At 31.8% G+C, this 60948-nt stretch overlaps 3 protein-coding genes across 11 annotated transcripts; all 3 read right to left on the reverse strand.

Annotated features, from left to right (window-relative positions):
* Positions 1-29366: 29366 nt before the first annotated feature.
* Positions 29367-31447, reverse strand: LOC117921866. Its single transcript, XM_034839818.1, has 6 exons — positions 30907-31447; positions 30379-30809; positions 30000-30234; positions 29786-29904; positions 29580-29676; positions 29367-29431 (listed from the first exon to the last, which is right to left on the reverse strand). The coding sequence occupies exons 1-6, from the start codon at positions 31430-31432 to the stop codon at positions 29367-29369; spliced, it is 1473 nt and encodes a 490-aa protein (XP_034695709.1). The 5' UTR covers positions 31433-31447.
* Positions 31448-43711: 12264 nt separating this feature from the next.
* LOC117922295 (receptor-like protein EIX2) lies at positions 43712-51307 on the reverse strand. Of its 8 annotated transcripts, XM_034840378.1 has the most exons (6): positions 51129-51307; positions 50284-50458; positions 48982-49091; positions 48488-48662; positions 47258-47367; positions 43712-45927 (listed from the first exon to the last, which is right to left on the reverse strand). In XM_034840378.1, the coding sequence occupies exon 6, from the start codon at positions 44930-44932 to the stop codon at positions 43715-43717; it is 1218 nt and encodes a 405-aa protein (XP_034696269.1). In that variant the 5' UTR covers positions 44933-45927; positions 47258-47367; positions 48488-48662; positions 48982-49091; positions 50284-50458; positions 51129-51307; the 3' UTR covers positions 43712-43714. The 8 variants fall into 8 exon arrangements, 7 of the variants coding, with proteins under 7 accessions (XP_034696269.1, XP_034696270.1, XP_034696268.1 ...); XM_034840379.1 differs by lacking the exon at positions 50284-50458; XM_034840377.1 differs by lacking the exons at positions 48982-49091; positions 50284-50458 and adding an exon at positions 50526-51031.
* A 3636-nt stretch (positions 51308-54943) lies between these two features.
* On the reverse strand, positions 54944-60672 carry LOC117922294 (receptor-like protein EIX1). Of its 2 annotated transcripts, XM_034840376.1 has the most exons (4): positions 60654-60672; positions 60552-60576; positions 59316-60307; positions 54944-57260 (listed from the first exon to the last, which is right to left on the reverse strand). In XM_034840376.1, the coding sequence occupies exons 3-4, from the start codon at positions 60283-60285 to the stop codon at positions 54958-54960; spliced, it is 3273 nt and encodes a 1090-aa protein (XP_034696267.1). In that variant the 5' UTR covers positions 60286-60307; positions 60552-60576; positions 60654-60672; the 3' UTR covers positions 54944-54957. The 2 variants fall into 2 exon arrangements, with proteins under 2 accessions (XP_034696267.1, XP_034696266.1); XM_034840375.1 differs by lacking the exon at positions 60654-60672 and having other exon boundaries at positions 60552-60647.
* Between the last annotated feature and the right edge of the window lie 276 nt (positions 60673-60948).

The following is a 60948-nucleotide window of genomic DNA, read 5'->3' on the forward strand; positions in this document are numbered from 1 at the left end:
AGCATGTATAGGATCTGTTCGACTAATGGATACCATTGTTCTCGCCAATGTTTTGTTCATTCCCAATTTTCATTTCAAACTACTTTTTTTTAGTTCCCTTACACGTCAACACTCTATTTCCATTAATTTTTCTTTAGATTCTTGTACTTTTCAGGACCTCTCATAGGGGAGGACAATTGGGAATTATGGTAACCATGTCAGCGACCTCTACATTTTGAATCCAAACAATTTGTTCTCAACATCTTCTTGTTTCTCTAGCGTTTGTAATAATGTCACATTGACTTAAAAGGATTTATGACACTTTCGGTTTAGGTCATCCATCAAATTTAACACTTCATGTTTTGAAGAATGAATTGAAATTTTCACAAATATTTAGTGATTCTTTGCCTTGCAATGTTTGTCCCTTTGCTAAACAAAAGCTTTTACCATTTGTTTCATCAAATTCTTTGTTTGATTAGCCTTTCAATATTGTGCATTGTGATATATGGGGTCCTTTTTCCCTTTTCCCCACAAACTATAGAAGGGCATTGTTACCATTTTGGATGATAGCGCTTGTTTTAATTGGATCTATTTTTGGAAATAAAAATCCGATGTTCTGAGCATCTTTCTTGATCTTTACACTCATAAACACACAATTTGGTGCTAAAATTAAATCTGTGAGAACTGATAATGCCCCTAAATTAGCCTTTATAGAATTTTTTTCGTTCCAAAGACATTAATTCTTTTCATTCTTGTGTGGACACACCACAACAAAACTCTGTGGTAGAATGCAAGCACCAACATTTGTTAAACATTGCTAGAACCTTCCATTTTCAATCAAATGTGCCTTTAAGATATTGGGGAGATTGTGTCTTAATTGCTGCATACTTAATTAATTGATTACCATATCCAATTCTTTCTAACAAAACCCCTTTTGAACTCATGTGGAATAAGAAACCATCATATAGTCACTTGAAGGTCTTTGGCTGCTTGTGTTATGCCTTTACTCTTAAGCATCATTGATTTTTTTTTTTCTCTAGGAGCTTTACCTATTGTTTTTCTTGGGTATCCACTTGGTTATAAGGGATACAAACTGTTAAACCTTAGTACCAATATTGTTTTCATATCATTAGATGTTGTGTTTCATGACAGTTTCTTTCCCTTCACATCTATTCCACCAGCTGCTGAATCTCCTAACTTATTTTTTCATCAAGTGCTGCCATGGCATATACCAAATGTCACTCCTTCTTCCAATTCCATTGATCTAAGTGTTGATTCCACTACTACTATTACTGCTCTATGTTCACAAAATCTTAAATCTTCTTGTCCCTCTCGAGTCATTAATCCTCTTTCCCACTTTTAAGGATTTCCATTGCTACTTTGTGTCCTATAATAATGTTCTCACAACTCATCTACTTTCCCATGTTCTTAGCTATGATCATCTTTCTTCTAACCACAAAGCCTTTGTTTATGCCATTTCTTCTCATTTTGAACCAACCACTTATTCACAAGATGTTAAGGTTCCTAAATGGAATGAAGTTATGATGGCGGAGCTGAAAGCTCTTGAAAGAAATGGGACATGGACATTAACTACTCTTTTAGCTGGTAAGCTCCTTGTTGGCTACAAATGGGTGCATCGTATTAAGTATCGGTCAGATGGCAGTTTAGAGCATTACAAAGCACACTTAGTGGCCAAAGGGTATACATAATAGGAAGGTATTGACTACTTAAACACTTTTTCTCCTGTTGCAAAGTTACCAATAGTTAAGGTTCTCCTCTCTTTGTTTGTTGTTTATGGCTAGAGTTTGACACAACTAGATGAAAATAATGCTTTCTTGCACAGTGATTTAAGCTCTCCTTGAAATTGGTTTCAAATAATCTCATGCAGATCACTTTCTTTTTACCAAAGTTGAGGGACAAAACTTCATTACTCTTTTAGTGTATGTTGATGACATTGTTATAGGAAGCAATAGTCTTAAGCAAGTTAAAATTAAATTTGAAAATATATCTGGGTTCAAGTTGAAAGATTTGGGAAATTTGAAATATTTTCTTGGCATTGATGTGACAAGATCTTCTAAATAAATTTATGTTTGTCAACGCCAATATGCTTTACAACTCTTGTTAGAAACAGGGCATCTTGGGTACGTGTAAGACTTGCAAAACTCCTATGGATGTAAATGTTAAACTTGCTCAAGATGATGGAGAACTTCTTGATGATCCTTTGCAATGTAAGCATATAATTGGAAATTTATTATACTTGACAATCACTCGACTAGACCTATGTTATGCAGTGAATCGCTTGAGCCAATTTTTGGCTAAATCGAGGGTACTGCACTTACAAGTTGTTGTTCATGTTTTGCAATATATAAATAATACAGTTGGCCAAGGTCTTTTTTTATCCTAGTTCAACTTCATTGTAACTAAAGGATTTTGCAAATGCCAACTAGGGTACTTGTCCTCACAGTAGAAAATCAATAAGTTGTTATTATGTTTTTCTTGGAGACTCATTAGTTTGCTGGAAATCCAAGAAACAACACACAGTGTCGAGATCTTCAGCTCAAGCCAAGGACCATTAAGTGGCAAATGTAACTTGTGAGATAGTGTGGCTGCTTTCTCTTCTCAAGGATCTTGGTGTAAATCATGATGGACCTACAATATTGTTTTGTGACAATGAAGCCGCCTTACACATTGCGGCTAATCAAGTTTTTCACAAAAGAACCAAGCACATCCAAATCAATTGCCATTCGATACAAGAGAAAAATTCAAGAAGGAACATTGAAGACTATGCATGTTGCTTCATAACACCAAATAGAGGACTTGTTGACAAAGCCTCTATTTCCAACTTAGTTCACTCTTCTACTAAGCAAGATGAGTGTTCATAATATACATACTCCATCTTGAGGGGGAGTATTAAAATTGAGGGCCTTTTTGTAAAAAAAAAAAAAAAAAAAAAGAAATTAGTTAGAGAAGGTTTTTTTTTTTTTTTTTTTGTTATGCTTGGTGAGTTGGAATTAGGTTAATGTGCGATTTTTTTTTCTAATTTTAAATCCTATTCTAAACACATTATGTTTATTTACTTGTTTATATATTATCATGACGTTATATAGTGTCATATAATAGAACTATTGAGTAGCTTTTCTTTGGAGCATCCTTAGTTTGGATAGATTTGCTGCTCTATAATAGAAATCAAATCATCCAATCCAACCAACTCAACTTTGGAGGGCTGCAAATAATCAAAAGACCCAAATAATCAAGAGAAATTTAAAGACATTCTTTGACTCATTCATTTAATTCAAAGTTTATGCCGTGTCTATCATGCAATTAATTAAGGCTGGTGATTCGACATGATTATTGATGAGTAATAACCAGCAAAAGTTTTAGAGCATTCAATACTTTATTTTCATTAAATTGCTAATGCTATGTTTGGTTCCTAAAAAATTTAAAAAAAAAACACAAAAGAAAGGATTTAGAGAGGGAAGTAAAAAAGAAGAAAAAAAAAGGCCTATAATTATTATTATTTTTTTTAATGCTACTTCAAACATAATTTATTTATTTTATCAATTTAATATAAAAATTAAATAATTTAAAAAATCATAAGTTTCTAACTAATTCTAATTCTAATTTATTTTCTTTCATGTATCAACATCAAACATGAGAAAATTTTGCTTATATTGTTTTTTTCTTTTAATTAGTACTTTATTGGAACAAAACATAGATTAAAAGGTTCTAAGATTGTCTTAAAATGTTATTTTTAGAATCCAATTCAACTTAATTACTTTATGATCCATGAATTATTTGGAGAAATTTGAAAATTAACTTCAGCATCATAAACTAAAAGCTCTATTGCCATCACTTAATTTGCCTGCTCCATGGAGTTGAAAAGTCTTCTATTTTTAGTCCATGCTTAACACCAGCTCAAGTCAAAGTCATGTTAATTTTTAACCAAGTGGAAAAGGACTTGGTTGCTATCTTGTTTTAACCTTCAATTTTCAATGGAAACTAATGAGTTGTGGGGCATGGAGTAGTAGTTTTCTACATCTGAGTGGCGGCATGGACCAACTAGAGACCTATCATATTTTTTCACAAGACCCCTACATTATCTTCTTTGATGATGTCCAACATGCCAATACCACTTTCCTCTCACAAAAGCCATGTAGTATATTCTATTTATCTTCATGGACATAAAATAATATATTACAATCTAGAACATAAAATTATTAGTAGTTTTAACCATATCAAATTGAAAAAGTCACTAATTTATGATTCAATAATCAGACTGATGGTCAAACTACGATTAAAACAATGAGATCATAAATATATAATTTATATATTATTAAAATTAAAATGACTATTAGAAAGTAGTAAATATATAAATAATTAAATAATTAAACAGCTTAAATACATTTTATCATTAATAAGAATGACATATAGATTAATTAAATTATTAACACTTGTAATTTTATTAAAAATGTAGCTTATATCGATTAAGTTGAAATAAGATTTTGTTATTTAAATTGGGTTAGATTTCAATAGCTCACTATTTTTTTGTTATCTCAAAAATTATTAGTTCTTTTATTTATATTATTTTCATATTTATTATCTCATAATATATATAAATATTTATATTCATTTTGAAGTTTTGAAATAATCTATATATAATAAACGATGGGTTTGAACCTAGGATGTGCACCTCTATGGTGTTTTTGCAAAAATTATAAAATGTTTGAAGTGGTCCCACAAGTAGAAGAAGAAAAACTAGTCTTTAAAAGACATTTGTGGATCCATGTTTTTCATGTGTGCTCCGATTCGATGGAGAGACTCATTTTATTGTGAAAAAATGATTATTTGAAAAACCGTTTTCAAGTTTTTAGAGTTGTCACTTATTTTATTTACTTTTTAAAAAGGGGAAACAAAATAAGAAAAAAAACATGTGTGACTTCTTATTTGAAAAAAAAAACAATAAACTAAGAATAGGTTCAAGGGTTAGGTTACCTATAGGAAATGTGTAAAATAAGTTGTAGCATCTCCTTAAGCCCGTATACTTATAGTCTAATAAGTAAGTGGAAGGAATTATGGCAATTAAATAATCGATCATGGATACCCAAAAAAGAATAACACAAATATAAAACAAATCATGGTGAAAGTCATGTTACAAGACTATACAAAATAAATTATAAAAAAAAATTGCACAAGTTAATTTATTAAACTAATTAGAAACATGAGTTTAATTATTTCCAAATTCAAGGAATAAAAAAAAATTATTTGCATAAAAAAAGATTTTTCCAATTTGATGATTCAATTTGTTTTATTCACAAAGTAAATTTTTATTTTTATTGTATTTACAACTTCAAAGTATTCTATTTACAAGGAAATGATAATGATTTTTTTATTTAAAAATGATTTTTACAACTTTTATTTTTAAAAAAAAATTTACAAAATCATAGTTATTCTGATACAATCTTATTAACAGAAAATAAAAAAGCAAAAAGATTTTTTAATTTTTATGATGAGGACATTCTGATACAATTTTATCTACTGAAAAAGTGATTTTTGTTACTTTAATTAAAACACATTCTTAACATTCTATTTAAGGGAAGAGTTTACAAATTTATTTAAAAATAAGGTTTTTCCATTTTATTTATTTTTTAAAAAAAATAAAAAAATAAAGTTTTTATTTTTTATTAAAGAAAAGTATGCTTTTAAGGTTTTATTAAAAAAATTACAGTTTTATAAAATAAAAGAAAATAACTTACACAGTTTTATTTTTTACAATTAAAAAATTATAATTTTATTTAAAAGATTTGCACAGTTTTATTTAGAAAATATATTACAATTTTATTTAGAAAAAATTACCTCGATTTTTATTTAGAAAAAAAAAAAAAACCAATTCAATTTACTAAAAAAGGAAAAATCAATTAATTAAAGAAAAAAATCGATTATTCTTTTGGAAAACAAAAGTTCAAATTTTAAATAAAAATTATTAAAAATAATATAAAAATTATTTTAAAAAATGAAAAATGAATGAGAGAGAGAATCTCAAAAGTGGGAATGGAAGAGTAGCGAGCCCCATGTAGTGTGTTGTGGTGAATAATAAACTAAATAAATAAGTAAAAATATAAAATTTGAAGTAGAAGTGAGAGAATAAGCAACTTGGAGAGTGAAAAATGGGAGAGTAGGTGAGAATGGAAGAGTGGTGGGTCTCATATGATAAGATATGGTGAATAATAAATAAATAAATAATAAAATTAACAAATAAAAATAAAATAAAAGTAATGAGAAACAAATAAAATAGAATTAAAATAAATAAATAAAAGTCTAATAAAAAATAAAAATAAAGAACTTAAAGGCTTAAAGACAAATTTTGGGGTCTACAATATTTTTATGCATGACAACACAAGAAGCACAAAAGGGTATGCCTTTGTTGCGATTTTGCAAACCAAAAAAAAAGTAAAAAAAATGAAAACGAAACGAAAAAAAAACTATGTGCACATGATCCATGGAGTGAACCCACTTGATTCATATAAGTTAGCATAGAAAATTATCTATAATGAATGGAACAATTAAAAATTATCTAGATATCAAATAAATCATAGTCAAATTTTTTGTTTTAGGAGACAACTTGTCTTAAAATCATTTAATGAAGAGTCCATTCATTTTCTTTTTGGAAAAAATACCTCTTTTTTTTTTTTGGGTAAAAAATAGGTTGTTTTTCTTGCTTTCTTTGTTAATGATATCATCTTGTAAGTATTGGTTGCTAAGTCATTGATACATACACTAAAATATAATTTTTATTTTAACTAATTCTTGGTAATCCAATATACTTGTAATCATAGGAGAATAATACTATTATAATGTTGAGAGTTCCTTTGAGAAAAGATAATTAGGATTTCATATAATTTAATTTTACTTGATATAGAGGTGACTACTTAGATGGTTAAGTTCAAATCTTAAAAATTCAAAACGTTTTATAGCTTAATTTTTTGTAAACTCCTACGTACATCGAGCACATCATACCTTAGTAATGTCTTGAAAGAGAATGACTTCTAAGTTGTGGGTATACGTATGTGCTAGAGGGTTATGCAAAACCCAACGTTTAAGTAATATAAAGCAGATGTTTAAAGTTAGGCATTTGAACTTGTTCTAGATAGCTTGAGGTGAAACCTAAGGGATTAGTGGCCTTAAGTAATATAAATATTCATGAATTCGATGCTACACAATTTTAAATTATTATTGTTATTTATTTTTAACAAAATAAATCAATTATGCTTTTATAAAATATTAATATCCATATATTTAAAAATATTTATAAAAAATATAATTTATTATTTTATTATAATATTGCTATTCATATTTTATTAAACATATTTATTTTTTAATTTATTTGTAACTATAAAATTATTATTTATTTTTAATAAGATTTGAATTAAATTTATTTTATATCATATGAATTGATTTGACAATTTGTTCTTTTACAAAATCAAAATATAAATTTGTTTTTAAAAACAACTTATCCAAAAAAGTTTTTGATTTTTATTTTTTGAAAAATATTTTTAAAAATAACTTGTACTAGAGAATCAAAATACATCCTCCTAAGGATCAATTGAAATCCCATTTATAAGTGAGATTTCATTTCCTTTGAAATTATTCTTAATTTTATTCCTATTGTTATTTTTAAGTTATCCAGACATGAGAATGGATGAGAAAAGAAATGAGATGCTAATTCCCACTCTTCAATCCCACATAGCAAACATACCCTAAGTGTTTACTTGCTTCTATTTGTAGTATATGATATAAGTTTCATACTTAGTTGCCTACCATTTATTTATTTTAGCAATTATCATAAATACAATATTCTTTTTGTTTTCTTCTTTATAAATTGATTTTTTAGATTGACATCTCATTTTAACATATATTATTGTTGTGTTTATTGAATATTCAGACTCATGTCATAACATCTCATTTGAGATTGCCATATCATTTTTTTTTTTTTTTGCTGGATGTGGAGTTTGCCGAATAGGTTAATTACCTATCAATCTCTCAAATTGCTGCTTGGAGTTCATGGCATTGCTACACCCAAAATCCAAATTTGAAGAAGAAAACCATGGAGAGACTATGAGTAACTTCTTTGGCTTCATTCTCTGTATTATTATAAATACTGGATATTAATTATGACAAATTATAGGTCCTCAACTTAAAGATTTTTTTTAGTAGCAGTTAAATAGGTTATAACATTTAAAAATCACAACTTACCTTATATATATATATATACCTAAAACCAATATATTAATTAATTACCTATGAATAAATTAAAAAGCCAAGTATCTTTTCTATTGCAACTATGATGAATTCACTTCCAAAGCTTAAAATGATACATAAAGCATACAAAGGTCTACAAACAAAACTTATTGCCTTCGTGGGTGGTTTTTGGCATAGGTTGCTCTTCCTCTCAACAACCATTTAACAATATTTGCCACAAAATCAAAGTAGGCATCATACCAATATTTCCTTATTGCCAAAACAAATAATGGAACTAAAATACCCACCGTAAACCCCAAGCCAACACTCAAGTAAAACCATTGATCAATATAGCCACCGTCGTTTTTGTCCTCAACAATACTTTGCTTTTTATTTGGCATTTTATGACTAGTGGAGCTCCACAAAGATCAGGATTTCCAACAAAGGTCAACTCAGTGAAAGTTGTCATGTGCCCTATAAAAGGGATCTTACCAAAGAAATTGTTATTTGATAGATTCAAATAACCTAAGAATGATAATAAGGACATGCTTGAAGGAATGGTGCCGAAAAGCTTATTACTTGATAGATCAAGAGAGGACAGTTGACACAACATTGAAATGTTTTATGGAATTTGACCAATGATGTGATTCCTAGACAAGTTCAAAACCACCAAACCGGACAATTTTGTTATTCTTTAGGGAAACTCTCCACTTAAATTATTGTCAGATAAGTCTATGCCTACCACAAGAGAAAGAGTTCTGGTGTATTCAAGACTTTGGCCTTTTGCAATCACAACCAATCGTTCTTCATGCAAGGAGCTAGTCCCATCGACATACAATGGATATATATTCATGTTATACTCCTGAGCCATTGCTTTAAGCTCAACTAAAGTGACTAGAATTTCACCCATCAAATTGTTTTGTGCAATGTCTAAAACATGCAAGGAGCTCAAATTTGAAACCTGGGAGGGAAGTCTTCCAGAAAACACATTCAACCTCAAACTGAGTATTACAAGATTTCCGAAAGCAACTCCAATCCATGCAGGAACTTGGCTCGATAATTTATTATAACTGAGATCAAGGACTTCCAAAGCTGTTAAATTTTGGAAAGATGAGGGGAGCTCTCCTGAAATCTTGTTGTGGTTCAGATGTAGTGATTGGAGCAATTATAATTGACCCAACGACTTTGGTATCATCCCAAACAAATTGTTCTTTCCAAGGTCTATAACAATTAGGCGAGAGCAATTATTTATGATAGAAGGAATGTTTCTAGACAAATTATTCCTTGAAAGATCAATGACTTGAAGAGAGGTGATGTGTCCTATGGAATTTGGGATGGCCCCTGTTATTTGATTACTCGAAAGAGAAAATAAAAACAATTTGGGTATGGATTCACCTATGTTTGATGGGATGACTCCTGATATTTGATTTTCTGAAAGAAAAAGGAAATGCAAGTCTAACATAGATTCACCTCTACTCAATGGGATAGGGCTAGAAAATTTATTATGGGAGAGATCTAGAAAATAGATCCCTTTGATTGAAAAAGGAATAGGCCCCTAAAAAAGGTTGTAACTAAAATCAATATATGCAAGATTACCAAAAGAAAATTTTAATGAATTTGGTAACTGACCTTGTAACTAATTAAAGTATAGACTAACGTACAGAAGATTAAAAGAAATATTCCAAAGCAATTTGGAATAGAACTTGAAATGCTAGCATTTGAGAAACGAAGATATTGGAGGTTCTTTTGAGACTGAAGCCAAGCTGGAAATGAAGGACCTAAGTGGCATGAACCCATAGAAAGAGCTCTCACTTGGAAAGGGGGAACCCAATTGGAACTAACATTCAAACTGAAAGTATTGAAGTTTAGGTCTAGTTCCTCTAACTTACTTAGCTTCCAAAAATGATGTTTAGAGAGTTCCACTCAGTTGATTAGAAGAAACATCCAAGAAATGTAATTGAGAAAGTTGTCCAATACTATCTGGGAGACTTCCATTTAGCTCATTCCCTTCAAGATTCATATACTCCAACTGTTGCAATGTCCCTAAAGAAGTAGGGATGGACCCTTCAAATTTGTTGTCAGACAGATGAAGTTCCCTAAGTTCTTGAAGCTCACCCAACCAGTTTCGCAATTTTCCTGTCAATTGACTCTCATCCAAGTATAACTCCCTCAAATTAGGTAGAGGACTTTCAGAATTGCAGGTTTCAATTCCTTTGATAATCTCAAGTAAACTTCCATTCAAGTTATTAAGACTCAAATCCAGATATTTTAAGTTGCAAAAGTTTCCAATGGAGCTTGGAATTGAACCTGTCATGACCAAGAGTAAAAAAAAAATATGTATTAATTAAAATTATGTAATGAAAAAATAATATAAATATTAAATGACAAAACAAATTAATTCATGAACAAATATTTTAAAGAAACGGTAAGAAAAATTATGATTTCTCATGCATTGGTGAATAACAATTAGTTCTAACAACCATAAAATAAAGTAATTTATTTAGATGATATAAGACTAGTAAAATTAATCATTGATATTAATCCTTTCTTTAACAATAGTCTAAAATAATTTGAACAAAGTCATAGTTCAGGGAGAAAAGATAGAAAATGAAAACATATACCAAAAGATTAAGAAATTCATTTTTTTTTAATAAATCCAAGTTACAAAACTATAAATTTTTATTTTAGTAATGAAAAAAATATTTAAAAAAAAAAACGTTTTTCCAAACAATTATTTTAATTCTATGTGATTATTCTATTCTTTTTACAAACTCCTAGAAAATGTGAATAAAAAATTATAGTTATCTAGATTATATACTAGTAGAAAGTACCATTAAAGATAAAGTAAGAGACAAGCAAGAATTGAACCTAGTATAATATTTTGAAACAAAAACTTTAAAAGAAAATGATTAAATTAAATAAAGACCGAGAAACTTATGATAAATTAAAATCAATAAAATGACATAGCAACATGGTTTATATCTATCTAAAACATATAGAGGATATGTTATAAATTGAAATACTCTAAATGAATTGGAGAGTGATAAAAAAATATTATCACTCAAATCTAAATATTTTAGAGACTCTAATTTTATCAATCTATCAAAGTAAAAACTCATATTACAACATATGCTTCCTCTTTAATATAGAAGTTAATAGTAGCTTCTTCATTTGGATTTAGTTGATTCTCTTAATGATTAAAAACCACCCTAAGTTAATAGTAACTTATTATCCCCAAGAACAAAATAAATTTAAAAAATGAAAGCATGTCAAAAATCTTATTATAGAAATGAATGCATTAAAAAAATAATTAATATAATAAATGTATAAAAATGATATTTTTATTATTGACAATAATAAATAATAAATCACTAATCAACTAATTTAAAACAAAAAAAAAGATGTTAAGGATTTAAAAAAAAAAATCGTATTCCCATAAGATTCAATTCTTTTTCATGGTTAAGTAGTCAATTACTTACCTTTACACAAGAAATTGTTAAATAATATAGATACTTCATAAACAAAAATTATTAGACTATATACTTTCTCTTAGATAAAAAAAAAAAAGAAGAAAAAAAAAGAAACTAAATTTCCTTCTAAGAAATTTAAAATTCAAAATAATGTTTTAATAATAGGTAGAAATTTATTTCCAACATGTGAACAAAGTATAGCAATTATTTGATATTGTATACTAATACATAGTCAATAAGAGCTTATATACACAATGATCAACTATATATATTTAACTACACATTAAACAAAGAAATATAAATTTTTATATTAACACAAGAAGCTTACCATGTAATTCATTATAACCCAAATTTAGAACTTCTATCTTTTTCAAACTCTTCCTCAATAGTTGAGAGATACTACCTCTGAGATTGCGATTCATAGATAGATCTAAGTATTGCAACTTAGGTAGCTCACCAAGACCAAGTGGAATCTTCCCATGTAATTGATTGTAGCTTATATCAAGGGATTCAATGTTGCTAACATTTAGAAGCCATTCAAGAAACACAAAATTGAATTGGTTAGAGCTTATAGTTATAAGAAGTAGTGAAGTAAAATTAACAAAGCTTGGAGATGGAATTGAGCCAATGAGGTTACACCTATCTAGATGCGACTCAGTTAAAGCTAGAAGCTTGTTTAGTACTTCAACCCATTGACTTCCTACCAATGCAAGGTCAACAGAATCCATATCAAGATACTTCAAGGAAACAAGACTAGCCATCCATTCAATATTGTCAACATATAGATCATTAGAATATCTAGAAGAAAGATTTAGATGTCGTAGGCTAGAAAGATTCTCTAAATTTGAAGGAATCACTCCACTAAACCCAACATTGGATAAGTTTAGATATAGTAGATTCTTCAAAGACCCAAAAAACTAAGGAAGAGGTATGGCATTGTATGAGTTGAAACTCAAATCTAGATATTTCAAGGATTTGAGTTTTATCAATGAAGGTCTAATTTCTCCACTCAAGTTCATAGAGCTCCAATTCTTAGATGCATCCTCATCCAAATAAGAGTTATGAAGATCAATTGAAATGACAAATCTTGTGCCATTTTCACAACTAATTCCTTGACAATAGCAATAATTGGTTCCTTTCCATGATGAAAGCCGATTGTTGGGGTCTTTGAGACCATTTTTGAAGTCGATAAGAGCCTCTTGTTCAAATTGTAGATTGCCATCAATATTGGTATGGCTATTGCAAGCAAGTTTTGTTGTTATTAAATAGAGAATGGTCAAAATGAAGCAAAAAATTGAAATTCTTTCCATGTAAATATTCAATTCTCTAGTAGGGAGCACTTGTAAAAATTGAATTCCAATATATAGTCAATCTTTTCTTGACTTGAATCAAAATTTTATTTCCAACATAAAAATGAAAAAAGTAACAAAAAAATTTAAAAGACAATTGCATCAATACAAAGAACTCATTTTAATATTTAACAAATTTCATTAGTCTATTATGATTAATTTAAGAAGATCTATTGATACCATTCTTATATATATACTAAGAAAAACAATTGTAATTATCTCATAGATCAAGTTTACTTTGATCGACAATAACTAAAATCAACTACAAGAGAGTAAAAGCATTCGATAGAAAAGCACATTAAAAATAATTTATCAATATTAGTGGAGTAGAACATCACCTGAAACTTCTTTCTTGTTCTCTTTGGTTTTTTACTTCAACACGAATATATAGAAGATGGTTTAAAGTGATGACAATGATAGCCGCATTTTTCTTTTTCTTTTTTTAGTATTATATGAGTTCTTGCCTCCATTATTAAAACCAAGTGTTTTGATTGAAGAACTTTGACTTGGAGAAAAAAATGTAGATGGAAAGACCATGACCTGGCACTAAGTCAAGGTGATCAATAAGATTAAAATAAATATGAAAATTCATTTATGAGTAAAAAAAAAATGCTCATTTTAAACTTTGAAATATCTTAATTGAGAGAAATAAAAGATGTAAATCAAGGTATTATGAATAAGTTAAAAGCTTAGATCATTCAACATACAAAATAGCATTATTTAATCTATGGGATTGTTTGGTGGTGTAATTTGGAAATTTATAGGATTATTTGGTATTCTTATTTTGGAAAACAATTTTAAAAAATGAAATTAAATAGAAAACAGATACATAGAACAAATAGAAATTACTTTAACTTGTTTTCAAAGACAAAAAGAAAATATAAAGAAATAAAAATAATACTTTAAAAAATGTTAAAAAGCAAATTAAGTAAACACGGTCTCTTTCCTCTTTCATTTCTCTTCACCATCCAATACCAAAATTGTCAAATATGATTTTTCTTAATTACATGTATTCTTTTAATTTTCTTTAACCTCTCTAAATTTTTTATTAGGCAAATAGGTTCCAAATCAAGTAATATTTAATATATATGATTTAGTCATTTTTAAAAATAATTTAAAACTCAAAAATCAATCCAATTAATACTAAACAGTAATCAAACTCAAAGTCAATCCAACTAATATTAAAAAACCAAGAACCTTACAACTATGTTGAAAGGTGATATATTTTGAAACATTCAAGACCTTACAACCATATTGAAGGGTGATATCTTCCTTTTCTTCCATCTCCTGTTCTCTTCCTATCCACAACTAGCTCTCCTCCGGCTACCCCATCCGAACCTGCCCCCATATCACCTCCAGCCAACTCTTTGTCTTTACCCCTACTCATTCAGGTGCCAGTTGTGGATGAAGCAACTGAGATTCCTACTGTTCCACTCCCGGATTCCACAACTCCAATTCTTGGCCATCCTATGATCACCAGATCCAAATCTGGTATCTGTAAGAAGAAGACCTATCTTACCTCACTCACAGTTGAGCCACATACTGTCAAGCAGGCTCTTCAAGACCCCAATTGGAAGCTTGCTATGGAACAGGAATATCAAGCTCTATTGAAGAATCAAACTTGGTCTCTAGTGCCACCTTTGTCTAATGTCAAAATTATTGGGTGTAAATGGGTCTTCAAACTCAAACATAAACCTGATAGCAACATTGACAGGTACAAAGCTTGCCTGGTTGCCCAAGGTTTTCATCAAACCTATGGCATCGATTTTTTTGAGACATTCAGTCCAGTCATGAAGCCTTGCACTATCAAGCTTGTTCTCTCCATTGTCGTCTCTTCCAACTAGCCTATTAAACAACTAGATGTCCACAATGCTTTTTTAAATGGAGATATTCAAGAACAGGTGTTCATGATGCAACCTCCTGGCTTTGAAGATAGCTCTTGCCCGACTCATGTTTATCGCCTACAGAAGGCTCTCTGTGGCCTTAAACAAGCACCTCAAGCCTGGTTCCATAAGCTCAACTCATTTCTCTTATAGTTGGGATTCCAATGCTCAAGGGCTAATGCATCTTTATTTTATTTCCACTCTGCATCTAATATTATCATCCTCTTAATCTATGTGGATGATATTTTCATTACTGGCAGCAATCCACCACGGGTCCATTAGATCATTTCTCAGCTTAGCTCTCATTTTGCTCTTCAAGACCTTGGGGATATTAGTTCCTTGGCATTGAAGTCACCCGGCTTCCTCATGTTCTTCATTTCAATCAACAACGCTACATACATCAGCTACTTGAGCGTGCTGATCTTTTTGGGGCCAAATCTGCTAGCACACTGGTGCTTTGGGAAAATTGTTATCAACAGCAAATTGAGAACCTTTATCTGCTCTTGATGTTACTCACTACCGTAGTCTTGTGGGTGCTCTTCAATACATCACTCTCACACGATCAAAAATCTCATTTGCAGTGAATCGATCTTGTCAATACATGGCTCATCCTACCACTTCTCATCTGCAAGCTGCTAAACTCATACTCCGCTATCTCAAAAGTACTGCTACTCATGGTCTTTTTATCCATGCCTCACCATCTTGGTCTCTTCAAGGCTATACCAATGCAGATTAGGCTTCATGTCTGAATGATAGAAGAAACACTAGTGGCTTTTGTCTTTTTTTGGCACCAATCTCATCTCATGGTCCTCCACAAAGCAATGTGTTGTCTCTCGTAGTAGTGCAGAATCGAAGTACTGGGCCCTTGCTCTTCTTGCCGTTGAGGTCTCTTGGGTTCAGTTTCTACTCAAAGAGTTGTGCATTCCTCAACTGGACACTCCTCTGATCTGGTGTGACAATATCAGTGCTACTGCTCTTGTAGCTAACTCTATCTTCCATGCCCGCTCCAAGCATAGAGATTGATCTTCACTTTGTCTGTGATAAGGTTCTCTACAAAGAGCTTTTGATTCAATATGTTCCTTCTATCGACCAATTGGCAGATGTCTTTACTAAACATGTTCCAAGCTATCAGTTCTCAACCACTCGTACTCGTCTCTCTGTTGTCCCGAGACCTGTCAGTTTGCGGGGGGATGATAGACAAACACTCGCATCAGCAGCTGATTCTTCTCCTCTCTAACAGATGTTGTTATGATTAGTTAGAAGATGGTTAGGTGGTTAGATTAGTTATATACTGTAATATATATATATATATATATCGCTATTGATCTATTGTATGATTTTTGTGGTGAATAGAATTCTTCATTTTTGCTAAATCTGTGCTTGAGCACTTTCACATTTGGCGTTACTGGCCTCATCTGTATGTCTATACATTAGGAAATCCTAGGGCATCTACAATACTAATTTCCCCACTCTGGCTCACAACTTGCTCTCTGTCCTCATCAAGATCATGGTTCTCCACAAATACCCATTCATGATTCTCAGACTAATTTAATGCATGATTCTGAATAGTATGACCTAACTTATTATCATGATCATCAACATCATTACGGATTTCCTCTTATAGGACACGAAGACACAGGACTAACCCACTTCATTTCTAGCACCTAAAAGGGTAATAATCAACTTATGTTCACTTCCTCCTTATGGTGCAGTTTGCAATAGTGAGCCCAAAGCCTAAGGAACCCAAGCCATATATTTACCATTCTCTGTTAACCCATGTTCAACAGGTGCCAATTCACTTTTCCCATGAAACAACAATCACATCAGAGTCACCGAGCCTACTCTCATCTTCCAAATTTGGGTCTCAAGTTTCAACAACATTTAGAAGCCTTTTTCTAGCATAGTCAACTAGTGATGTACATATTGATATGCACCCAAAAACACAAACAAGAACAGAGGAAGACAACTAAGAAAATAGAGTACAAAGGATGAAAATATAATGAACCAGTGAAAACCACATTTCATGTTTCGATCCACGGGCTTAGATGTAGGTGAGTGAAAATGAATGTATCCCATGGAAATGAAAACCAAAGAAAGACTTCCAGGTGATGCACAGTGAAGCTAAAACAGAGTTGTGTTGCTCTTAAATACTCCAAATAAAATGAAGGAAATGGCAACAATAAACCCATAAACCAAACAGGAATCATAAAACTAAACACCTAGTTAAACAATCCATAGAAAATATCAAGAAAAGAGAAAAAAGCTATATAACAATGAAGAAAAATAAAGGATCCACGGTAGCCATACCTGAGGTTGTTCTTCATAAGCAATGTTGGTCCCTTTTCAGCAAGCTTTCTCTTCCTCCAACTCAAGCAAGACCAGTCGGTTCCCCTCTTCTCCCTTCTTAGCTCTTCTCTGTAACACTCTTTCGTTGTGGGTTCTCTCACAACTTTCCTTCCTCCCCCTAAGACTTCTCTCAAAGATCTCGCTAAAACCAGCTCACCCCCTCAACCTAGAATATCCTTCTCTAGTAAAAATTTCTTTGTAGTCTCTCCCCAACTCCACTCTTCTTTGCTCATTTTCTCGTTTTTCCCTCTGTAATTTCTCGGTCTCCGCTTCTTTGATGGTTTTCTCTTCCTTCTTTTGTCGTCCAACCCTCTTTGCACCTCTGCTCTTCCTCACAATTCTTTGCTCCCACTTTCTCTTGCTCCCTCTATTTTTCTTGCCGCACACCCCCTAAAAGGAGAGCATATCCCCCTCTAATACGTGTCATCCCTTTAAAGGATATTTTTGCTGCCCTCTAACAACCCCCCAGCTATTCCTGCTCCTAAGGCACTCCACTACTGTCTCTAAAACAGCCAGCACAAAAAAAAAATTTTTAAAAAAACAAAACCTCACTACCATGTGTCCTACCCTCACAATCTGCCACTAGAATATCCTCTTTTGTGACCTATCTTTTACAACTCACCTTCCAAATGGTGAAAAACAAAACGTGAAGGAAAGGTGAACAAAAAGAATAAGTCTCCTTTACACCCAAAATTATGGTTAAAATTTATAACCATAAATTTTCAAATATTAGTATTCATTTTTAACAAAAATAAATAAATAAATATATAAATGTTTATCCAAAATTTAATAATTTGAGAGACTTTGATAAAAGATAAAATAATTATATATTAACAAGATAAAAAAATATATGTATTAAAAAAAAAGTGTGTAATTTTTATGCTTCATTAGAAGCCCCCCAAAAAAATTCAACACACAATAAACTCTTATTTATATAAAATTAGTTTAATTGTTAAATTACACATGATAAAAATTAAAAGAATATTTAGTGAGTTTGTATTTAAATATTAAATAGGTCCTAAATTAATATAACCACTATATTATTTTAGGCGCACCCAAATTTGCTTTTTAAAAACATTTTTGAAACATTTTCCAAAAGTTTACATTTTTTTTTTAAATGGTTAAAATGTTATATTGATCATATTTTCTAATTTTTTTAAAAAAATTTTATTTTTGACAAAGAAGTCTTCTATTTTTTCTTTTAAAGAAGTTTTTTTTTTCAAAATAAATTTAAAATAACAGTTTTTCATCCTTTAAACTTACAAAATTATTTTAAAATATGTTAAAAATCATTTTCAAAAATATTTTTTTTTAAAAAATATATCATTTAAAAAATATTATTTTTCCCGTCTTATTTTTGGAAAAAAAAAATAAAAATAGAAGAGTAATTCAACCCATTTATATGTGCATCTACATTGCCATGCTTCACAGCGTCTTCGAACCCCACCAAAAGGCAAACCCACAACGACCTCCCTCTCCACTTCTCCGAAAGTCTTCCTTACAATTCCAAACTTTCTTGTCTCGGTGCACTGTACCCACTTCCATTTTCCTTTTTTTTTTGATAATCGATTGTTAAAATTTCAATTTTATAATGCTTCTAGAGTTTGTTTAGGGTGCTCTTTTACCAGGTTCAAAACCAAGAAAGTGGGTCAAAATTGATAACCAAAGATTACCCAAAAATGTGTTTTAACATATTTGACTGGTAGTTATTTCAAGTTGCTGCTAACCAGAAAGTGACCAAGAATGTTGCTTTTAGGTTTGGGTTTTAGAGGAATTTTTTCTTTTATTTTTATTTATTTATTTATTTATTTATTTTGGTTTTGCAAGTGCGCCATGGAACTGTGAAGTATCAAATTTAGATTTTAGGTGTTGAAACTTGCATTGGAGTGAAGAATGAATTTTAATTCTTGGAACCTGTTTGGATGCTAGATGGTGGTATGGGTTGTGCAATTCAGGTGGTTTTGCCAAAGCATGGAGAGAGATGTAGAGTAAGAAAGGGGTGGGGGCAAGACCTTGTGGCATGTTGCATTTGACTCTGCAGTAACTATTTTGTCTCTTCTTTCAGGTATGTTGCATTTGACTCTGCAATAACTTTTGTGGTCTGTTCTTTCAGGTGTATGGTGGTATGGGTTGTGCAATTCAGGTATGTTGCATTTGACTCTGCAGTAACTATTAGTCATCATCCCTTGGAAGGGACTCCCGTTGACAAGGCTTTTCTACTTGGTGCATTAAGTACATATCAGTTAAGCTGAAGACCATCTATATAAACTATCATGTCTAGAGCATTTCAATTCAAACATAAGTATAGGTTTTGTCGAAAAATGAGAGGTCCGCATTGTTCATTTGAAAATATAGCTATTAGAATTCAATTAGATGTTAACTTAATCTTTGCAATTTAAGTTCAGAACTGTAGTCTCACATAACCCCTGTGCCTACAAAGATGTACTTCAAATTAGTATCAATTTTGAGAATCTTATCATAATTATTAATCTTAATGCATGGAATAATTAAAATCATGATCACAAAAGAGAAATATCTCAAGGAATAGTGTGCTCCAGTAGGGAGAAAAATGCATATATAGCCTAGAAACAGCACTCAGATGGTCATAGGCAGATGGGCCTTCCCCACAAATTCTACCATAGATTCATTAGAAAATGAATGTTTCTCTAATGTTTGATATGTAGCGAAAGTTATATATGTGTCAATGATCAATGAAAGCATTTATAATGATTTAGACCATTAATCTCATAACAAAATTGGGTTGGTGCGTTAAAGACCCCTGCTGTATTTGGTTTCAAGGACCATAGTGCACTCCAAGAAGTTCACTGCAGGGAATAAGCAGAGAGAACACAAACTTCAGAACTAGAACAACCAAAAAGTGAATTGACAGATTTTTAGATGGGATACATCTTTGCATTAGAAAAATGTCCTCTGCAACACAAAAGAATGACTTTTACAACTCTTGGAGAACATTTAGCAGATGCTGCCACAAAATACTGGTTTGAGCAAATTTGGAACCTTAAGAGAGAGTATATTCACTTGTGGATCACGATAGCTCAGGACACCTCTTGAAAAGTTTTTCCCTTAGATTCATGGCATCTAATTATATTTATCAAATTACTCAGTAACTTCAGACTAGGAACCCTGTTTATGGAAAATAGTCTCAACCTGAATAAAATTTTCACTTCAATTAGAAACGAAACTCCCAATATATATATATATATATATATATATATATATATATATATATATATATATATATATATATATATATTTTATCAGAAACAATAAAATAGTGTTTATTGATAAAGAGAGCAAGAGAAGGAAATCTATACAAAAACTAATTACATGCCAATCACATGTTAAACTAATTACATGCCATTTAAAGGCATTCCCCTCAATGTTAAACTCCAAATATTTCTATAGCATTCAAATCATTATATGAGAGAGAGCCGAGCTCCTTTCACAATCATTATTAGAACCGCAAAATATAAATGCTTAGGACAAGTACAATGATGTTTTTTTTTTTTTTTTTTTGTGATAGGTAAAAGCACAGGAATTCTATGTATAAATTAAAAAGGGCGCCCTAAGGCCAACAGTGGTTGTTATCTATGTGATTTTTGAGCTTTTGAAATCTAAAGAGCATGTCAAGGACTCAAGGGTACCTCAAGGGTTTATGAAATTGTATTAAAATTTTTGCATATCTTCTGGTCATCATTCATAGATATGCCTGAAGGTGCCCATTTCACTTGTTTGACAAATTTGCTATCAACATATTCGAAGTGCCAAATTATCTGGAAATTGGAAAACAGTTTGTATGTTTATAACTATTAGTAACTGATTGAGAAAGTGAGTAGGCAAGGGAAGATATATTTATGATTTTTTTTTTTAAATTATGAACTTATAATGTCCTAAGGTGGGGTACCTTCAGTGAAGCAGTACATCATGTGTTGACTTCTTCGTCCATGTTGTAAATTACAATTTGCTCATTTGAACATTTGAATGCATGTGAGAGCCCTTGAGGCTTGGCTCAAGTGGTAAAGGGATGGGGAACGGTTTGTGGGTTATACCATGGAAACATCAGTGATACCCACCATATTGCCAATGAATCCCAATGAATTTATTATGACCTGTTACAATTAAATAATAAAGATGTGACATATGAAGGGAAATAAGTTATATAATAGGGTACTTTGGGAAGAAAAAAGTTTACAAAGTCTTTGTACTTCTATATAGTATAGATTTTGATTCTACTCTTTCTATGTTCACAATGATTGAGTTCATAAATTTGGTTGGGAAATTATTGTTGGTTTCAGGTTTTCATCTCTAGGCTTTGTTTTTTGTAATAATAACAAATAATGGATGCTCAACCACGGAAGAAGGCTTTGTATCAAGCCAAATTGAAAAACTTAGAAGAAAAGAAGGTCAAGTGCATTGAATCACCTCTTGTAAGGTAAATGGATGTGTCCATTAGAGTACATACCATAGTTGTGCGATAATGTATAACATGTTGCTACTTGAAAATTTGATATCCATGTTGATCATTTCTGCAAAATATTGCACTAGCCACTTTAATCAATATTTAAAAAATGTGTATTAAAGGAAAGCTTCCTGCATAGGTTGTGTGCTTCATATTGTGTTGTTAGTGGGATTTTGTGTTGTTCTTGTGGTTATTAGACAAAATGTTTCATTTGATGTCCTTTGATCAGTGAAAAAACATTTTGAAGTATTTGTTTTGAGAATTCTACTGTAATTGATATCCCATTTGGAGCTTTAGTTGGTGCTTGTCATGGAAATGGAATAAGACAAAACTTAGGTTAAGTAAGAGTTACTTTTTCTTCTCTTTTCCTTCTTTTTATAAATTCAAATTTATTTGCCGAAGAGAAATATGAAATATGAAAATACTAAATGTATAAAAACTAAAATAGTCCATATTTTGTGATATTTGGCTTTTCTAATAGGAATTTTTCTGTAAACGTTTGCTGTTTGACTCAGTCTACTTCAAGATATCATATTAACAAAGAACATCTCAGTTTCTGTGATACTTGATTGATTGGAAAGCTAGTAAAGATTTTTGTGTTTTGATCCAAAACCCCAAAACAATGTTATGTAATTATAAAACTTAAATTAATGAAATGTTTCTCCATAACCCAGTCTTGACAATGACTGTTCTGCCATATTAGCATTTGGATGCCAGAAAAAAAGGGGAAACAAATTCCTTTTTAATTGAATTTTTTACTGTTGCATTTGGAAACCTACTATGGGGCATTAAATAAATTTCAATAGTGGTTTTGATGTCAATCAACCAATAGTTTATAACATTTGAAATCCCAGTATGTGGCACTTTAACTGTGTTTGGAATGAAGGGATTTGGATGGAAAAGAAAAGAATTGATTTCAAATCCTCAAATTTGGTGTTTGGAATAGAGAGAATTCATAGGAGGAGAGGATTGCAAAGGATTTGATGGTAGAATTTGTTAGTTTTCAATTCCTTGAAAAAGGGTGGAATTTCACAGGATTTGGATTTGGTTAAAATGCTTAGTCATAACTTCCTCTTTTCTAGTGTTGCTTCTATTTCTCTTCTCTTTTTGTCTATAAATTGATATGTATATTCTTCTCTCTTTGACTCTCTTCTCTAGTCTATTCCATTGATGTCATCCTTTTATTTTTATTTTTATTTTTATTTTACTTTCATAGTTTTTTAATGGTAGAATCTTCTCAAAGACATTGCTTCAAGTAGGTGTGGGGATTTTTTTCTTTTTCTAATAGATTTTTATATAGAATAAAAGAAAAAATTACTATAATAACAAATGTATTTTTATTAGAACAAATTATTATTTCTAATTGAGTGAATTTTCAATTTTAATCTCACTTGTATCATTTTAGTTATATCTTTATTTTTAAACCATTATGTTATCGTGGACAGACTTGTGTAAGGATTTGAATGAAAAACATTTGTTTATGCTAATTAATAATATTTTATTTTTAACTATTATAAGTAGGTTTCTATTTTAAGTGAATTAAAAAGTGGAATCTAAGATAAGTTGAGCCATTAGAAGAGTGATTTATTATTTTACTTTTGTATGGATATTTCAAATAATTAATAAAAGTTCTCATTTATTATTTTTAAATATTTTGTCATAATGAATTTATTTATTTTTATCATTAAATTTAGAATTAGTTTGATTTGGGTTATGAAAATTAGTACTTAAAATTATTGAAGCACGGTCTAAATAGTATAAACAACTAGTCTATCATCCTCAAGTTTGATGCTCTTGTGACTCCTTTAAATATGAAAGTTGCGACTAAATGTTGGGCAAGTTCAAAGCTTAGTAAGATTTATACCCATCATGACACTACCATCCAACTTTCCAAAAGAGACATTGACACAAAATGATAATAACTAAATGAAGTGCACTACAATCATATGAAGCAAAACTCACCTTTTGTGTGTATAGTCAAATGTAAAATTCAATCTTATGAATGGGACCATGAAACCTATGGACTTTGGAGAATCTCCACAAGTTTGAAAAAGAGGGGGAAAAAAAAATCTTCAACCTAGTCTAGACCATAACACTCGATAGAATAATCTTCCCTTATCCTTGATTTTTTTCTCTTTCCAAAAAAATACACATCAATTTCAAGATTGGTCTAAAAAATCTCGATCTTGGCACTTCGATTTTCAAGATTTTGGATGCTGTCTTGATTGCTAACAAGTTGGTGGATGAGAAATGGAGGTCAAGAGAGAAATCTTCAAAATTGATTTCGATGAGGGGATGTTTATCTTCGACGACTTTTGCAATTTTAGTGAATGGAAACACGAAGGGTTGGGTCAAGGGATACAGAGGCCTAAAATAAGGAGATCCTCTTTTCCCTTTTCTCTTCACCATTGTGGCTAACGTTTTAAGTAGATTGGTTGTGAGAGTGGAGAAGAGAGGTTTGTTCAAGGGGTTTCCAATGGGCAAAAATAGGACTAGGGTGTCTCATTTACAATTTGGGGACAACACCATTTTTTTTTAGAGCATCCTTGAAAGAGTTGCAATCTCTTAAGCTAATTTTGTTGGTGTTTGGGCGTTTTTTAGGGCTAAGGATTAATCTAAATAAGAGCACTCTCTGGAATCAACATTAGTCAAGACCAAACTACTAGGTTGGCTTCTCTGCTTGATTGTGTAGTCTCTGAATGGCCTTTAACGTATTAGGGGGAACCCAAAATTGATTTTCTTTTGGGATCCAGTACTGAATAGAGTCTCTAGGAGGTTGGATGGATGCAAAAAAGCCTTCTTGTCCTTAGGAGGTAGAATCACCTTAATTCAGTCTTGTTTGTCGCACATCCCGAGCTACTTTCTATCTCTTTTCAAGATTCCAGTTTCAATAGCTTTGAGGATGGAGAAAATACGAAGAGAATTTCTACAGTTGGGTTATGGGGAGGGTAAAAGAGATCATTTGATCATTTGGGAATTAGTTTGTAGGCCTAACGAGTCTGGTGGGTTAGGGTTTAGAGAAATTTCTTTGAGGAACCAAGCTTTATTAGGGAAGTGGCTTTGGAGGTACCCTAAAGAAAGTTCTGCCCTTTGACATTAGGTTATCTTCAGTATCTGTGAGACAAATCTTGATAGATGGGACGCCAACAATATAATCAGATGGTCACATCGTTGCCCTTGGAAGGCAATTGCACATATTCTTCAAGTTTTTTCTACATGCACTCACTTTGTGGTGGGTGATGAGACCAAGATTCGTTTTTGGAAAGATCTATGGTGGGGAGACTAACCTCTTTGTTTACAATTTCCTAGATAACTAAAAACCTTTCTAATTTAGCTATCTTGGGTAATAATGCTTCTTTGTCTTAGGATCTTGTCTTATAATGCAGTCTAACTGATGTGGAGATTGTGGATCTTGAAAGACTAATGTCCTTACTTTCCCATGTTCATTTGACTCTTTCTATTCTAGATGCAAAAGCTTGGGTACCGTCCTCTTCGAGAGTTTTCTTAGTAAAATCGTTTTTTTCAACCTTATCCAATGTCTCAGATTCTGCTCCTTTATACCCAACTAATTTTTTTGTAGAAATTAAAAGTCCCTTCTAAGGTCAAGGCTTTTGCATGGTTAGTGACACATAAAAAGGTAAATACCAATGACATGCTATACTTGAGAAGGCCTTTCAAAAGCCCTTAGCTTTGATTGGTACATCCTATGTAAGAGGAGTAGAGAGACGATTGATCATCTCTTATTGCATTGTTCGATTACTTTGGGATTGCGGCATAGGATATTTTCATAGGCTAGGATGACATTGGTTTAGCCAGACAGTATTTGCGATATGATGGTGATTTCCTTTAAGTGTTTTGGGAATTCTATTAAAGGCAAGACTCTTTGGAGGATGGTGTCTCTCTTTGTTGTGGATTGTGTGGGGAGAGAGAAATGCTAGAATTTTCGAGGACACTTGGAAGATGTCGAAGATGATGTGGGATTTGCTTCATTTCTATGTTTCTTTTTGGTCTTACTATATGACATTTTAAACCTTATTCTTTCAGTGTAATTCAACTTAGTTGACTTTTGATATGTACACCCTAGGGTTGGGTTTACAGGGTCAAAAGTTGTTATACTTGTGTAGGCCTTTTGTACTTTTTGTATATCATGGGGAGGATTTCTCATCCTTCTCATGTTTCTATTCTCAATTAATACATATGTTTGTTTCTGATAATTTTTTTTTTCCCAACAAAAACCTTAATGATTGGGAAAACATAGATTTGGTGTTGGCACCTAGGATGTAGCTTGGGGTAGTGCCCTTTTGGTAAGCCTAACCACTATTGTAGTGGTGTAGGGTGGAGGGCTTGAGTAAGAGCCTCTCTCGAGGTTTGTTTCATTGAGTAAGAGCCTCCCTTGAGTTTGATATCACACCTATCTTTCTATAATGTAGTCGTGTCCCTCACTTTGGCAATAGATGTTAATCCTTGGATTGGATGGGTCCTTCCTCTTGAAAATCCTTCTTTCTTTCCTTTTATCTAGGGTGGATAAGTCGATTTATCTTTTGCTAGTAGGACAAATTTGGAGATTCAAAGTTTACCTTGAATTGAAAGACTTTATATAGTTAGTGGCTTATAGTAAAGAGAATATAAGCTATCCTCTTAAGGTTAGAAGACCCTACAAAGTTATTGACCCTGATGATTGTGTTTCAAGTAGGAAGAGTAGAGAAAATAGATTACTCAGTGTTGGATATACTTTCTACTTTTTGTTCTTAAAATAAAAAAAATCAGTAGTAAATTTTATATAAGATGCAAGAACTCTTAAAAGTTTACATGAAAAAAGTAATGGTTCTGAAAACTATTTAAAAAAATTGAGGTATTAGAAAGTTTTTAGTACCTCAAATTTTAAAATTTCTAAAATGATTTTTAAAGAGATAAGGTGAATCTATTCTTTTTGTACAAGATGTTTTACTTTTTTATAGAAGTTTCTGATTTTAAAAACAAAAAATAGGAAGTGTATCAAAACAGACATTTAGTTTCCCATTGCTTGTTTCTTGTGATCTTTGGTTGTGTATCTTTTCTATGGTGGGTATTTAGTGTTCTTTTAAGGATTTGTTAGGGATAATAGGAGCAAAGTTAGTTGATGCCTTCCAAATCGAGGGAAAGGCCAGGATATTTGAATAATAGATAAAGGTATGGTGTATACTTCTTGTTGCCCCCTTTGGGTTTTCATTATTAGGGAGTTCACTATCGTTTTCTTTATTTTGAATTTGGGTCCAAAGCAACATATGTTACTCCCTTCAATGAGTGTTCTTATTTTTAAGCTCCATACCTTTTGGGTTTTACCTGGAGCCTTAACAGGATGTGATATTTTTGTTCATGTCATTCTTCCTACATGTGACTTTCATTTCAATTCTCTATTAGAGTTGTTTGTTTTGTACGAAAAATACCTAATGATTTTTATGGTGAAAAAACATCCTCTGCCTCCCCACTATTATCAAAGGTAAGCCTCGGTGGTAAATGTTGCAAACCATGGGTGAAGTGGTTTGCTTTAGACAAGGTGTCTCCGATCATAGCTATGTATGTTGTGAAAAACACAATTTGTGTGTAAAGATGAATGAATGGTGCAGTGAGTGTTTTCCTTTTTTTTGGAGTAATCCACATTAACTATCTCTATTTTTAATAGAAATAACCAAAGATTAGCCTTTAAATAGGTCATCTATGATAGCCATCGAATGATGCATAAACACCAATAGCTATTCTTAGATAAAATGCCAGCTATTCTAGGTTTTACTTCTCCTTTTTTCCCCACTATTGAAACCTTAAGCACCGTTATGCTTAGGGATTTCCTTTGGGGAGGCGGGAATCTGGAGCGAAAACCTCATTTAGTAAGATGGGAATTGGTGTTCTTAAGTAAAAAGAAAGGGGGTTTGGGGGTCAAGTGCCTTTCCACATTCAATAAGGCTCTTCTTTGCAAATGGAATTGGCGATTTGCGAATGAAAGAGGGGTTTTGTGGAATCAAGTGATTAGAGGGAAGTATGGGGAAGAAAGAGGGGGGTGGTGCTTTCGGGAAATGAGAGAGGCGTATGATGTTGAGTTATGGAAAGGGATAAAGATGATATGAGATATTGTGAGAACTAGGATTTCCTTCTCAGTAGGTAATGAGCATAGGGTGAGATTTTGGAGGGATAAGTGGTGTGGGGATTTTCCTTTGTGTGTGTCATTTCTGTCCTTGTTTGCTTTAGCTGTTGATGAGAAGGCATGGGTGGTGGATATTTGGGACTCCTCAACTGAGGAGGGTAGGGGGGGATGGAACCCTTGCTTCTCTAGATCCTTTAATGATTGGGAGGTGGAGGAGGCGGAAAGCTTCTTGATGCGGCTGCATGGGAAGAGAGTGTGTGGTAATGTGTAAGACATGGTGTTTTGGAACGAAACAAAGAGTGGGAAGTTCTTGGTCAAATCCCTCTACTATGCTCTAAAGCTGGATAGCTCTTCTTCATTTCCCCCAAGTTGCATTTCGAATGTGTGGGTGTAGCCCAAGATTAGCATTTTGCTAGGGAGGCTACATGGGCCTAAGCTTTAACTTTGGATTTAATTTAGAAAGGAGGATGAACCTTAGCAAATAGATGTTTTTTGTGCCATGAGAGGGAAGAGACTATAGACCACCTTCTTCTTCATTGTACTAAAGCAAGGGTCTTGTGGGAATTATTCTTTTCTTTGGTTGGGGTATCATGGGTGCTTCCTTCTTCAATTAAAGAGACTCTCCTCAGTTGGCATGGTTTGTTTGTGGGCAAAAAGCATATGAAAGTGTGGAGTGCAACTCCTCTACATATTTTTTGGACGGTTTGGAAGGTGAGAAATAGATTAACCTTTGATCCAGAGACTCAAATACTCTTTTGTTTTTTCCCTTTGGTTAGAGGCAAAGTTGTTTATAGCTGATCACCCTCTAACTTTAGTTAGTTTTGTTGATTGGTTGAGCTTTAGTTAAAGTCGTTTTTTGACTTGCTTGAGTGTTTGTTTTCTTTTTCTTTTTTGGTTGGTTTGGTGATGGGTGTATAGGTGTTGTATACCTTGAGTCATAGTTTTAAAAGGCTTAAGGTGCACCAAGGCGCAAAGTAGTCCTGGAGTCTGAGGCGCAAGGCGCATCTAAGGCGCAGGCTTTAGTGAAGTGAGGCGCACCCTAATTTACATATATATTTTTATATAATATAATCAAATTTAACAATCATTTATTTGTCCTAAACACATAAATCATCAAATATCATCCAAAACTTCAATTTAATAAACAAAAAACATAAAAATAAAGAACTCCAAGCATAAAAACAAATCCAAATCCATATTGCTAATTGCCTAATACATATCCAAATCCAAAGTTTCCAAACCTAAAGGTCCAAAACATGAAATTTGTCCACAATTCAAAAACATCATTAAAAAACACTTAAATCACAAATTTGTCCACAACAAGCAATCATCACTCCTCCTCTAAATCAACAAAATCATCATCATCATCATTTCCATCACCACATTTGTAGCCTTCCCCATCTTCTTCATTTGCTGAATCAACCATGTCTCCATCTTCATCTTCATCTATTAGTGAATGAGAAGGCAAAGTTCTAGAACTTGAAGCTATCTCCCTTGTTGGTGGTATTATGCTTGAGCTTGCTCTAGCTCTAGCTCTAGTATCAAACCTGGCCTCCTCAGCTCCAACAGCTCTAGCAACATCACCCCATGTCAAATTGTCATCGTCAAATACAAAATCATCTTGTGCACCTCCATGAGAATCCTCATCTTCCATTCTCCCTATCAACCATTCATTGCTATCATCTATATCTTTCAAGGAAATTGGGTCAATGGTGTTACGTTCATTGTATCTTCTCTTCAAGACTCGATTATTCTTAATATACACCAAATCATTCAAGCGTTGATGATCTAACCTATTTCTCCTCTTGCTATGAATCTGCAAAAATTCATAAGCTTACAAATATATTTTAAAGTTTTAACTTTTAAGTTACATTCAAGACTCTATTAGACTATTACTTGTAATTATTTTGGATTTGGTCACTTACATTTTCAAAGATGCTCCAATTCCGTTCGCAACCTGATGCACTGCATGTTAAGTTGAGGACTTTCATTGCAAACTTTTGCAAATATGGAGCTGAAGCTCCATATGCAGCCCACCATTCAGCTGTAGTATAGATATTAACAATTTAGTGAAACAATTCACCTATTTTAGCAAAAATACAATCCAATCATTTAAATAAACAAAACTAAATAACTAACCTGGTGCTCTAGTCTTTCTTGTCCTAACAGCTAACTCATTCCCGAATAGTCCTTGGGCATTTATGAACAAACTCACTTCGGCCACAACTTTTTCTTGCTTAGTAGGGTCTCTTGTTAGCCTTAAGATGCATTTATACAAATCACTCATAATATCGGCATCATGCTCTATTTCTGGCTTATCATAGAAGAATTCCGGGTTCAAAAAGTACCCTGCTGCATGCAAAGGCCGATGAAGCTGAATCTCCCACCTCTTATCAATGATGTTGAAGATTTATTTGTACTTCTCTTCATTTCCATTAAAACTTCTCACAATTGTATCCTTAGCTCTATTCATGGCCTCATAGATGTATCCCATAGGAGCTTTTTTTTCACCATCAACCAAACGAAGCACACGAACTAGGGGACCCGAAACCTTTAAGCAAAACACAATAGTGTTCCAAAATGAAGGCATTAGAACTATGTTGGCTATAGTTTTCCCCTTCTGCTCTTTTGCCCATTTACTATCTGACCAATCCGAGCTTGTAAACATCTTCCTCAAATTGTTTTTTTGTTCATGCAATCGCGATAATGTGATGAAAGCAGTTGCAAACCGAGTCTTAGCAGGCCTAAGCAATTCCCTTTGTCTAGTAAACCGCCTCATCATGTTGAGTAGCCCTGAGCGATTATAAATATACCCATTTAGTGATATAGCCCTCTCCAATGTCCTCTTGATGTTTGGTAGCTTTCCAATAGCTTCCAACATCAAGTCAAGGCAATGTGCAGCACATGGTGTCCAATACAAATGTGGGCGCTTTAATTCTAACAACCTCCCTATATGACATTGTAGATAATAAATTTACATAAGTTCTCAAGATAAATAATTCAAATTTTAAAAGTAAATAAAAATTCAAGAAATAGTATTTATTACCTGCCATCACATAACTTGAGTGATTATCTGTTTTAACTTGAATAACATTCTCCTCACCAACTTGCTCTACCCATTTGTCAAGTAACTCAAACATCTTTTCTCTCGTCTTAATCATTGAAGAAGCATCAATGGATTGCATGAACATGGTTCCCTTTGAACAATTAACCAAAAAGTTCACCAAAGTTCTCTCTTTCCTATCGGTCCATCCATCCGACATAATTGAACATCCATTTTTCCCCCATTCCACCATATGATCTTTCATCAAATCTTTTGTGAGAGCCAATTCTTTCTTAAGGTTAGTAACTCTTACCTCATGAAAAGTTGGTCCCTTCATACTCACACCATATTGGTCAATAGCCTCAATCATTGGTTGGAAACTCGGATATGTGACTGCATTAAATGGAATAGCAGCCTCATACATCCATCTTGTGATAAGCATACAAGCTCTTTCTCTTGCTTCCTTTTTATAGGCATCATTGATGGTAGTTTGATTCATCTTTCCACTCCTTTGATTTTGAACAACCATCTCTGCATTAGGAGTGAAAAAATGATCGATAGGACCTTTTTGTCTTGGTTTTTTTTGAAGAAAACGTCCTACCACCACTTCCTCCTCGGTTACTACCTCCACTAGAAATGTTGGTGACATTCGTTCTACTATTAATCTCCTCACCAATATCTTCATCTTCCAAACCAAACAAATCTTCATTAACATATTCGCTCCCCATATTCATTTGCTCTTTTTTATTTTTCTTGGAACTTATATACTCTTCCATTTCTTCTCTAACATGTTCCGGACATTTTCTACACTTTTTAGCATTTCTATATCCACCAACAAGATGTTGTTTGTGTCTATATATGCCTCTTTTGGTTACTTTATCACAAAAAATGCATATGATGGTGTTCAAATCTTTTTCATTAACCAAACGACCATATTTCCACCCGGATCTCTTCTTCCACTTCCACTAGAGTCCACTTGAGTTTCACTCTCAGTATCCATCTTGCAAACAAATTATCTATACTCTACAATAAAATAATTATAATTAAATTAAGAAAAAAAATGCATATCACATTATCAAATATCACATTAACAACAAATATGCATATGAGTGCTTTTTATTTATTTATTTTTATTTTGTAAAATTTTCATGTCAAAAACTCAAAATATAATATTTATATTTTAAAAAAAAAATTACCAATGAGAGTTATGAGATAAGAATGGAAAAAAATGCAGAAAGTGAAGAAAAAAGAAAAATACCGAGGTCCGGAAGGTACGTGACTATTTCCCCTTTATTTTTCTCCTATTTTCCCCCTATTTTTCTTATTCTTTTTCTTCTTCTTCTTCACTTCTCTAGCACGGAAGAGGCTAGGGCAAAGAATGGCAGTGGTCTCGGGTTGAGAAAGACCAGAAAAGGGGGCTGGATGGGAGGAACAGGCCAAAACGGCGTCGTTTTGGCTTGTTTTTTTTTTTTTAAAAGAACAGGCTCCAAAACGACGTCGTTTTGGTCCCTGTTCTTTTAAATGAACAAGGTCCAAAACGGCGTCGTTTTGGGCCCAGCAAATAAAAAAAAAATTTAGGGCTCCCGCCTGGGCCGCCTCTCTACAACTCGACAAAAGGAGGAGTGCGTACCTGGTCGGACCGTCGGAGGCGACTCGGGCGACCGCCTTGCACCTTGCCGGGGGCGAGAGCCTTGCGCGCCTAAGCGGCGCCTTCATGAAGGGGCGTCGCCTCCCTTCAGGTGAGGCGCTGGAGGGTGGCGTCGTGCCGCCCCGAGCCTAGGCGCGCCTTTCAGAACTATGCCTTGAGTTGCTCTTTTGACGTCTCTTTTTTAATAGATCTTTTTCTTTACCTATCAAAAAAAAATAAATTTATGCTTTATCTCATGATGTAATCGAATGCATATGAAGAAACAGTGTAATTCTATCCAAACAAAGAATTCAAGCACTCTCTCCTTTCAACACACAAGAGGCGATATACCACCAAACAACGTTTGTCAGGGGTTAAAATATGTAGGGAAAGATGTTACCTAATGGATAAAAGAATGCATACTAAGCAAAACGACCTACAAGGAGCAAATGAATTGCACAAGGTTAATTGGGATGTATTTAGAGGTGAAGAAGATGGAGAGATATATTTAAAGCTAAAAGATGTGTTTCTGCAGTCTTGCTTCGAGCGGTCTTTGCATGCATTTGCGCAATAAGGATGTCTCTTTTTGATTTTGTAGAGAGTTCAGGTTTGATGCAAGTGGTTTTTGTGAATGTTGAGTTCATGTTTTCTATTTATTTATTTTTATAACCACTATGTCTTGGTGGTCCTATGTATACTTCCTATGTACTAGGTTTGGCCTCTTTGTGGCTCTGAGATATGCATATCTTATTATCTATCAAAAAAAAAAAAAAGCAATTAAAGAGATAGAGGAGATTGATGGATGTGATAGAATAATTTGAGTTCTAGTTAAAGCAGCCACAAGAAATTTTTTAAAGATCATTTATCTTGTTTGCTTTTCTTTTTTTCTTTGTTTTCATCTATTTCTTGATCTCTTTCCCACCGTCAGAAACAACAATTTATGTGCATAGCATGTTGGCTGTCTCTGACTCTCTTTGTTCAGGGGAGAAGTTGTTCACAAACTTAGACAAGCACCTCCCCTCTTAGCCAACTCATCAACTCTCTAGGTAGTCAACCAAGCTTTCCAAGGCAACCCATGCTTCTAGAATGGTCAACAAATCGGTGAATTTAGAAAGCATATCTTAATACTCCCTCCTATCCAGAAGAGATTTCTAATTCAGAGCAAGTACTCCACTTTCAAAGTTGGGGTGAGGATAAGATTTTTTTTCCCCTCAATGTGCAAATCAATACTGGGTGGCTTATATGAAAATGTCCTAACAGGCCTATTTTTGTGTTTCCTGAGCAATTTCCCAGACCAATTTGCAATGGAGTACCATCAAGTGGAGCTTAGTGTCACGGACTTAGTCGTTTCTTAAGCTCGTGCGGCACTTAGACAAGTCAAGATGCTTGATCTTACTAAGTCAGTCTTACTCCCAACGCTTAGCTTGCTAGGCTAAGATGTTCATGACTCGAAAGCTTAAGAAGGCGTCGTAGGCAATTCTTAAGGAATGGAGGCTTTTATTACTCAAGGAAGCCTTTACAAGTGTTTTAGGAACTCACTTGCTTGGTTAGGAAGTGATTTGGGTGGTGCCTTGGCCAAATGAGGCCAAATGAGGCCCTCACCTATTTATAGGCACCAATGGAACTCTCTGGAACCTTGGAGGGTTCCTTACAAATCAAGAAGATTCTAGAATACCCTACACAATTCTATGTACAACCCTATATACAAGAGATCTCTAGAATTCTCTAGAAAGCCTTGGATTCTTCTTATGCCTTCCACCATAGTGTAGAGATGTGTGGACATCTTTAGGCATCTCTAGAACCTTTCACTCTCTTCCCTCCAATGGCTTAGTGTAGATGGCTCCAGGAGTCTCCAGAAGCTTCCTGGGCTCTACCCATGAGGAGGTTCATTTGAAGCATCCTGTGACATTAGGCTATCAATAGGAGAAGAGGGGATGGGGACGAATTTCTCAAAGACCTCATAATTGCCCTCCTCCTATGAGAATGGCATATTGCCCACCAGTACACAAAATAAAACCGATGGAAGTATGTAGAAAATCATTTAGGAAGAACCACTCAGATTATGCAGTATGGTAATGTACATCAATAAGTTGGGTAATCAGCTATTAAGTTGTAATTTCCATAATGTTATAATGATCTTCTACAGAGTATCTGAAAATAAGTTGATGCTGAGACTTGTCATATTTTCATATGCCTTTCAAAGATGGATCCCTTTAGTTAGTCAATAATTGATACTGGTTAATTTCAAGTATGCTTAACTGTTATTCCTAATTCTTTGTGATGAATCAATCCTCACTGGTGAAATGATTATGTATCTGAAGTTTGAGACAACAACACATTAGCATCAATAAATTCTTGGATGTATGATGGAGTTGTGAGTTTTCACAATGGCCTACTGCTTCATCTATTATATAATGGTTTTTCTTTCCCTTGGTTAAACGTTTGTGTGATTATTTTTGGCTTATTGGTTGGTCAGTCAAATATTGAACCCTTTTAAGTTGGTTCCTACATCTAAAACTAAATTGTTCATGAAGTTTCTGATTGCCTCATCCTGTCTTTTCTGTTTATGCATGTAGGTACAATGAATTTGGTTTTGTTTTTTTTTTTTTTTTTAAATTTTATGCACGTTTCCTCTTATATATTACTTTTATGCAAGTTTGAATTTGAAACCCCAAAAAAGATTTAAACTTAAAAAGGAAAAAAAAAAAAAAATAACAGGGGGAAATGGGTTGTCTGTGTGTGTTGAATATTGAAAGCATGTGGGTGAGTGGTGTTTGGTGGGGGCTAACGGCTACTATTCAAAACATTGTCCCCTTCTGTTGAAAGGGTTTTGACTTGGGGGCTTAAAGAGCGGGAACCAAGTTTGAATTCAATTCATTCAAAGCATCTTTAATTATTTGTGTAACTGTCATGTACTGTAAACTATTTATAAAGTTGTGGACCATTTCACAAGAACAATCCTTTTTTCTGCAGGGGTGCACTTGTGGGTCTTTTTTTTTTTCTGGTTTTAATTGTTTTTTGTCTTTGTACTTTTGTGGGGTTGTTTGGATAATGGGAATTTAGGGGGGAAAAAAAAGAGGGGGTTCAGAAAAATGTCAGTACACACTAACTTGTTTTGTATGCCTGAATAGTTGCAAATAAGATATATTATCAAACTAGACTAACTATTATTTTCAAAAAAAAAAAAAAAATAGATTGCTTTTATATTCAAACCAAGAATCTAAAGTTAAGACTCAACTTTAAAAATAATAATAATAATAAAAAATAAAAAATAAATTTCCTATCATAAACAATAATTCGTTGATAAGGTCTTTAAAAGTAAATGTGAAGGATGAGAATTCCTTCCCAAAAATACAAACTTTGATTAAACATAACAAATGGATGATTTCCCCAAAATGCAAAATGAGACCTCAATATATTGCCAAAAGAAACCATAGAAAGGAAAGACTACTCTATTTTCTATGGGCTGAAGCTTTGCTCCAAGCTTAACTATTTTGACTTTTATGATTGGCACACCAAATTCTAATTGAGCTAGAGGGGTCCCCTTGAAAGCTGTAGTTGTTGGGCCTCAAAAAGAGGAATAGAGATAAATTAGGTTCCATATAGATTTTGTAGTTCTCCACTTATCCTAAAAAATCTTTACATTTCTTTTCTTCCAATTTGCCAAAATTTTTTGCCTCTAGTAGTGCTCCTCAAACCTCTAGAGGATATCGTCATCATGTCACCTATGCTATTAGGAGGAATCCTATTAAGTCTTAAAAGCTTGTTACATAGCCCCAAAGTCCTAGGGCAGTGTAAAAAGAGCCTGTGCCATACCCTATGCCTTGCAGGGTATAAGTTGTGGGCTTATAGTTAGCAATTTGATGTTTTTTTATAGAAAAAAACTGAATGCCACAATTATGGAGCTTCTTCAACCCATAGGAATTTTCTTTTATCTTTGTCAAACTTCTTCAACCCTTTTTCTTTTGAAACCCGCCCCTTCTTTTGAGCCCCACAACAATGTTGGCAAGATTGCAAGTTCAAATTCTTCATCAAACCCTTTATAAATAATAATAATAATAATAATAATAATAATAATAATAATAAGGAAAGAGAAAATTGCAAATGATCTGCATCTTTTTGATCTGATGTCTCGCAAAGTGTAAAGAACCCATGCCTAGAGAAAAGAAAAAACAGCAAAACCATCCATAAAAAGGCTGTGAACAAGTCACCTATTTGCAAAGAACTCATGACTTGCTTCTTTTGTGCAACTCCTAATGCACCTAAGTCACGTAAAACGTAAAAGATGCAGTCTAGAGTGCTTACAAAGTATAATACATGAAAATAGGATCAATAAAAGTGAACTGAAACTTTATTAAATAAATAATAAAAATTCACATGTTTATTACACCATGTCATGTTTTTAAGGGCGCTATCCTAACAATTGAGTCATTCTTTCTTTATCTACATTTGAGAATTCTTTCTTTTAGGAATCCTTCCTTGGATAGAGTTTTTTCCCTTTGTTTTTCTCAAACTTGATTAACTTCTTAAAACTTTCTTGTGATGAGTACAAGATCCTCATCTTCTTCACTAGCTTCTTCTTCATCATCAATGGTGGAGGCTTTAAGAGCAATATTTTTCTTCCTCTAATCTTTCACTTCTTGATGACTCTTCATGAGTCATCAAGGATCCAATCAATTCCTCCAAAGGAAGTTTTGTAAGGTCTTTAGCTTATTGGATAGTCATAACTTTGGCTTCTCATTTCTTACAAAGAAATCTTAGAATCTTCATGACTTCCTCTAATTCCTTGTAAACCTTTCCCAAAGCTTGGAATCCATTAATGATGTCAGCAACGGCTCAACAATAGATTTATTATCTATTGTAGAAATAACTCATAATTAGGCACAAGAATATTGATTTTGGAGTCTTCAACTTGATTTGTCTCTTCATAAGTTATTTCTAAAAATCTCCAAATATCATAAACAAATTCACAGTGGCAAACATAGTTATATTTATTTCTATCAATTGTACAATGTAAACATTAATAGATATCTTTAGCATTTAAATGAGCTTTTCTTTTGTTAAACTCATCCCACTTTTAGCTAGGTTTAGGTATAACAACTTCATTCTCAATTTGGTTTAGAATATGGGGACCATTTTGGATGAAAAAGATCATAATCAATGGATTTAAGAATAATGTCATCCTAAGTTCCCAATAGAAGTAATCGATTTCCAAAAAGAATGAACATATATTAATCGAAAACCCTTCCATATAAGATGAGTTGGAAGAATTAACTATTTTCTCTTAGACAATTAAGTAAAAAACAAAAGGTCTAGCTTTGATACTAATTGTGAAAAAAAAAAAACTATTTTTGATTTAGATAACCATTCAAGAGTGGGGCGAATTAGGTATTGAAACTATTTTAAAAAATAATCAACTTAAGCAAGTTATGTAAAGGATAAGAATGAATAGATAGTAATATTAAGAAATTAAGGGAATAATATTGCAAACTCTTTTATAATGGTTTGGGAAGCTACCTATATCCACTCTCCTCAAGCTGCTAATAGGGTGAAGGTTACACTTAGATTCCAAGGTTCCAATAGACCTTTACAAATTCTTCAAGTAAAATTCCTACTTGAATACTTCTCTCACAATATTAAAATTTGAAGCAATATACTGCGCTGGTGTTTTATGTGTCAGGCTTTTGTTAATATACTGCACTGGAAGCTTAAGTGAAAGCTCTTGAGTCATTTAATGTTGGGCTCTAAGGTTGATATTTGATATATCTCATAGGATAGTTCTTAGTTCAGTTACTATTGGCCAGGTGAAATTTCCAATACACAGCTGCTATTTTATGGTTCCTAGGATAGTTCTCAGTTCAGTTATTATAACGCTTTCAACTTTCTTGTGACTTGTGAAATGCTGAGTAGATTGATGCAAATTTGAGTGTATTCAAGAAACTAAAGTTTTTTGTATATGGAATAGTACAATCTGTTCAAAAAGGGAAAAAAAAAAAATACTGCAGTAATTTTGAATGTATGATATGAATGCAAGGAGATTATAATAATTTCTCTCCGTTTCAATTGTCTAAACTCGCCCTGCTTTGTGCTTAATCTTTGAACTTTTAACAAGATTTTGCAAAGATTTCAGACATAGCATCTACAAAATTCCACTTTCTCATTGAAAATATGAGCCACAATTTTATATGAATTCGTTTACATCATTTCAATTGTTATTATTATTTTTTTATGTTTTGATTTACCAGGAGTTAATGAAGTGCTTACACCACTACAGGCAATTAAAAATGTCAAAGCCAATGCTGCTGGACTAACTCGGGCTAACAATGCAAAACCTGAGGCCCCTAAACCTGAGTCCTCAACCGTATTGTCTAATGCTACATCTGAACCGTCTATGAATTTGCAGAAGCCTCAGCTATCATCTGGGCTTCCTGCAGATTTTTTCGATAATCATGTGACAAAGAAGCAAAAATCTGGTAAGAAAAAAACTGACATCCAACTTAAGCTTTTCTTCATCAGTTCAATTCTAGGCTATGACAATAACTACCTTAGGCTTGTACTTGTTCTGCAGCATTTTCTATTGTTAAAAACTAAAGTAATTACTTTAGGTTTACAAATGTAAGGAAGTACCCAATTTTGAATTCAGAGTTTGACTGAAATTGAGAAGCAACCTATTACCGATTCTGAGCATATATTCTAGAGTCCCACCTACTTGATGCCCAATAAGCCGGAAGAGTTGCTAAGTCCTTGTTTCTAGCTGTCCACATACTTCATGCAAATCCCCTATCATATTCTTCCTTCTTAGTTTCTAGGGGCATATCTATGTCTGGAGATTCATTGCAGAGAAATTCCTTGATTACTCTTCTTTTATTTCTAGACACCAATCCTCTGCGTTCTGACTGATGATCTTCATTCAAATATTTTGACAGTCAATGAGCACCCTTACAACTCCTGTTAAGCCTCAATCCTGGCGATCCTCTGGATTCAATTTAGCAGGTTTATACGTCCTGCTTAAAGTACACCTTACGCTTGAACCTTATGTGGGAGAGACAATCGTCACTGTGCTTGACAAGTTTGACATTCATAGGGGCCAATACAGATTCAATATCTTCTCCTTGCAAAAACAAGGACTTGCTAGATTTCAGCCAAAATGACTCAAGTTGCGCCCTGAAGCCCTTTGAAACACCCTTTCAGGTGGTTAAGAAAGCAAGAGGTGTTTGGTCTGTTAAGCTGACAGGTTTTCTAGAAAAACCAAGTAATTGAACTTTCTAGGATTTTTCATTTGCTTCTTCAACACGCTCTTTGACTGTTGATCAATTCCTGCAGTCATGACTGTAATCGCAAGTTGTTATTAGTCTGGCAATTTGTTCTATATTCCCTAGTTGAAATTCAATTGCCCATTTTTGGGATTTGACTTGATCCTGGTAACCTGTGGTTTTAGAGGGATTTTGCTTTCTATGGTCCTCAAACTTAAAAGCCAATCCTATCACCAAAAGTTGCCTCTCTGCTTTTTCCACATGTTATACAGTTCTGTCAAGTGCAGATTAGCCAGTTGAGAGTCTGATACAGTTTGTTGCATCTGTAGTTCACCCAAATCCCGGTGATTTTACCAGAAGCTAGCATTCTGGTTACTGCTTAATGCTTCCTTTGCCCTTGATCTGAGTTTTTGGTAAATGATGAAGTATACTGAATTTGTGGTGTTCAAAAATAAGTTGAGCTAACAATCATGTGAACATTACAAAGTTGAACTTGATTAGTAAGGGATGGCGACTATGCTTCTAGAAAGGGGCTAGGCATCAGAATAGAAGTAATCTTGGAGTGAAAACAGCAAGCTTTCAACAATTGACTTCAGCTCAAGGTCCGTCACTTTGGGAAGTGGAGTTAGTTTATTGAAGTTTATGGAAACTTAAAAGCCATGTATTACTTTGATTTTGTATTTTACTTAAAGCATTTTTTCCCCTTGTTGGAAGTTTGTGGACATCTAGCGCAAGTGGGATTAGTGAACAGAAATTTGTTGTTCTGCCTACTGTTTTCCCCTAAAATGATGTAATTTTGGTGCAAATATAACTCAACCAAAAGTCAAATACTTAGGATAAAAATTATGATAATTGGTTCTTGTCTTTTGAAGGTTATTTGAGTTAAAATAATTTTAATTTCATATGAGCGTGATGCCTATCTTGCTATTGTTTGAACTATGATGTTAGTTTCACAAAAGGGTCAGCTTTTTCCAAAATCATATAGCAGATACTAGATGTCCCTTTGAATTTTGATAAGTTTTTTTGGTTCTTTTTAAATCTTAAAATTAAGTTTAGAGGATTGTACCATGTCCTTTAAGCATGCAACTGCAATTCTAATGATTTTGGTTCAACTGGCTGCTGATTGAAAGGGATGGGGAGTGGGGCGAGGAGAGAGTAAGCCCTGGTCCAAGATCCTAGAATTTTACATTGTTTCTGTATGCATGTTTATAAAGAAGATCTGGGTTTTGGTTGAAACTTGAATGGTGTATCCCGAATTCCGATACTAAGATTTAGGGTTTAATGAAGACAAATGGGTTAGGAAAGGAATCAGTTTTATGCTCTTATTGTTTATTTGGAATTTTTGAGTTCTTTTCCCGGTGTTGCTGGTTATTATCTGAAACACCTGCCCTACTTAACATTTATCTTTTCACTACCTTCAATCATATGGTGTAATACTAAAATTTTCTGGTGGGATTATCTCATGATTTCAGAATCATAATTAATTAATAATAATAATAATAATAATATTATTATTATTATTGTTTTTGTTAGGGGGTGGCCATTTGGTGGTAATAGTGGGCAAGTTACAGTCAGTTTCGTCGTGTGTTTAAAAAGTAGTTTTTCCTTTTTAAAATAAAAATGATTTATTTCTAATTTTAAAATAAAGTGAAATAAAAAATAAAAGTCAGTTTGGCTGTGTGATTTAAAAATAATTTTTTTTAAAAATAAAAAATTGTTTCTAAAATTTTTTAACATTGTTTTTGTTAAAAATAAAGTAAAATAGAGAATAATTGTTTGAGAATAAATAAAAGTTGTTTTAATTGATTTAAAAAAATATATATATATTTCTCCCTATAGAATTTTTTTTTAAAAGTATTAAACAAAAATAAAATTAAACATGTTATTATTCCATTTCTCTCTCCACAATCTAATCTTCCTTTAAATTATTTGTATTTTTCTGAATTTTTCTAGAATATTTCATTAAGGAAATAAATTTCAAATCAAAGTGTACTTGAAACAGAAAATTTATTAATTTTTAAAAATAATTTGAAACTCAAAAACTACTAAAAGTTATGAAACTTAATAACATTAGTAAGTCAAAAATCAAAATTTATTTTAATTATTTAGGTTAGTTTCTTTATATATATATATATCAGTTTTTTTAAAAAAAAATTATTAGGTAAATAAGTTTCAAATTAAACAAGACTTAATGCATTAAATTTACTTTATTATTTCTCTTTCACATAGAATCCTTATTCCTTAATTTTTTTTTCTTAGGAAAATGAACTCCAAATTAAATAAGACTTAATGCTTGGATTCATTAACGAGCGTAGTAATTTTTAAAATTAATTTAAAACTCAAATAATGAACTAATTAATACTAGAAATTTATGAACAAAAATTGGTTTAGAACCACTTTATTGTTTATCTTTTACATAGAATCCTTATTCCCTGACTTTTTTCACTAAGCAAATGAATTCCAAATTAAATAAAACTTAATGTATTGGATTTATTAATGAGTCTAGTAATTTTTAAAATTAATCTAAAACTCAAATAATAATATAATCAATACTAGAAATTTATGAAAAAAATTGGTTTAAAATAATTCTATTGTTTTTATTTTACATAGAATTATTATTTTCTATTTTTTTAACCAATCAAATAAGCTTCAAATTAAATGAGGCTTAATGTGTTGAATTCATCAATTAGTTTATTAATTTTTGAAAATAATTTGAAACTCAAATAATAAACTCATTAAGACTAGAAATTTATGGATAAAAATTGTTTCATAATGACGGTTATTTTTATAAACTCATCATTAATACATATTGCATTATTGATTAAATTATAAATTTCTTTGAGAGTATGCATGAGCAATATCTTAAAGTGATAGCATAATTTTTAACTTTAAACAATCAATAATTTAATAGGTAGTAATATATATCTTTAATAATAGATACAATGATCATATAAATCTATCATTGTGGTATTTCCACCAAGTTTGAATTTAATATCCATACTTGTGCATGTGGACATATAAAATGATCATGGGAAGGGGTGGGTTTGTAATTCAAGGAATAAAAATGTAACACAAAAGGTAGATGACTACATAGTATTTAAATTTACATATAATAATTTTTGAGAAACAATATATAATGATATAGTAGGCTTGGGTAAAGCATTGATGAGTTGCTTCAATTTAATTTTCATAGAGTACTGAAATGTAATAAATCTTCATTAGTGTAATGAAGATTAATTGTAACGTTTTTGGAAAATCTTATGGGACTTGGTTTATTCTATGGGTCCCAATTGTTGCATTTGAGTTATTGATCATTTTTCTACATTATGATTTAAATTATGAAATAGAAAAATAATGGTGCATAATATGGAGTTAGGCTATGACTCATTCATTCATGAAAAAATTGTAATTTTGCCAAACCTAGTTTACATAAGCAAATCGATGCCATAGGTTAGAGATACAATCTCTAGGTGGAAAACCTAGGAGCCATGATCCCCTTCTCTCTCTCTTGTTTGATTGTCATTTGGTAGTTTGAAAATTTTAAATTAGAATTTTCTTATAATACTTTTTAATCACAAGTTTTTAAGGGGTTATTATTAATTTTACTTACAAAGACAAAAAAATATTTGTTCTTTTTCTTTTTTAGTAGCAATTAAAAAGGTCATAACCTTTGAAAATCACAACTTATCTTAACAAGAACCCATTTTTCTTTTTTAATAAATCAATCGAATAAAATAAAAAATTAGAGTATAAATTAGTATCATACCTGAAACTAATATGAAGATATAGCAACGTAAAGTAATTTATCTTTGAATAAATTAAAAGCAAAGTCTTTTCTTCTATTGCAATAGTGATGAAATTCACTTCCAAAGCTTATAATGAATCATAAAGCATACAAAAATTTACAAACAAAATTTATTGCCTTTGGACATCATTTTTTGGCATAAGTCACTCTTCTTTTGAATAGTAGCCATTTGACAATTTTGTCCACAAAATCAAAATAGGCATCACACCAAGATCTTCTTATTGCCAAAACAAAATATGGAACTAAAATGCCCACTGCAAATCCCAAGCCAATGCTCAAGTAAAACCATTGATCAATATAGCCACCATCAATTTTGTCCTCAAGAACACTTTGCCTTTTATCTAGATCTTCATCCTGACATTTTGTGACTAGTGGAGTTCCACAAAGATTCGGGTTTCCAATAAAGGCCAACTCTGTGAAAGTTGTCATTTGCCCTGTAAAGGGGATCTTACCAGAGAAATTATTATTTGATAGATTCAAATAACCCAAGAATGTTAACGAGGGCATGCTTGAAGGAATGGTGCCAGAAAGCTTATTGCTTGATAGATCAAGAGAGGACAATTGACATAACATTGAAATGCTTCCAGGAATTTGACCAATGATGTGATTCATGGACAAGTTTAGAAACACTAAACCAGACAATTTTGTTATTCCCTCAGGAAACTCTCCACTTAAATTATTGTCGGATAGATCGATGCTAACAACAAGAGAAAGAGTCCTGGTGTATTCAAGACTTTGGCCTTTTGTAATCACAATCAATCTTTCATCATACCGAGAGACAGTCCCATTGTGATCCAAAGAATTCATATCCATGTTATGCTCCTGAGCCATGGCTTTAAGCTCCACCAAAGTGACTGGAATTTTACCAATCAAATTGTTTTGTGCAAGGTCTAAGACATGTAGGGAGCTTAAATTTGAAAGTCGGTCGGGAAGTCTTCCAAAAAATGCATTCGACCTCAAGTTGAGTATTACAAGATTTATGAAAGCAGTTCCAATCCATGATGGAACCTTACCCGATAATTCGTTATAACTGAGATCAAGGAGTTCCAAACTTGATAAATTTTGGAAAGATGAGGGAAGCTCTCTTGAAAGCTTGTTGTCGTTCAGGTGTAGTGATTGGAGCAATTGTAACCGACCTAATGACTTTGGTATCATCCCAGACAAATTGTTATTTCCAAGGTCTAAAACAATTAGGGCAGAGCAATTATTTATGGTAGAAGGAATGCTTCCAGTCAAATTCCTTGAAAAATCAATGACATGAAGATAGGGGAGGTGTCCTATGGAATCCGGGATGGTCCCTGTTATTTGATTACTCGAAAGAGAAAGGAAAAACAAATTGGGCATGGATTCACCTATGTTTGATGGGATGGGCCCTGTTATTTGATTATGAGAAAGAAGAAAGTATCTCAAGTCTAACAAGGATTCATCTCTGCTAAGTGGGATAGGGCCAGAAAATTTATTATGGGAGAGATCTAGAAATTCGACCCCTTTGATTGAATAAGGAATAGGTCCTTCAAAGAGGTTGGAACTGAAATCGATCTGTGAGAGAAAAGGAGAAGAAAAATTCAATGAATTTGGTAACTGACCTTGTAACTGATTGTGAGAAAGATTTAAGCCCCGCAGATTAAAAGAAATATTCCAAAACCAATTTGGAATACGACTTGAAATGCTAGCATTTGAGAAATCAAGATACTGGAGGTTCTTCTAAGATTGAAGCCAAATCGGAAATGAAGGACCCAAGTGGCATGAACCCATATAAAGAAGTTTCACCTGGAAAGGAGGAACCCAATTGGGACTAACATTCAAAAAGAAAGAATTGGAGTCCATGTATAGATACTCCAACTTACTTAGCTTCCAAAAATGTTGTTCAGAAAGACTTCCACTCAATTGATTGGAATCAACATCCAAGACTTGCAATTCTGAAAGCTGTCCAATACTATCTGGGAGACTTCCACTCAAATCATTGTAAGAAACATCCAATTGTTGCAATAGAGAAAGTTGTCCAATACTATTTGGGAGACTTCCATTCAGCTCATTCATTCTAAGGGACAGGGACTCCAGGTGTTGCAATGTCCATAAAGAAGCAGGGATGGGACCTTCAAGTTTGTTGATTGATAAATGGAGGCTCCTAAGATTTTTAAGCTCACCCAACCAATTTGGCAATTTTCCCATCAATTGATTGTCATACAAGTATAACTCCGTCAAATTAGGCAAAGGACTTTTAGAACTGCAGGTTTCAATTCCCTTGATAATCTTAGGTAAACTTCCATTCAAGTAATTAAAACTCAAATCCAGATATTTTAAGTTGCAAAAGTTTCCAAAGGAGCTTGGAATTGGACCTGTAATGAGCAAGATTAAAAAATATGTATTAATTAAAATTATGTAATAAACAAATAATAAAAATAGTAAATAACAAAATAAATTAATTCATGAACAATTAATTTAAAGAAAAAGTAAGAAAAATTATTATTATTCATGAATTGGTACTTTTTTTTTAATCTTTTCTGATAACCATAAAATAAAATAATTTATTTCAATGTTATAAGAATAGTAGGATTAATCATTGATATTAATTGTTCCTTTAAAAATAAACTAAATTTTTTTGAACAAAGTCATAGTTCAATGAGAGAAGATAGAAAATCAAAATATAAACCAAAGGATTAAGAAATCAAGTTATCAAAAGATAAATTTTTATTTTAGCGTTGAAAATAAAGCAAGAGAAAACTAGGAATTCAACCTAGTTTAATATCTTGAAACAACAACACTATAAGAAACTAGCAAAATTAAATAAAAAGTGAGAAACTTATAGTAAAATGACAAAGCAACATGGTTTATAGTCTAACTAAAATATACAAAGGATATGCAATGAAATGAAACATCTAAATTAATTGAGGAGTGAGGATGTCCTTAAATCAAATTGTCACTCAAATCTAAATATTTTAGAGACTTCAATTTTATCAATAAAGGTTTGATCTAATTAATTAAGTTTACAAGACACAAAACTCATATGGCAACAATTACTTCCCCTTTAGGATAGAGGTTAATATTAACTTCTTGATTTGGATTTTAGTCAATTCTCTTAATGATGAAAAAAAAAAAAAGCTAAGGTTGTGTTTGGAACTTCTAATGTTTTATTTCTAAAGATAGAAATTCATAGAAACCCTAATATAAATAGTAAAACTTTACCATAAAAAGTAATGATATTTAAAAATTGTTTTAAAAACCATGAATATTAGAAAAAAATTTACTATCTTAAATTTTTTAAATTTCAATAACAGTATTTAAGAACATGAAATCATGAACTAGGAAAATGGTCCAAAGGATGCCATGAATTAGAATATAACTTCGGCCCAAGATAGGAAAATGTAGTTGCCATGATGTGGTGTCTATATATTTTTATATATACAATTCGAGAGCCATGGTTAAGGGTTCATGATTTGGATCCAATTCATTTCCACTTTGGTCAAGCTGGGAAATTTATACTCTAGATGTATACTCTAGGTTCCCAACAGGTTTTACCGCCTGTAGTTTAGACAGCCATTCATCCTTGAAGATGCTTCCCGACACAAATAACAAATCATGCTGTTAAAATTATGCAATCAGCCTAGATGGATAAGAATGAGAAAATTCAGAAATGACAAATACAATAAGGAATGTGGTCGAAATTACCCAATCAAGACGATAGATGCATTCCTCTTTTGGCCTATAAGTAGTGTTGCTTCTTCCACTGACAATTTCCAAGGCAACAATTCCAAAACTGTAAACATCTGCTTCTTCCACTGCAAAATGCGAGTTTGATTTTACACAAATTTTCCATTTGGAATGAAGGATAAACACTGGAGATCAAAAGCAAAAACTTCTAGGATGTGGTTTCCAAAGTGATATCAGTTGAATGGGCAATCATAGACGAGAAGAAAAACAAGTCGAATGCCTTGATGGTATTTTTCACAAAAGTTTAGGGAGCTCAAGTGCCTACTGCAGGAAATTCCTAGTTTTTATTCCACTGAAGGCATAAATGCATAAATGCCATGTTCAAGCATCAATCATTCCAATACTTTCTTATTTTCATAAGTACTCAGCAGATCAGGACCATCAAGTCCAGAACTACATTCTACTCTCATTGCTCTCAAAACAAATTAGCTCAAACTAATTATAAAAAAAATGATATTTAATTCAATGAAGCAATTCAAAATTAACACTTGTGCATCCTTATGAAAAACAAGTTGTTTTACACAAGAAAGGGGCAGAATCTGTGATGGGAGCACAAATCAAGGGACCTAAAAGAGTTCCTAGTTTGTGTTGATCGAGCCACCACATAAAAGTTCATATTTGCTTAGGTTGACGATGATGGCAAGCTTTTAGATTTTGATTGCATCAGAGAATTTGGATGGAGGCAAAGATGCTACATGGTTATTCTTGAATGACCCTTTACTATTCTGCGAGCAATGACTCTCTACCCACCCTTGGTTGCCTTGCTGCTCATTTGTTGAAAAGGAACACATAAGTAAAATCTACACATTTCTACTTTTTAACTTTCCATTCTCTTATATGCGTGAAATCTAAGATAATCAGAAACACGTCACAAAAAGAGGGCCTGAAAACAGATCCTTAGTCCAAAAAGGAGGAGGACCATGTTGAACAATATCTAGCCTGTTAATGCAAGATATTGTAGCATAACACAATTGAGATTGAGTGAAACAAATTTTTCATGGTAGTTCCTAGAATCATAAGTATGAAGTATGAAATGCCATGAGGGATTCATCACAAAATATACTTCAAATCAATTTGCATACTCTCTAATGGTAGCATGTTATCCTCTAGTTCATTATTTTCATTAATTGACACAGAATCAATAGAAATAGAATCAGATTTAACTTGAAACCCTAAAACAGTGCTGACCTCAAATTACTGGTTGTTTGGATCAACAGACTTGAGCATGAGGTCATTATGTCCAGACTTTGAATCCTCCTCCGGCTAGGGCTTCGAAGCCCCACTCTCCTTCTAGGTTTCATTGTTTTGCTCCTCTTGCCCACTTTGTGCTATTTCAGATACCACATTCTCACTAACCATAGTGCTAGTTTCGACAAAAATTACATTTCTTGAATAAAATTTCATTTAAAGAATAATAAATTCTATTAATCACGCAAAGTAAAAAATGAGATAGGTGCACTACTTGAACCTGCTAAGACATCAAATTTTCTATTATACTCTAGATGTATACTCTGGGTTCCCAACAGGTTTTACAGCCTGTAGTTTAGACAGCCATTCATCCTTGAAGATGCTTCCCGACACAATAACAAATCATGCTGTTAAAATTATGCAATCAGCCTAGATGGATAAGAATGAGAAAATTCATAAATGATAAATACAAGAAAGAATGTTGTCAAAATTACCCAATCAAGACGATAGATGCATTCCTCTTTTGGCCTATAAGTAATGTTGCTTCTTCCATTGACAATTTCCAAGGCAACAATTCCAAAACTGTAAACATTTGCTTCTTCCACTGCAAAATGCGAGTTTGATTTTACACAAATTTTCCATTTGAAATGAAGAATAAACACTGGAGATCAAAAGCAAAAACTTCTAGGATGTGGTTTCCAAAGTGAAATCAGTTGAATGGGCAATCATAGACGAGAAGAAAAACAAGTTGAATGCCTTGATGGTATTTTTCACAAAAGTTTAGGGAGCTCAAGTGCCTATTGCAGGAAATTCCTAGTTTTAGTCCTAATGGACATTAACCTAACCCAATTTATCAAGTCCAGGAATCACAAAGAGAGTTGCTGCCTAAAACCATTTGGAAAATTAAAGGCATAAATGCCATTTTCAAGCATCAGTCATTCCAATGCTTTCTTATTTTCATAAGTACTCAGCAGATCAGGACCATCAAATCCAGAACTACATTCTACTCTCATTGCTCTCAAAATAGATTAGCTCAAACTAATTATAAAAAAAAATTGATATTTAATTCAATGAAGCAATTCAAAATTAACACTTGCACATCCTTATGAATAACAAGTTGTTTTACACATGAAAGGGGCAGAATCTGTGAAGGGAGCACAAATCAAGGGACCTAAAAGTGTTCCTAGTTTGTGTTGACTGAGCCACCACATAAAAGTTCATATTTGCTTAGGTTGACGATGATGGCAAGCTTTTAGATTTTGATTGCATCAGAGAACTTGGATGGAGGCAAAGATGCTACATGGTTATTCTTGAATGACCCTTTGCTATTCTGCGAGCAATGACTCTCTGCCCACCCTTGGTTGCCTTGCTGCTCATTTGTTAAAAAGGAAAACATAAGTAAAACCTACACATTTCTACTTTTTAACTTTCCATTCTCTTATATGCATGAAATCTAAGACAATCAGAAACACATCACAAAAAGAGGGCCTGAAAACAGATCCTTGGTCCAAAAAGGAGGAGGACCATGCTGAACAATATCTAGCCCGTTAATGAAAGATATTGCAACATAACACGAATGAGATTGAGTGAAACAAATTTTTCATGGTAATTCCCAAAATCATAAGAAGAATGAAGTATGAAATGCCCTGAGAGATTCATCACAAAATATACTTCAAATCAATTTGCATACTCTCTAATAGTAGCATGTTATCCTCTAGTTCATTATTTTCATTAATTGACACAGAATCAGTAGAAATAGAATCAGATTTTACTTGAAACCCTAAAACAGGGCTGACCTCAAATTCTTGGTTGTTTGGATCAACAGACTTGAGCATGAGGTCATTATGTCTAGACTTTGAATCCTCCTCCGGCTAGGGCTGTGAAGCCCCACTCTCCTCCTAGGTTTCATTGTTTTGCTCCTCTTGCCCACTTTGTGCAATTTCAGATACCACATTCTCACGAACCATAGTGCTAGTTTCGACAAAAATTACATTTCCTGAATAAAATTTCATTTAAAGAATAATAAATTCTATTTAACCTGCTAAGACATCAAATTTTCTATTATAAGCACTTGACATTAGTTGAGAGGGAATTTTCATTTTCAGAAAACCAGAAGAAAATACGACACACAATCATGAAAATTTCTCCCCCTATCAATTTCCTCTCGGTTTTCTCTACAACCAAACAAAGGGTAAGGGTTTTTGAAAATTTCCTCTTCCAGATTCTTCTTCGAATCATCAACACCGTCCATTTCTATAAATTTCAGTCAAATATACAGATAATATTAGACGCTTACATGCTGATAGAGAGAGAAAGTAGAAAGTGTAAAATTTTAAAATCCATCAACACTGCTAGAAACTTCCAAGCAAATCAACAGTAACAGTGGTGACAAAATTGAATTTTTATACTAATACAAGTGCTAGGACTAGGCGGCTTCAATATCACCCTACAAAAATTCAAAATTCAAATTGAATTTTCTTTCATTTTCCTAAACCTTCACGGCAACCAAACGCGAGTCGGGGCTAAACATCTCCACACCACACCCTAAAAACTCCAAACATCGAGAATATGAGACAATCGACAATGAAAACTCTAAATATCCAAAGAGAAAAAACAGAGAATTGAAGAGAGAGTTAGAGACCTAGATAGGTTGATTGACTTGAGAGAGGTGATCAGAGGAGAGGTGAGGCAAGAGGCCAAGCAGTGTGGAGAGAGCCATCTCCGAGTGCTTAGGATGAATCCGTCGCATCAGTCCCAAAGCCGCCCCCATTTTATTCAAAAAATGGATTCGGTTAAGCTCTGGAACCACCACCACCACCACCACCACCACCACCACCATCACTACACCACCGTCGCCTCGGTACTCAGATGCAGACTATAATTAAATTTTCGAAGACGGTGACTATATTTTCTCAATTTTCTTATTAGGTAAATAAATTTAGAATTAAGTGAGAAATAATTACTGTTTTAAATTATTTAATGAATCTCCTAATTTTTAAGAATTAGAATTCAAAATAATGATTAATAAAATAACTTAAAATGTTTTGTTGGTGATTGAGTACTAAATATTTGCATGTAGTGAAAAAACTAATTTATTTATATCTTAAAGAATAAACTTTACATATTTTAGAATTCATTTAAAATAGAATAGTATTAACAGTTATTAATTTATAATAAAATAAATCAACTACACTTTTATAAGGATACTAATATCTACATTTTTGTAATATTTATAAAAATAGAATTTATGATTTTACTGTAATATTATTATTCATATTTTATTAAAATTATTATTATTTGTAATTATAAGACTTTAATTAACATTAGTTTGTATTATATAATTGAATTAAAAAATAAAAATTAAAAAATATTTTTCAAAGCAACTTATTTCAACAAGATTTTTATTTTCAATTTTTTTTTAAATAAAGGGGATTAAAATACCTTTCGTTAAGGATTAATTGAAATCCCACTAAATTTATCATAAACAAATATTATTCATTTATTTTTTATTTATTTTTTATAATTTAATATTTATTTTAAAGTAGATAAAAAAATTTTGTGAATTTTTAAAACATTATAATTCATAGTTAAAAATTTTCAAATATTAATATTCATTTTTAATTAAAAATTATAGTTCAAATGTTTGTCTAAAAATGACCAATTTCACAAACTTTTAGTAAAATATAAAAAATAGATAAAAATATTTAAATGATTTTTCAAATTAGATAAAGATAAAAGTTAAAAGAAAAAAAAAGCAACAAGAAAATATCTATTGAAAAAAAAAAAGACTGGATGTGTTTATAAACTACATAGAACTAATATTTTTTTTAATGTTATTGTCAAATAATTTAAGTTTTTGCGGTTCATTTGTTTTGTATCATTGTTTTAATCTTTTATCTAATATTATTCTTGGCAAAATGAATTTATATTAAAAGAACTAGTTGATGAGAATTTACAACATTTATAATTTATATTACCAACTTTCAATATTAATATCTAAATTTTATAAATTTTACTAAAATAAAAAAATTAATAATATGTATGAAATTATTTATTGAAACAATTATTATTCATTTATTTTGTATTTATTTGTTATAAGTTAATATTTGTTTTCAAGTAGATGAATTTTTTTGTGAATTTTTAAAATATTATAGTTCATAGTTAAAGATTTTGAAATATTAATATTAATATTTGTTCAAATGTTTATCTAATAAATAACAATTAGTGAAAGAATTTTTTTTTTTTTTAAAAAAAATAAATGTATTTGACAAGATAGATGAGTTTGTAATTAGAAAATATAAAAGTAAAAAAAATAAAAATAAATAGAGTAAGTTTATAAAGTAGAAAATATTTTTTAAAAAAAAACTACATATTAAAATGGATGTGTTAGAGTAGATAGAAATGATATTCTTTAATGTTAGTGTTTGTGGGTACTTGGGATGAATTATTCTCGATATTGAGGTTAAAAATCAATAGCATGACATTGCCACATGATTTAAGTTGGTGCAGTTCATTTGTAATTTTTAAAAATTACAAAAATGTTAGGGCTTTCATCAAGTCTTCCATTATTATTATTATTTTTTAAATGAAGTAGTGTTAAAACAATTTATTTTCAAAACTAATGTTTAAAAAAAATAGATTAAATTCAGTAAAAATTACTTTAACTTATTACGATTCATTTATTTTATTATTATTTTTGTTATTATTATTATATTTATTTATTTATTTTAAAATTTCCATCTTTAAACAATTTTTCAAAATTCCGATTTTTGAATTTAATTTCCAATTTAAAAATTTCCAATATCCAAGTTCATTTATTTAATTATTATTTTTGCTATTATTATTATTCCATTTATTTATTTATTTATTTATTTTAAAATTCCGTCCTTAAACAATTTTTCAAAATTCCGAATTTAATTTATAATTTAAAAAATTCTCATATTCACGTTCATTTATTTAATTATTATTTTTGCTATCATTATTATTCTATTTATTTATTTATTTATTTATTTTAAAAGTAACATGCTGATTTTTAACACTATTAAACATGCTGATTTTCCAATTTAGTTATTTTACTTTAACTTATTATTAGGAAGCTAATTCGGTAAAAGTAACATGCTGATTTTTCTTTACCTTTTAATGTTTAATAGAAATAAAATATTATAAAAACAAACAATCTAATACTTAACACTATTAAACATTAAAGTTCTATTTAGAATTAAGTAAAAAGACAAACACCACCTAAGATTATACCAAAAACTTTTTTCTTTGATTAATTCAACACTTAGAATATACAACTCTTAATTTTCAGCACTACAGTTTTTCAACACTTAATTTTAAGTTTTATCAAACACCACCTATGTACATTTAATCTGGAGAACATATTGCATTAATGATTAAATTATTAATTTCTTTGAGTGTATGTATCAGCAACATCTTAAAGTGATAGCATAATTTTTAACTTTAAACAATCAATAATTTAATAGGTAGTAATAATAGAGACAATGATCATATAAATCTATCATTGTGGTATTTCCACCAAGTTTGAATTTAATATCCATACTTGTGCATGTGGACATATAAAATGATCATGGGAAGGGGTGGGTTTGTAATTCAAGGAATAAAAATGTAACACAAAAAGTAGATGACTACATAGTATTTAAATTACAGAATAATTCATGAGAAACAATGTATAATGATAGTAGGCTTGGGTAAAGCATTGATGAGTTGCTTCAATTTAACTTTCATAGAGTATTGAAATGTAATAAATCTTCATTAGTGTAATGAAGATTAATTGTAAAGTTTTTGGAAAATCTTATGAGACCTAGTTTATTCTATGGGTCCCAATTGTTGCATTTGAGTTATTGATCATTTTTCTACATTATGATTTAAATTATGAAATAGAAAAATAATGGTGCACGATATGGAGTTAGGCTATGACTCATTCATTAGTGAAAAAATTGTAATTTTGCCAAACCTAGTTTACATAAGCAAATCTATGCCATAGGTTAAAGACACAATCTCTAGGTGGAAGCCTAGGAGCCACGATCCCTCTCTCTCTCTCTCTTGTTTGATTGTCATTTGGTAGTTTGAAAATTTTAAATTAGAATTTTCTTCTAATACTTTTTAATCACAAGTTTTTAGGGGGCTATTATTAATTTTACTTACAATGGGAAAAAATATTTGTTGTTTTTCTTTTTCAGTAGTGGTTAAAAAGGTTATAACATTTGAAAATCACAATTTATCTTAACAAGAACCCATTTTTTTATTATAATAAATCAATAGAATAAAAGTAAAAATTAGAGTTTAAATTAGTACATACCTGAAACTAATATGAAGATATAATAACATAAAGTAATTATCATTGAATAGATTAAAAGCAAAGCCATTTCTTCTATTACAATAGTGATGGAATTCACTTCCAAAGCTTATAGTAAATCATAAAGCATATGAAGATCTACAAACAAAATTTATTGCCTTCGAGCATGATTTTTGGCATAAGTCACTCTTCTTTTGAACAGTAGCCACTTGACAATTTTGTCCACAAAATCAAAATAGGCATCACACCAAGATCTTCTTATTGCCAAAACAAAATAAGGAACTAAAATGCCCACCGCAAATCCCAAGCCAATGCTTAAGTAAAACCACTGATCAATATAGCCACCATCAATTTTGTCCTCAAGAACAGTTTGCCTTTTATCTAGATCTTCATCCTGACATTTTGTGACTAGTGGAGTTCCACAAAGATTCGGGTTTCCAGTAAAGGCCAACTCTGTGAAAGTTGTCATTTGCCCTGTAAAGGGGATCTTACCAGAGAAATTATTATTTGATAGATTCAAATAACCCAAGAATGTTAACGAGGACATGCTTGAAGGAATGGTGCCAGAAAGCTTGTTGCTTGATAGATCAAGAGAGGACAACTGACGCAACATTGAAATGCTTCCAGGAATTTGGCCAATGATGTGATTCATGGACAAGTTTAGAAACACCAAACCAGACAATTTTGTTATTCCCTCGGGAAACTCTCCACTTAAATTATTGTCAGATAGATCGATGCTAACAACAAGAGAAAGAGTCCTGGTGTATTCAAGACTTTGGCCTTTTGTACTCACAATCAATCTTTCATCATACCAAGAGACAGTCCCATTACGATGAAAAGAATACATATCCATGTTATGCTCCTGAGCCATGGCTTTAAGCTCCACTAAAGTGACTGGAATTTTACCAGTCAAATTGTTCTGTGCAAGGTCTAAGACATGTAGGGAGCTTAAATTTGAAAGTCGGTCGGGAAGTCTTCCAAAAAATGCATTCGACCTCAAGTTGAGTATTACAAGATTTATGAAAGCAGTTCCAATCCATGATGGAACCTTACCCGATAATTCGTTATAACTGAGATCAAGGAGTTCCAAACTTGATAAATCTTGGAAAGATGAGGGAAGCTCTCCTGAAAGCTTGTTGTCGTTCAAGTGTAGTGATTGGAGCAATTGTAACCGACCTAATGACTTTGGTATCATCCCAGACAAATTGTTATTTCCAAGGTCTAAAACAACTAGGCTAGAGCAATTATTTATGGTAGAAGGAATGCTTCCAATCAAATTATTCCTTGAAAAATCAATGACTTTAAGAGAGGTGATGTGTCCTATGGAATCCGGGATGGTCCCTGTTATTTGATTACTCGAAAGAGAAAGGAAAAACAAATTGGGCATGGATTCACCTATGTTTGATGGGATGGGCCCTGTTATTTGATTATGAGAAAGAAGAAGGTAACTCAAGTCTAACAGGGATTCACCTCTGCTAAGTGGGATAAGGCCAGAAAATTTATTATGGGAGAGATCTAGAAATTCCACCCCTTTGATTGAAAAAGGAATAGGTCCTTCAAAGAGGTTGGAACTGAAATCGATCTGTGCGAAAAAAGGAGAAGAAAAATTCAATGAATTTGGTAACTGACCTTGTAACTGATTGGGAGAAAGATTTAAGTACTGCAGATTAAAAGAAATATTCCAAAACCAATTTGGAATACGACTTGAAATGCTAGCATTTGAGAAATTAAGACTCTCGAGGTTCTTCTGAGATTGAAGCCAAACCGGAAATGAAGGACCCAAGTGGCATGAACCCATACAAAGACTTTTCACCTGGAAAGGGGGAACCCAATTGGGACTAACATTCAAACGGAAAGAATTGGAGTGCATGTATAGATACTCCAACTTACTTAGCTTCCAAAAGTGTTGTTCAGAGAGACTTCCACTCAATTGATTGGAATCAACATCCAATACTTGCAATTCTGAAAGCTGTCCAATACTATCTGGGAGACTTGCACTCAAATGATTGGAACTAACATCCAACGATTGCAATTTTGAAAGCTGTCCAATACTATCTGGGAGACTTCCACTCAAATGATTGAAACTAACATCCAACGATTGCAATTTTGAAAGCTGTCCAATACTATCTGGGAAACTTCCATTTAGCTCATTCATTCCAAGAGACAGGGACTCCAGGTGTTGCAATGTCCATAAAGAAGTAGGGATGGGACCTTCAAGGCTATTGATTGATAAATCGAGGCTCTTAAGATTTTTAAGCTCACCCAACCAATTTGGCAATGTTCCCATCAATTGATTGTTAGACAAGTATAACTCCGTCAAATTAGGCAAAGGACTTTTAGAACTGCAGGTTTCAATTCCCTTGATAATCTCAGGTAAACTTCCATTCAAGTAAGTCTCACTGAAATCCAAATATTTTAAGTTGCAAAAGTTTCCAAAAGAGCTTGGAATTGGACCTGTAATGAGCAAGATTAAAAAATATGTATTAATTAAAATTATGTAATAAACAAATAATAAAAATAGTAAATAACAAAATAAATTAATTCATGAACAATAAATTTAAAGAAAAAGTAAGAAAAATTATTAGTATTCATGAATTGGTACTTTTTTTTTATCTTTTCTGATAACCATAAAATAAAATAATTTATTTCAATGTTATAAGAATAGTAGGATTAATCATTGATATTAATTGTTCCTTTAAAAATAAACTAAATTTTTTTGAACAAAGTGATAGTTCAATGAGAGAAGATAGAAAATCAAAATATAAACCAAAGAATTAAGAAATCAAGTTATCAAAAGATAAATTTTTATTTTAGCGATGAAAATAAAGTTAGAGAAAACTAGGAATTCAACCTAGTTTAATATCTTGAAACAACAACACTACAAGAAACTAGCAAAATTAAATAAAAAGTGAGAAACTTATAATAAACTAAAATTAGTAAAATGACGAAGCAACATGGTTTATAGTCTAACTAAAATATACAAAGGATATGCAATGAAATGAAATATCTAAATTAATTGAGGAGTGAGGATGTCCTTAAATCAAATTGTCACTCAAATCTAAATATTTTAGAGACTTTAATTTTATCAATAAAGGTCTAATCTAATTAATTAAGTTTAAAAGAGACAATATATCAAAGTAAAAACTCATATGGCAACAATTGCTTCCCCTTTAGGATAGAGATTAATATTAACTTCTTGATTTGGATTTTAGTCAATTCTCTAAGGTTGTGTTTGGAACTTCCAAAGTTTTATTTCTAAAGATAGAAATTCATAGAAACTCTAATATAAATAGTAAAACTTTACCATAAAAAGTAATGATACTTAAAAATTGTTTTAAAAAACATGAAATATTAGAAAAATTTTACTATCTTAATTTTTTTAAATTTCAATAACAGTATTTAAGAACATGAAATGTCATATTATATTCACTTAATGTTCAATTTTATGGTTTCAATTACTTGTCTCAACCATGAAATGTCATATCTCAATATATAAATTACAATAATTTGACATAATAGATGAATTATGGAGAGAAAATAGAAATTGAAAATGTGCAAGAGATGATTGAAAGTTATTTGATGATAAAGATTCTTAACAAACGTAAATTGTCAAAATAGGAATATAAATTCTTTTTGGAGATATAAAGAAAGTAAATTTTTGGATTTCAATCTAACGTGGTTTTTTATTTATTAATTACAAGATTTTCAAAAATAAATGAATAGTAAATTATAATTATTTAAATTTTATAGGAACAAAAAATACCATAAGATAAACATGACAATCTAGAATAAAATTTTGATAGAATAGTTCAAAACAAAGTATACCATGAGAATAAAAATTGAAAAGTCTTTAATAGCTAAAACTAGTAAAATATTAATAATAAAAAAAAAAGTGACATTAACAAAGTACATCATATATCAATTCAACCGTAATATAAATATTCAATTTAGTGCATACTCCAATTATTATCCCCAAGAACAAAATAAATTGAAAAATGAGAGCATGTCAAAATCTTACTATAGAAATGAAAGCATTCAAAAAATAATTAATATAATAATATATGAAAATGATATTATTATTATTTAAAATAATAAATAATAAATCATTGATCAATTAATTTAAAATAAAAAAAAGGAGGTTAAGGATTAAAAAAATCATATTCCTATAAGTACAATAGACATGCACCTTTTATAATCACTCACCATTACACAAAAAAAATTGTTAAATTAATATAGATACTTCATAAGCATAAAGTGTCAAACTATATACTTTTTCTTAGATAAAAAAAACTAATTTTCCTTCTAAGAAATTTAAAATTCAAAATAATGTTTTATTAATAGGTATAAATATACTTCCACTATGAGAACAAAATATAGTGATTATTTGATAATGTATACTAATACATATTCAAGAATAGCTTATACACACAATCATCAACTATATATATATTTAATTGCACATTTACATACAAAAAAAGAAATATCAATTTTTCTATTAAGAGAACTTACCATGTAATTCGTTTCCACCCAAATTGAGAAATTCTATCTTTTTCCAACTCTTCCTCAACAATTGAGAGGTACTGCCTTCGAGATAGTTCCTAAATAGATCTAAGTGCTGCAAATTGGGTAGCTCACCAAGACCAAGTGGAATCCTCCCATGTAATTGATTGTAGCTTATATCAATGGATCCAAGGCTGCTAACATTTAGAAGCCATTCCGGAAACATGGAAATGAATTGGTTCGAGTTGATGCTTATAACAAGAAGTGAAGTAAAGTTAGCAAAGCTTGGAGATGGAATTGAGCCAGAGAGGCTACAACCATCTAGATGCAGCTCTGTTAAAATTGGAAGTTTGTTTAGCACCTCGACCCATTCACTTCCTACTGATGAGAGGTTAACATAATCCATACCAAGATACTTCAAGGAAACAAGACTAGCCATCCATTCAATATTCCCAATAGATAAATCTTCAGAAGAAAGATCAAGATACTGCAAATTAGAAAGATTTCCAAAATTTGAAGGAATTGTACCACTAAACTCAGCACCTGATAAGTTTAGATATAGTAAATTCTTCAAAGACCCAAAGAATTGAGGAATTGGCATGCCTTTGAATGAGTTGAAACTCAAATCTAGATATTTCAAAGACTTGAGTTTTGTCAATGAAGGTCTAATTTCTCCACTCAAGTTCATAGAGCTCCAGTTCTTATATACATTCTCACGAGGATAAGGGTTATGAAGATCAATGGAAATGACCATTCCTGTGTCTTTTTCACAAGTAATTCCTTGCCAGTAGCAATAATTGCTTCCTTTCCATGATGAAAGTCGGTTGTTGGGATCTTTGAGACCACTTTTGAAGTCAATAAGAGTCTCTTGTTCAGATTGAATGTTGTTGCCGATATGGGTATAACCATTACATGCAAGTTCCATTGTTATGAAATAGAGAATGGCTACAATGAAACCAAGAATTGAAATTCTCTCCATGTAAATATTCTAAGTTGAGCACCTGTAAAAATTGAATTCCAATATGTGGTCAGCATTTTCTTGAATTAAATTAAAATTTTATTTTTGACATCAAAATGAAAAACTGATAAAATTTAAAAGACAGTTGCATCAACATGACGAACTTATTTTAACCAACACATAGAAATGTTACCAGTCTAATATAATTTTAAACGATCTACTCATAGCATATGTAAATATATACTAAGAAAAGCAGTAGTAATCATCTCATAGATATTCAACCTTACTTTGATTGGCGAGAACTGAAATCACCTACAAGAGAGTTAGAAGGATTAGATAGAAAAACACATTAAAAGTAGTTTATCAATATCAGTCGAGTTCAGCCTTACCTGAAACTTCTTTCTTGTTTTCCTTGTTTTTTCAATTCAACTAAAATATATAGAAGATTGTTTAAAGTGATGACAATGATAGCCTCACTTTCTTATTTTCCTTGTTTTTTCAATCATATTAAATTCTAATTGAGTGGAAAATGACTCAGAGTTCTTACCTCCACCACAAAAACCAAGTGTCTTGATTGAAGACCTTCACTTGAAGATAAACAAGATGTGGATTGAAAGACCATGAGTTGGCACTAAGTCAAGGTCAATAAGATTAAAATAAACATTAAAATTTATCTATAGTAGA

The sequence above is a fragment of the Vitis riparia genome, chromosome 9 (genome assembly GCF_004353265.1).
Source record: "Vitis riparia cultivar Riparia Gloire de Montpellier isolate 1030 chromosome 9, EGFV_Vit.rip_1.0, whole genome shotgun sequence".
NCBI classification, from domain to species: Eukaryota; Viridiplantae; Streptophyta; class Magnoliopsida; order Vitales; family Vitaceae; genus Vitis; species Vitis riparia.

Bases quoted from the DNA above. Each gene is read 5' to 3' on its own strand.
- LOC117921866 (XM_034839818.1), bottom strand. From the start codon at position 31,432: ATGGTTGTTCAAAATCAAAGGAGTGGAAAGATGAATCAAACTACCATC. The intron at 30,235-30,378 runs GTTGATGGTGAA...TGGGAGATTCAG, and splicing joins TAGTTCGTGTGCTTCGTTTG to CTTCATCGGCCTTTGCATGC. The intron at 29,677-29,785 runs GTAAGTGACCAA...GAATTTTTGCAG, and splicing joins ATTGGAGCATCTTTGAAAAT to ATTCATAGCAAGAGGAGAAA.
- LOC117922294 (XM_034840376.1), bottom strand. From the start codon at position 60,285: ATGGAGAGAATTTCAATTCTTGGTTTCATTGTAGCCATTCTCTATTTC. The intron at 57,261-59,315 runs GTAAGTTCTCTT...TGCTCATTACAG, and splicing joins GGGTGGAAACGAATTACATG to GTCCAATTCCAAGCTCTTTT.
- LOC117922295 (XM_034840383.1), bottom strand. From the start codon at position 44,932: ATGCCCAATTTGTTTTTCCTTTCTCTTTCGAGTAATCAAATAACAGGG.